Genomic DNA, 72089 nt, shown 5'->3' on the forward strand with positions numbered 1-72089 from the left:
CAGCAGTGGCATTGGGACATGAAGTCAACTATCACTGATAGTCTAATCTACTCTGGATGTCAGAACTGTAAGTAAGTAAGTCTTTGTCCCAGCAAAAGACCCAGCAAAAAGTTATTTCCCACCCATGCAGAAACAACAGTTTCACATCATCTGATTTGGTGGCCCAATTGATGAAGGCATTTCCCCAATGACATCTACAAGAGCTGCACAGTCCCAAAGCCCTTTTGGTCTTTCAGTCTGGGTCACTAGCTCAACAATCCTTCTTCTGTATCAGCTAAGAGACAGCCACCCTGAGACCCATGTGGTGAACAGACTGCCTAACCAGAGCATATCTCATCCCTCTGGATGTTAATATTTATTGATGGCACTAGGCTGGTGTTAGAACATTAAAAAGGGGATCGGGAAGAAGGGCTCTGCGGACTTAAGCCCTGGGAGGCTTCGGCGACTCAAAGTCTTATTCAGATGATGTGCCGTGAGATGCTTGTCCTTGAAGAAAGGGAATTAGTGTATGTGGAAGTCAAAGGAAAGATGGAGAGAAAAAAGGGGGGGGGGCTGAGAAAGACAGGAAGAGAATGTGTTTGACAGAATGAAAAAATCTGTGTGTAGTTGTGAATGTGTGTTTGCATGCATATTTGTGCACACGCTTGTGTGAGATAGAGCAAACACAGAAGGGAGGGAGTAGAAGGCAAAGCGAGACTTCTTCACGCAGGGTGAGATGATGCATAGAGCGCAGGCTGGTACAAAAGTGTTACCACAGGACCGAGCAGACAATCCCCTCTCCAGGAAGCGCAGATCAAAGCGGATTTAAGTAGTCAAGTCTTGTTCTGTGTGGTTCCAACCAGCGGTCTCGACCCTGTAGCCATACTTTTCCTCTCTGTGCTGAGATCAGTTAGGAGCGGTGACGAAGCTTCAGAATTGAGTCACAGCAAAATTTGATGGATAGGTCCCGCTTTTTCTCAGAAGCAGCTCTCCACATTGTGTCGGCCGTTGTAATTTCTCTGAAGTGCTGAAGATACATTGTAATCAAATGGCTGTGTATATAAAGCTGCCTTTTAGCCTAGCTCTAGTTGTTTGGTAAAATAATCAAGGATTTAGTGAAATAAATGGGTTTGACTGAGACACAACATCATGTTGTGGTTTCGAACATTAATGAATATCATGCCTCATTGCCTATACTTACTGTATACTATAAACCTAATGTATGAGCCACACAGCATTCACATAAGACATTTCTTCCACTTTAAATTTTCTTTCATTTACTTTTGCATACACTTGAAATTGTTTCAGTAATTCCAAACTGCTATACTTTACTTTTGTGGCATTGCAACAGCATTACCTACACGATACAAGATAATCATGAGGAAAGGCTTGTAATACCCCCTACAAATGCTTGGATCTCTTTTACTTGAGACAAATAATTCAGTTTCATTCAAGTCTAATAGATGGTTTGAAGACACTAGATGATTGGCTTAAGCTTTTTTCCAAACTTGAAAACCCTTTAAGCTGTTTGGAAACATGTCATTTGTCCAACTATTCACTAAAATCAATTTCTGAACATGTGTGTTCATTGCATTTGCATTTCATTCAGTTGTCATTATGTGTTTTCCTTGTTTAAACATTTATTTTTACTCTTTATTTATTTAATCTGATTGATTCGGGGATTATTTATTTATTTTATATATTTATCATTTTCTCCAAATGATCAATAGTATGATATATCTGTCCTGCCAAGGTCATTTTTAGTCATCACAAGAGCTGCTGCAGTGATTGCTAGCAGTTATTTGAGTGTGAGAGCTGATATCAAACAACCTGTTCAGTTGCATCATACACATTTACTTAATCTGACACTATTTTTCATGAATGTAGCTAGAAAGCTTTCTAGCTAAGTAGGAAGCTGACACTCACATCCCACCTACGAAGTCCGGATTGGGGGCAAAGCCACTACTAAGCACTTAGCAAATCTGAGATGATGTGGATGGAAATTGGCCAATTGTAATTTAATTTTAAAACTCAAAAATAGGTTAGCTGAAGTAAGTGAATCAGAAGAGAAAACACTAACATTGTGTACCTTGCCTGGTTGAAGTGTGTTGCATTTTATAGGCACCAACTACAGATCTGCAACGTGCAATCACATTGCATTCATGTATATGTCGCCTACTGCTGGTTAATAAATGCACACATTGCCTCTTCTATGGTGGCTTTCTCACTATTATATTTAGGTGTCAACTTCAGGCTCAGAAAGAAGACCCTCCTCTGTGAATGTAAGATGTTGAACCAGTTATTCTTGCTTACTTACAAGACTTCATTGTGGTAATGCTGAAGGTATCTAAATGTGAAGTGACATCTTTGTCCACTAATCTCTAGGGAATAAGCAAATACTTCACACAGCAAAGGTTAAATGGACCTAGAAATGTATGTTTAGGGTAGAAAAAGACATTTCTAGCTCTATTTAACCTTACTGCCTGTGACTCAGGATATACTGATCCCGGTATCAGCTTATATTCGCCTAGTTAACTGCTACTGGCCTATCAGCAGATAAGACGACTTTTCAGTGATAGCAGTAGCCAATGTTTATCTCTTGTGTCACATCAATTTTGCACATTCATGAGCAGGCTTGGAACATCCCTTCCATCAGTTTGCAAGTCTATATAAGTACTGAACAGTTCCCCTTATTGAGTAGGTAGGTGTATAACAGGATACAACCCCTTTTAGAGCTATTAATTTTATTTTAAAATAGTATTCTTTAAAGGTTGTTTCAAATGTGTGTATGAAAAAATAAATAACAAAAAATAAAACATTGCCGTCAGCTATCATAGCCAGCACAGAGATAGAGCAGAGTTTGAAGGCTGAGGCTGCAACAGAAACACAGCTAGTGAACAACAAAGATGTCTGAATAGGCTGATAGAGACAGTATAATGTTGAGAGAGGGGGAGCCTGCAGAATGCATATCCACAGTGAAAGTAAGGTCTGTAAGAGAAAGGGGGATATGGGTCATTCTTGATGTTGATCACACACAGTGACAGCATGTGGGTATGAATGGCCATCAACACCATAGGAAGAAAGATGCTGGTCCCATGTAACTGCTCTGTGTCAAATCCCAGGAGTGAGGCAAACCCCCCTCAAAGCAGGTCGTGTGTCATGTAAATTATTATCCTTCTGATGTCTTCAACCTTAATTACAGTTTGTTAAAAAAATCATTTTTGGAACTCAAAGCCTATTGTTTGTTGCATGTCCACATAAAACATCACATGATCTGGTAACAAGGGAGTGTGTGAATGCATTTTTTATTTTAAGACATGCTAATGTCTTGTGGTGTTTATAAGAACTGATTGCAAAGCCATTCTCTTGGATTGTCAGTCAACCACTTAGGGCAAGTGTCATTGCAAGTTCCTGACCGACACAGATGTCATTCTACATCCAGCACTCACGTTGTGTAAATCGCAAATGGACTTGCGCCCAGTTGTGTAGGTTTTGAAATAAGGTGTAGTCAGGCCATTGACCAACAAAAATCTGTCATGTTAAAGGTAGAGTATTTATTTTTTAAGTTGTAGCTATAAACTTGACAGGACAGAGGAAAGTCTCCAGAGGAAAGTGAATAAACTTTGAGCTTCCATAATAAATATTTCTGTGAAGGAGCTCAGGTTTTAACAGGAGGACAGCTGCCTTACTCCATGCAATTTTAACACCAACCTTGACTGTGTATGTGACTTTTTGGTTGTGTGGAAGATAGAACATTAGCATTAACATGTGCCTTGTGCATAAATGCACACATGGATCTTTCTGACTGGAGAAATGCAGTAATTAATGTGAGATTATGTCTTTCTAATCAAGGGTTTTGCTGGATTATTCTTGTGTATTTTCACAAATTCCAGGTGTTGAGGAATAAATTATCAATCGTTATTATAGTTGATAATAGTTAAGCCACATTCAACTGTTTTTGGAGGTTGTTCCTGTGGCTCAATAATATTTGATGGCTTTCAAGGAATAATCTTATGACATCTATCTTTTAAACAGCTGATATGTCAGGAATCAAAATATCTGGATTTCCCATAGACCCCAGTATTTTCTGAGGCATTAGCTACATCAATTATGGTAAGATTCTTTTTCTCTAAAACAATGTATCTTATTAGGTACAGACCACACTGAGTGGAAGCTTTTTCATTTTTTATACCAGATGGTAAACTCTTGTCACCACCCCTAAGATGTGGGCCACACTCCTCTACTGGTGTCTTCAAACCCTGCATGTGTCAACTTACTCTCGGAGACGTCCATCGATTAGAAACCATGCCTGGATCTTCCTTAACTCATACTGTGAGCTCTTCAATGCCCAGGAGAGAGATGGCAGAATTTCCCTCAATGTGACAGGCTCATTCTCCATTGCTGTCCCCAGGTGGGACACTCCACCTCCCCTTATCATGGGAGAAGATCCCATCAAACAGAGGGTGACAGGGACACATTCCAAACTTCTGTCATGCTAGCTACTGGCAAAGATGTTTCAGTCCGACACTCTACGCTGACCAGTTGAAGGTTCATAGAAAGGATGATGACACATTTCTTCATCAAGCTACTTCTGCCACCTGCCACTAAACATTAAGCCAAGATCGAGAGAATTCATTACAAGTCAACCCCTCACCCTATTTCATTTGCCCCCGCCAAAACCCAGCTCAAACTGCTTGCATCCTGTAATCCGACAGATTAATGGCAGAGCATGAAATGTGGCGTTTACGTCGACAAAAGTTAAATGTTGTAGCGAGGGAGGGGCATTCTGGCTTTGCCTTGTGGATTACGCCCTGCGAAACCCCCTTAATGCCAGTATAATTTGATGGAGCTGCCAATTTGCTGTATGCGCACTCTCTCTGCCCCAATTCGTATTCCTCCTCCCCCCGAACCAAGCCGACTTTGCTGTAGCACTTCTGAGGATGATGTGAAGTTTGGAGAGGCGGAGATACATGTTGGGAGGAGGGACGAGCAGACTGGGATCCCTGCCTCCCCGAAGCTTAAGATCACAGTGCTAATGCATTGCAGAATTTATGTCACGTCTGGCTTTGCATAATATTCTCTCTGAGTCAAAGGTACTACAGGTGCATAAAAAGGAAGAAACATTAGAAAAAAAGTTTGTTAATTTTGGGTAATCTTAAAGGTGTATTTGTCACAGTTTGACATCTTTAAATGTGACACATCACTATGATTACCATAAACAAACAACACCATCTTGAGAACATCTAAAACCTAATAAACACATTTGGGTCAAAAATGTAACCCTTTTTGTTTCAGTGTTCTAACTTACTCAAACCAAAATGCACAAAGTTATCAGCTAGGAGATATATGTCAGCTATGAGCTCAATATTTAATCAAAATAAACTCATATATTGTCGAGAATTAAATACTCTTACTTATATTTTCCTTACAAAACAGAAAAAATCTCCCTTTTAAAGGACTAAGACAAGCTTAACTGCCTCCTTAACTCATTATAAAACACACTTCATTCAAACTAAATTAAACTCACCTACATAATGTTTGTTTGTGTTTCCACTATCACCTCTGCTTTGGTTGAAATTAAATTCTGTAACTGACTCTGTGAACCTAACCCGCTAAATGCTCACTCTTGAGTTTCTCTTTGACTCCTCCCATCCTGCTGAGCCTGAAGCAGCTTTCTGACACACTGTTTAATTTCCTCACTCATTCAGCCAATATAGAAGCACATATTGAAATGCTTTTATGTGCATTAATTTACGTTACATGCGTTAGATACACCAATACTCTGTCAACAATATCGGTTTTATCTTTGATAAGCAGTCAGTGATTTATCCTCAGCTACAACCTTCTTTGTAACACTGTAAACATTGTCATGTCAACTATTTAATGAGTCAACGTCAACCTCACAGTGCTACCTTTTTTTTTTCCACCGTTCCCTTTTGCTCTTGTGCCTAATTGAATTTCTTCTACGGAAAAACAATAAAGGTAATCTATCTTATCTTATCTTACCATATCTTATCTTATCTAATTAAGGCTGCTGTTCCCCTGCATTGAAACATTTATGGTACATTACTGTAGTCATAACATTTAAGTAACCATCACAGTTTTAGATAATGTGAATGTTTCTTAGTGAATAATGTGAATGTGATGGAAAATTAAGAAACTGTAAATCACTTAAATTATTATTGGTGCTGTTGAGCTCAGTGGGTAGAGCAGGCGCCCCATGTACAGAGGCTTTGTCCTCGCCACAGCGGCCCCGGGTTTGTGTCCTGTCCTGGGGCCCTTTGCTGTGTATCACTCCCCCTCTCTCTCATCGTGTTTCCTGTAATTTTTTAAACTGTTCTGTCGGTAAAGCCATATAAAGGCCAATATATGTGTACATATATATATATATATATATATATATATATATATATATATATATATATATATGATTATTATGATTATTATGATTATTAATATTGTTCCTGGGTTGGATTATGACAATTGGTCCATAAATAAGATCTGTTTGGTCTATATTTTCATCTTCAGTTGCTGCCACCTGCATTTTGTTGCAGCTGAATAAATATTGGCTATTTAAATATCTATTGTAAGCTAATATACAGTAAGATTCCAGCACTTTATTGTCCATGAAGGAAATTCAAGTTTGGTTAATTATAACTGTGGATTATACTGAATAAAATGTAATAGTGTTCATTTATTGACTCCTTTCTGCACTCCTGTTTTTTTTAAGATAAATGTCATAGTATGCATTTACATGTACTTATATTTCCAGCTCTGCTGGCTCTGCTCTTTATTTACCTGTTGCATTGGTGAATCATATATGAGCTCCATTGATTATGACTTGTTTTCATTCCTAATGTACATGCTTACCTCTGGCTAAACATAGTCAGTCTTGATTGAACTATTTCTGATCCGCTGTTCTGGTACTTCTGGTCTCTGAGTTTCCCATCTCAGTATTAGAATTGTTAAACTTCCTTTCTGAAACAGGCCCCTTCTCTCTGGCTCACTACATCCCACCTCCCTGAAATAATACTCATAATTCATTGGGAGGAGGAGGAGGGAAGTGGGAGGATGGAGGAGTTTGCTCTTTAGCATCATTCAAAGGACATTTCCAAACTATCGCTCAAAATGACAGAGGGAAGCACGGCAGTGTGCGAGGCAAAGGGGAGAGGGGGTGGACAGTGAGGTGGGCTGGAGGGGAGTGGGGAAGGGTGGATGCTCAGAACAATCATACTCATTCACACCTCCGTCACCAATCCCTTCATCTCCACATCCCTCCCACCCCTCCCCCCCAAGTTCGCCAATTAATTGCAGTGAAAACATGTCTGATTGAATCTTTTCAAGCAAATCCTCAGGCTTGGGCTTTTGTTGGTCCACTCCTTGTCAACATCCATTAAAACAGGCCTTTAATGCTCCCGCCCAGGCCATCTTCTCTGCAAAATATGGAGTGAGCGGATGAGGTAAGGGGGAACTGGAGAGGGAGAAAGGAAACAGTCAGGGGGAAGGAGGGGTGGAGGACAAAAACCTCCGGCGCAGACTGATCCCACTGTCTTCAACTTTAATCAACTGTATGCTAGACCGCTCTTCATCCTCTCTCCTTCTCTCTCTCTCTCTCTCTCTCTCTCTCTCTCTCTCTCTCTTCCTCTGTCTGCCCAATAATGTGCTGTTTGTAATGCAGGAGGCGAGCTCAACATCAATCATTCGCCCCAGTTTTCACCCCCACCACCACCACCACGTCCTCCGCTGCAATAAATATGGAAATGAGCAGGAGCCAGTCATTGGTAATTTCAAGCTCGGCTCACTAGTGTTAAAAAAGGACACAAATGTATTAATTGCCAGCGGCCGGAGGAATCCCATTTTCTGTGGGCAGTGATTACAAAATTGGTGTGAGCAGTTTTTTTTGTCTTTTTCTTTAAAGTTATGGCTGGTGGTATTGTGTATGTGTGTTCAAGTGATAGATGGCGAATGACAAATATAGGATCGGTGATGTCACATGCACATAACCCTTGTGTGGTGATTGAGGTGTAGGCCAGCTTCCTGTAGACATACAGTATGGCAGAAATGTGAGAAATAAGTATTTGCCGTTTTTTATCTTTAGATTATAATCAGACAACTGGACAGGCACACACACGCTCAAGACATGCAACTCCAACACCACCCCTACCTTCATGAAACAAGTAGTGTGCATGCTTGCTGCCCAGCTGGCTGTACTAATGTGATATTATGTTGCGTGGAGACCCAATTATTCACAAGTGATCCCAAACACCTCCTAGTGCAGCTCTGAGAACACCTGTGTGTGGTTGTGTGTGTGTGTGTTCTTGTTGTTGTTGTAGTTTTTGTTGTTGTTGCTCCTGCACAGCACTTACCTCAATAAGGAAGAACCCAAATGGACATTTTTGCAAATGCAGCAGGGAGACATCAGGGGGACAATTCTGTGAAGGTTAAATGATGATGTGAGTTATGATCAAGCTGGGCCTTGTATCTTCAGTTTTCAGCATCATGCAACCTGATAGGATTGAAACTTTCCTCTCCTCTTTGAAGAGTTCCAGGTTGGTGCAGCTTCTTCAATCATAAACACACACAGAGATTAGGTGAAAATAATAGTAATATGTGAAGCCCATGTCAAAGAACATGTGTTTCTATTTGTGTGGAAAATGTATTTCACGCTGTTATTTAAATGTCATTTAACTGAAATGACATTTTAACTTTTTTTCAAGAAAAAAATGAAAAAGGGATTCAGGGAAACCAAAGAAAATTGAGGTAGGTATGTGAGAGTGTGCATGGACAGAAGGAGATATGTGAACTGTAAACTTATCTTAATTCTGTACATTTTTTTTTGTGATTTGATGTACAAGTCTATATTTAGTATATACACTAAACTTAAAGCTACAGTCTGGAGTTATGAGAAAACTGGACTTAAGCAGTATATTTGAATGATACAGCTGGCAGTTCCCTACTTCTTCTTCTCTGCTGCGCTGCAGCCCTGCCTTCAAAGCCCCTCCCACAGAGGAGCCTGCTGTGCACCAGCAGGATTGTAACCATGGTAACCGAGGACGCCAGATAACCAAGATGTCACATTCAAAATAGAAACAACAACATAATCCCTGATTGTTCTATTTCTAACCAATAAAACTAAAATACAATGACGAGTGCCTCATGCAGATCACTGCAGATATCCCGAGTAACAAACAATATTTCTCACATCGCAGTAGACAGAGTTACCAGGTAATCATTACCCGGTGCAACATTTTTGCCATGCTGCCTTTCTGAAGCATGAGCAACAGTATTTCTTTAAACCAATTCAACCACTTCAGAGCGTACTGAACACAAACTAACGTTATAACTGCCTGCCAGTCACTTGAAAGACACTTTCGCTAACCAGTAGCCATAAAGACAAAGCTAAACACCGGAGTTAGCATACAAGCTTACAAGCTAGATTTACCAACAAGCTACGTAGCTCGATTGCAACATTGTAAGGCGATATGTGCTATTGCGAGTATTACTGTAACTGCAACCATCTTAGCCTTGTGGTTAAAAAATAGAATGAATGATATATCAAGCTGGGGTCCTTACTTGGCCATCAGAAAAGCGTCTAACTCTGCGTTGCTCTTGAGTCCTTACAAATCCTGCAGCTCCCTCCACCTCTGAAATGACGCTCCAATATTTATCCTTGTTTTCTTTCTGGCACGGTCTAATTCTTTCTTTTTACACTGCTTTTCTTTGTCAGTCTTCTTATTTCTTTTCTTTGACGTGGGCAATGGTGGGGCATTTTTCAGCTCTGTTGCCTCTCTGCCATTGTTTACAGTTTGAACTTATCTGACCAGGTGAGAGCAGGCGCTGTGCGGGGGAGGGGCACTGCTGAGTATGCAGTGCATGAGCATGATTGACACCTCTCAGACACTCTCCTTGGCTCTGATTGGATGTGGAGCGGTGGATTCTTGCAAATCAAATTACAGCCACCGGGTGGAGCCACAGACAGTGGATTTTTGTATTGTATTCTACTGTCAGATCATAATGACAATTTTAGCAAATTTAACAAAAAAATAGTTACAGACTACAACTTTAAGACTATAGTTGATGCTTACTTCCAGGAAGCATCCTAATCTGGTGTCCAGACCATCTAAACTAGCTCCTTTCTATGCGAAGAAACAGAAGCAGCTCAATCCAAGCTCCCTTCAGATGTCTGAGCTCCTTAGCCTATAGGGTGAGCCCAGCCATCATCAAATGTTTCGTTCAGTGACTCAAGTTCATGACCATAGATGAGGGATGGAACATACAACATCAACTGATAAAGTGAAAGATTTACCTTCTGGCTGAACTCCATAGTTCAGCACACCACATTCACCACAACAGTCAGGTACAACGCCCGCTTTATGGTGGAAGCTGCATCAAAAAAAACATTACTTACTTTGCTACTTTTGTCCTGCCCATTTGGTTTTTATATAGGAATTACCAACTTTGTTGTTGTTGTTTGTGGATTGGTACCTTTGCTTTTACTCCTGTACTCCCTGGTGCCAACACTAGCATAGTCCAGTGCTGTTCCCCAAACCTTAATGCTGCACCTTCACCAGGCTAGATTAGCTATGGTTGTCTTTAGTCTGGTTGCTATTGCTAGCTATCCTCTGAACCAGCTAATCATCATCATGGGTACTGTATATGAAGACACTGCATGCTGGCATACTCACTGCAGCAAGACAGCATCACACTGGCACACCTGAAATGGGATCCTCAGAAGGGTGAGCCAATCCTGTGTTTATTCAACTGTCTTCTTCCCAATCCAAACATCGCTCTGCCCAAGTCTCCTCCTGCTGCCAAAACAGAGGCCACCGATTGCTTAGCCTGTGTTGCACACAATGATGCCACTCTTCCCTGCTCCAGTTCTGTTACCACAAGAGGGGAGCCAGTTTCCTGGCTCTGGGCTATGACATGCAGCCCATCCTCAAGGCTAAACCCATGTCCTAAGTCTGCTTCACCCCCTCCAACTTTGAGCTGTGGTTCTTGGTCAAGTTTCAGGGATCATCCTTCGCTCTCTCCAACCACTGTCATCTGACACGCTTCAGCTGAGCAATAAAGTTCAAGCACTGGACAGTGGTGATGGACAGCACTCTCTAGCGAGGCTCCTGGTTGGCAGTTTGCTCTTTTAAACTGATGGAACTAACATGGCATCATGCACAATCGCAGCAGCTTCTTGAATGGCATTGTGTACAAGTGTTCAATATGTCAGCGTTTTTCCATGTCTGTTAACCGAGACAACTTGGTAGACAAATGTGCATCCAACATTTTCTGTTACATATAGGCAGGACAACTATGTGTGGCAACCATACTTGCCGCTGAGAGAGTTTGCATTATAATTATGACAGTATGAACCCAACTGCTGATGCTAATGATTTTTTAAATGAACTGCACAACGCCATCAGCGAGCAGCAAACAGCCCACCCTGAACGAAGTTTATTGTACTGGGGGATTTCAATCATACCAACTTCAATGGACAGTCCTGCTAAAGTTTCACCAATATATAAACATTGTAACCAGGGCAAAAACACACTAGACAAGGCCAACACTAGTTCAAAGATGGCACGCAGGGCAACCCCCTGCCTCCAGACTATAAAGTCCCACCTCAGGTCTGTGACAATGACCCCTCCCTCCCCGACCAGCTTATTTACTTCAGTGCACATTTTAATGCCTGATGAACAGACTGTACGTCTCACCCCAGTCAGTGTAAAGAGAGTCCTGTCCAGAATCAGGCATTGCAAGGTTACAGGTCTCAACTACATGCATGGATGCAAACTGAAAGGCTGTGTGGAGCAGTTGAAAAATGATGTCTTACACCCCTGCCGACCATTGGAAGGAACTGTGGTGATGACAGTCAGCAACACCAAGTTCCTGGAAGTGCACAATGCAGATGACTTGACCTGGTCCACCAATACCACAGCCTCACCAAGAATTCCCATCAACGCCTACAGACAGCACAATGTCACATTGCTGGTCCCTACAGAAAATATTAAAAATTGTAGAACTTATCATTCGTGTCTCCCTCCCTGCCATAGCTAATATCTTCCAAACCCAAATAAATGTTTTAACATGTCAGATTTTACTTTACATTTTGTTAATTATTTATTTTAGTGACACTTTTTCTTTTCTGATGAGTGCTGTTGCTCAGGAAAACAATACTTTGCTCACATGAATGCCAAGTGTGTATTATGAAGGTGACAAATAAAGAACCTAATTAAGTACATCTCATCTGGCCAATTGTGATCCTCACTTTACCAATACTTAAGACCAAGTTAGTTGGTTTAATGATTGGTGTACATCAGGCCTTGACTTTTCTGCTCCATATTACAACACAACCCCTTGGGTTAATAACAACTTCAGACAACAAATAGCGGAATATAGCAAGGCCAAAAGCTAAAATCTAAACTTCACCACCCTCTTATGGTTGGTATGGTAGTTGCCTACTTTTTTGATTTGATGCACATTAATAATAAGCACAACCCAAGGTTTCTGTTTAGTACTCCTAACCACCTTGTAAATCCTTCACTTGTCTCTAATACTACTTCATCACTTATGACTGTGAAATTTCTTGTCCTTTTTGTTGGCAAGATCAATGGCGTGAGGTCCAATTTCCCCTGACTTTTTTTTTACCTTTGCCCATTTAGCTGTCCTATTCTACAACCTTAACAGTCTCCCATCTCGCTGCAGAACGCTGTAGTTCAAATGTGTCCCTCCTTCAGTCCCTCTGAAACAGTTCCAAAATATTCCTGAATTCATTCTGTCTGTCTTTAGTACTACTTCTCTCTCACATCTGGAGCCCTCCTGATTCTTTTAAAATTGCAAGTGTTCGGCCACTTGTTAAAAACATCTATCTCAACCCAGCCCAGTTAGAAAATTATCTACAAATCTCCAAGCTCCCCTTTATACCCAGACTGAAAAAAATGTTATGGGCCAACTTCTGAAGTTGGTTGTGTAAAATCAGACAAATTTCAATCAAGTTTCCGTCACAAACTAAGTACAGAGACTGCATTACTAAGAGTGTCCAAAGATATTCTGCAAGACATGAGCAACCCCTTGTTTTCCTTTGGTTTTCCAGGTGTGCTCCTCTCTAGGCTGCGGATAGCATTTTAGTACTGAGTTTGAAAGAAAGATTGAAGTAAACAATATTTTAAAATATTTGTTACTGTTGGCTTTCATGTTTGATACTAGTCAGATGCCTGATTGGTACTGTGCATGTGCAGTTTTCAACAGAGATCAGAATGAAGCGAAATGTGTCAATCCCACATCCATTATCAGCTCCAGAAAAAAAAAAAAGTCTAATTGAGAATATAAGACTTTTTAAAACAAGTTTTTATCTTCTTCTGAATGCATTCTGATGGAGGTATATGATTTGCTACGCTCTACTGTTTCCTTGTTTTCCAGCGCAAAACTCACCTTCTGGCAATGTGAATTGTCAATCACCTATTTTTGACAGGTTGACCCATGTTTAAAAAACCTGTGCTCATGCAATTTTTTCAGTAAAAGTGATACTTTGTAGACAAAAAATGAATGAAAATACATTAAAGTTACATGAAGTTACACACACACACACCTGCACACACAGGACTGCAGTCTGTTAGCCATTGTGTTTGTGTGTGTTTATGTGTGTGGTTGCTTAAAATGAATGTGCATGCAATCTGTGTGCTTATGTATGGATTTATTTATGCATAATGTGCTTTTGAATGTATTACTATGGAGTTTATTTTTGTTTATGCCTGCCTGTTAGCCTGTCTCTGCTCACAGTGCTTGTCCTGACAGAAACCCAGAGTAGTGCAAATGAATCTTGCTTTACTGCTATTAATGCAGGCCAACCTCATTCATAAGTCGAACACATACTGTACACACACACTCACACACACACACACACACAAATAAGCACGCACCACAATAATAATAAAAATAATAAATCGACACGGGTCCGAGATGGTGTCCAAGGAATCTCGTTTCTCCATAAATTATGGCCGTGAACTTGCCGCCACACAGCATAATTAATTCTCATGCTGTTACACAAAAGGAAATGTCGAGTGACAAATGGGCACAGGACTTGAAAGCTGCCAGGTCTGCAAAAACATTTTCCACTCCAATTTGTAAGCAATTTTACTGTAAATCGTCAACCAGAACTGGCTACTTCAGGAAACAGGACAAACATGGTAAGTGGGGTGATGAGGGAGAGAGACACGCTTTCAAATCTGAAAGGACTGAATTGCAAATATAACACTTTTCAGTATAAAATGCATAAGGCATTATAAAATCAATGACATTATGAATTAGTACAGACCAAACTTAGAATTAATTAATCATAATAATTAATAGTAATAATAATTAAGTCATAATTAAACTATGAATAAATCTTAAAAACTCATCTTAGGTTTAAAACACGTTCTTTGTCTTGAAAATAATTTATTACTGGTAGTTTTGTATTTAATACCAGCAGTCTTTATTTGCTAGTATTTAATAAAATACTTGGCTGAGTGGTAATTCATAAACAGCATAAATATGTCTATTTATGGTTAATTGCCAATTTAAACTTCTGTTTTGTTTTAGGTAAAACTGTTAAATTATTCTACATGTTCTATTTTTGTTTGTTATTATAAAAAGTTGTGGATAATACTAATAAATAGTGAAAACACCACAGACCATTGATTTGTGACACAGGATGACAGCGGCCAGATCAAGGCTGTGGAACTCTACGATAGAGCACTGCCTTAAATTGCAGCAATAAAAACAAGACTGTCAAAATTAGGGTCTTACTCAAAACTTGATATTTCACTTCTGTGCACTCTTCAGTGAGCTCTGTGACCACCTCAGCCCATGCTCTGACTGCACATTGTTTTTCACTATTTTGTGTATTTGACCTCACATCCGTGTGCATGGAAAGTGATAGTCTGCCCTGGAGGGCCGTCGAGTCAGAAAGCATATAGTAAGTGAGGTGACATAGTATAAAGATGGACACAGACAACCTTCGAAGGAAATCATGCTGGATTAATGGACCTTATAAATTACTTTCAAGTTGGTGACTGTTGTTTTTGTTGTGTCCCATGTGAGCTGAAAACTGAACTGAACTTATTGTTATCAGGTATTAAAAATAATATTTTCAGGTATAAGATGCAGTTTGGTTTGGCAAAATTATCTGGTTAGGTCTAGGAAAACATTGTGGGTCGGAATAAAACAGTGATTTTCACTTTTGGTTTTGCAAGGGGCATGAACAGAGATGATCACACAAAAAAATCTCTATATCATCTAAGTGAAATTTGTACTTGGCACTTCAGTGCAGCAATTTTGTCGCAGCAAAAAACAGGTTCATTTTTTATGCAGCAACTCTTCAGCCTGTCCTTGTCTCCTGTTTTTCTGTTTGTGTTCTCTGTGACTGCCGCTAACCCCCTCTTTCCATCAGGCGGGTGTCTATGGCGGTGTGTGCAACACTATTTTTCTCCATCCACCGGGCAACTGCATTTCCTACTTAGAGCATTACAGAAGCAGAGTGTGCTGCTGGCTGATACAGTAGACCTCCTGGATTTGGTTTATTTTGTCACATTCTCCTTTAATGGTGCTTCGGTCTTGGGTGAGCAGACTACGTGCTAAAATCCTACTATGACGTATTGTTTCATTTTCATGTTGTGAAGTGAAACATGGTATGGGGTATTTCATTTTGAAAAATGACCGGATGCACAATGCTGTTCCTATGTGTGACTTCCTGCCCAGCATGATATGCTCTGTTCAACTTGTTGCGACTACGGTCTGCCTCCGACAGAGCAGAGCGGAGAGCCGCTTCTGGGACGCTGCTGAGATGTGCCCTGGCACAGCTGGTGGAAACATAAGCATTGACTAGAACGACTGCGATCAGCTCTGGCGACCGTATCGCGGCTGTGACTGTCCCAGTGGAATCTAGGAGTAACCCCTGTGTGACAGATTTCACAAAACAATACCGATGCAGCAATGGATTATTACAGCTGCTCAAACTTTCCAGTTGGTGCCACTTTGTTACCACATTGGAGCAAGTAGTTCTCTCAACATCTAATCATCGCCAAAAACCTCACTGGGCTGTACCTAATAGTGTAATGAAAGCAGTGCCTAATGCTGGGAGAAAGCTCACTTTGACTCTGCATTGATCAACACTCCGGACTGATTGGGGCCAATGCAAATAACTGGGAAGTGATGGACAGCAACTGGACTGTCTCAGCCCAGCCTGGAGGAATTAGCCTGCATACCTCTTACCACACACAGACCCTTTATCAATGTCTGTGGACCAGGGGCCAATTTGAATGTGACTGAGGCACTCAGTGGATGTGACATTGACGAAGGAGGCCCATTGGAAGCTATGGTTCAATGACTCATTATGGTGGAGGCTACAGGCTGTGTTTTCTGCATTTGATACAACACTGGCCTTTAAAAGCACTAATTGGAGTGTAAATGTGTCCTTTCTCTTGCATCTGTTTTGTTTGTTCTTATCTTGTTACTGAAATGAGCTTTTAACAGATCAGCCATTAATCTCAGTTTGAAGTTACAGTACATTGTGATAAAAAGGCAATAAGTTAAGATGAACAAAAACATTCAATGTATCTAAAGAAGGTTCTGTCCAGACCAGGATTTGTCATGGTTTATTAATGGTTGTTGTCCAAACAACACCAATAAAGAGGTCTAACTTTAAATTAACCCTAAAAATTACAACAAGGTATATAAGTATATGGATTAATGCCCCATCCTTACTTCAAACCAAAGCATGACATGTGGAAGACAAAGGCCCGAGATATATACTAGATTTTTAACCACCCACTCCAACCTCAACAACTGGCTGCATCCTGAGAGAGTTGTTCCCATGTTTGCCTATAGACAAGGATACTGCTGGACGGCTCCCCAGAGAACTTAGGGGCCATCCAGACGGGCGAAAACGATCTTTTTTTTCTCCGTCTTCCTCGGCATCGTTTCAAGAATATTTGCGTCCACACGGATCCACTGAAAACGACCGAAAATGCTGTAGTTCATATTCCAGGCCTATAGGTGGCGCTTGACATTCACCAAAAACGGAGAAGAAGAGACGGAGCATGCGCATTAAGCTTGCGTGCTGTAAACAAACAGACAGTAGACGTAGAAACCGAACACAGCAAGAAGAAGATGAAAATGGCTACTGCAAGGAAACCAGAATTGTTTGTGTGGACCGGTAATGAGGTCGAGCTGCTGCTGCGACTCACACTCAACTACAAGGCGAGTAAGTTGCAAGAAAGGCTCAATATCTTCTGTGGCACGAACACGAGCATGTAGTCTGCCATTGTTGTTGTTGTTGTTAGGACACGTCGCGGGGTGGGGCGATGGCGTCATCGTTTTGGAAAGTATGCGGATTCGCTGTCCACATGAAAACGGGAGGGCTGCGTTTTCAAAAAAGTGCGTTTTCAGGCGCTGCGTTTTCAGGATCCGTATGGACGGTTGGCCAAAACGATGCAATACATGTGCGTTTTTGCAAAAGAGCGTTGTCGTCTGGACCGGGCCTTAGTCTGTATAGAAATTCTGCATTTGCATGATGCTGTCGATATCCTTACTGACCCCTGACCGTGTCACATCCTCATACTGGCCATACATTGCCCATGCTGTTTATGTGTGTATTGTATCTTGCAGATTTATGGTATTAATTTTTGAGGATGTGCACAGTCGACACTCCAAACAGATGATGAAGGATATGCAAGGCAGCCATCATGAGTACACGCACACATTGTTTAAAACAAGTATATCTCTGGCTTCTCTCCTACAGACCATACTGCGCCAAGTAAAAAAAAAAAAAAAGTCTGTACCCACTTCTGTTCTCACCTGGAAAAAGGTGACAGTATCTGCAAACAAAGTTGTTGGATCATTTTAAAGCAAAATCTCCTTTTGTAGTTTAAAATTAGTGGCAGGCTAAGTGTGATGACTGTAGCTTTCTTAAACAGTCAGATAATCCTGCCTTGTTTACACAGTGATTGAACAGGCTAGTGGAGGTGTAAAATTTAAGCAATGCTTGTACAATTTATCTTGTTGAGAATTCAAAGGCACACAGAAGACACACCTTCAGCGAACACTTATACACATTAGAGTTATTAATGTTGCAGCCTGAATGAGTTGGTGATCTCGTTTGCTTCAAGTTGCAGGAGACATTTCGGCAAAACAGAACACAGATGTCTTCACACTCTACTGAAGATGTTGATCTTCGGAATGTCTTCTGTCTTACAAATTGCCCCTTTAATAACTTAGATGAGGTAAATTATTTATAGAACTGCGCTTTAAAATGTTGACCCATTCTTTTTAGGTTGCACATTTTTGAAAGTAGAACACAATCCCATGGCTTGAGGTTCATACCTTATCAACACATACACCAAAGAATACTGGAACATTTCCACGCAAAACTATAGGACACTAAAGTGGAACAGTGTCCATTTATCTCAGTGGCCTCCCCTTGCTTTTAGTTTTAATGAATTATTTTCTGTGAAATTCCGGCAGCCTATCTACTCCATTATAAACTTTGGCAAAGGTAAAAAAGGGAATTGCTGTCTAATTAATTATTTCCAGCTTTTGTTTCTAATTAAATGCATGGTTAGTCTACTCTGCAAAGGTGGGTGTGTCGCAACAATGCTGTTTTACCACTGCAGACACACTCAGTGAGTCTGGTTCTATCTGTTACACCCACGCATCTACAAGAAACATGATGCTGAGCAGCAGAACAAGGCAAAGTTTGGGAAGGGGAAGTAAAGGAAAGATCTTCTGCAGTGAAATCAACACAAAGACATTTGCTGTGGAATAGAGACCCAGTGTTTGCCATCTCAGGTGTGTTTACCAGTCAGATTTTTTCAAAGCAACATGCTCACAAAGGTAAATGTAAATGCTGCAGCTTGGATATCGAGAACACCACACTAAACTTATATTAGACTTACCATGAGCGAGAGAAGGGACTCTAAGCCATGTCCTATCTTCTAACTATGATTAATGACTGCCAACTGTCATGCATGCATCAAGAACAGAGCCATACATCATGCAATAACTACAGCTGGCAAATACTGACAAGTACAATGAAGCCATGCCACAGCATAGACCTAATGGCACATTTCAGTGTTCAAGCTATTTTGATTCAATATTCAGGTATATGTGTTGAAAAAAAAATTCAATATGTACAATTTTGGCAAAATAGAAAGCAAGAAAAAAGTACATGTGTGCATGGATGCATACATACATACACACACTCAGAGCCACACACCTCTATTCTCGTGTAATCCGTCATCTTGCCTATGGTTTTAATTCCTGTTAACTGCATGGTTGCATGCCGCTGCACCGTTCATTCTAATGGAATTGAATAACAGAGCTGCTTGGCTGCACTTGCACAGGCCTGCTTTAATTGGAATGAATGTTTTTTTTTTTTTTTTTTACATAAATATTCAGGACGATTTTTCTCAACTTAAAGACAATATGCGGCTTTGGTACTATGTGCGTGTGTGTGTATATATCTATAATTATCAGGTTCTTATACAGTATATACTGTATATAGACAAATGTCCCCTGAATACTTGGCAAAGAAAAGTATGGTTGCCTACTGAATTTTATTTTGTGTTTGCAAATTAAAGTAATATATTCAGATTAGAATATGTCCCATATGCAATAATGGTTATAAGCATTCTGGAGGACTAAAAGAAATGTTCGGATATACCTGTATTTCTAAGCTCTGTAGTCATCACAATGAACCAAATATAGGTAACTATCGACATCACCTCAAGTTGTGTTTATGATTATATATGGTCTTGGTGAATACTTGATTTTGAACTACTGAAGGGTGTGAATTAATTCCTGATAATTGACTGTAATTGAATGTATTAAAACTGTTTGTCATTGTTCCTAAATAATATGCTATTGCTAAAGTCTCAAATGAGTGACAATAACACTGAGTGTAGTCTCTTAAAACCACAGGATGATGCCTGTAACGCACAGGCTACAAGGTATAGCCAACACTGTTGACAGTCGCATGGACCGACATTTCTCGTGAGAATCTTGAGAGCTCGATAGTCTAAACATACTGTCAACTGAAATTGACTGTCAACTGTACACAATGTTGTTGATTTTGAACCTGTTAACATAATGTTAGCTTTCTGGTTTCTATTCTTTCCCATAGGTGAACAAAAGGTTTCTATGAGCTGAGTGAACTAGTGCATCTCCTGTTGCTAAATTCTATCTGCGGCTCATCCTATTTACTGAAGTAATGCACTCACAATGTGTAGGAACCACAAGGTATTAGGCTATAATGTTTCTTCTAACTATTAGTATTATTGTAACTAATAGCAACTGTGAGTTATTGCATGTGAAAAAATGTTATATTTTGATCACAAAACACATGTGAATATAAATTAATAGCCTTATGTGTTTTTGTGGGGTTTTTTTGGCAAAAGGCCATGGCATAAGCGGAATAGGGAATTAATGGACTCTGCTAAGGGAACCCCTCTGCTGCAGCATTCCAATGTTTTTGGAACTGGGGTTGAAAGCATAAAGCAATAATCTTGCCAATAATTTAATCAACCAACATAAATTACTTGACTTTTTTTTTTTATTATTTGGTGTTAGATATAATTTGCAAGGCCCTCAAAAAGTGTTGAGTTTCAATACCTGCTTACTGGTGATGATGTCTATTGGTACAATTGCAAACAGAATTCATCATAACTTTGGTAAAATTCTGTTTTATGCTTCTCACAGTGTAAATCAAGGTGTTACCTTCAGAACTATCGTAATCAACTGAAGTTGTTGTCCTGATGCTTAAACAGGAAACATCATGTGTTTATTTCTTTCCTCTGCATGGGTTGCTTGCCCATTCTCATCACTGTACTGTATGTACACAGAGCACTCAATACTCATCAGTACACACTGTGACAACTTAGGGGCCAGATTAGTGCATGTGTAATATCCACCCTCCACCAAAGTGAATTAATTGTCTAATGGCTTTAAATTGATTAGGCATGTCTCGGGTTTGAGTTGCAAATCTCCCTCTAATCCAGGTATTTCCCTCTCAGGATAAGCATGGGATTGCTTTAATTAGCAACATGGCCATGTGTGTTGGGTACAGTAACATGGCAACAAATACCTGGAGCTGAAGTTACAATGTGTTTGGTTGATAAGGGCTTTCTATGGTGGTGCATTTAGCCATTTGCTCAAACACAGTCAGATAATGCCACAGTAGAAAATGCTAAGCTGGCAGAAAATAACAAAAATCTATTTGCCCAGGAGACGCTATAAGCAATGAACAATTCTAAGAATGAGTGTTACAGCTCCAGTAGAAATGTAGTTTAATTGTATATTCCAAAATACAAAGCTTCATCAAGTTATGGATTCCTGTCTACATGTATGGTTTGCTAAAGGCAACTTCCAGCAGCTTTCAGGGGCTGCTAGCAGTGCTGTTGATTGTGACTGTTCAAGGTGATGTGTTGGTACATCACATCACATCACAATAATGACAATTATAACTACAATAAACACAACAACAGCATTAACCATTGTGTAACTGCATATCTACCAAGACAGCCATGCTATGAGAAAAGATGACTGGGGGGTTGTTTGACAAACCAAGATGACTTGGCCCTGAATGATAATGGGAGGGTATTTTGGGGGTTTTTGTGCAGTTAGAATCTAGGTGAACTATCATCACCTGTTACAGCGATTAGCAAGACAAGAGTATAGAAAAACAGCACGCAATTTACAGCATAGGTACTAAAGAATTAAGGTGTAATCTTTTGTGCTCACAGTGTACCAGTTCACTATGTATCAATACATATATGTATGTACTGGGTTACACGATGTGAAAAATGAGTGTAACACTTTTACATGGGATTTTACAAAGAATCTATATTGCAGTTATTTTTCAACTACTGGAGATTGCCCTGAGTACAACATCATCATTACAGGGCCTATACGACCTACTGAACGATAATCTGATTCTTTGGGATTAATTCAGAAAGAATTAATACTATAGTTATTTTTTCAAAACTTGGGACTGCCTTGAGTACAACATCAGAAACAAATGCACTTTATTTTCAATTAATTCCATTTGCCTATATTTTTCGTGTGTTTTGTTTTAACTCTGTTTCCCTCACAACACCTGAGAGTTTGATTTATAGCTGAAACAGTCATTATAATCCAATCAGGTTCTTATGTAATGGAAACATTGTTCATTACTCCAGTAATTAGGACTAACCTTAGATACAATTCAGCAACAGGAGATAAACTAGTCTGCTCAGCTCATTGAACCTTTCATCTCAGCTGTTAGCCAGATAGCTAAAATTATGCCAGCAAGATTAAAAGTAAATAACATTGCGTATGGTCAACAAACACTAAATATAATTTCACAGCATGTAAAACAACAAGACAAGCTAGTTAGCCAGCCATGTCACAACCCCTTTCCTCAAATCCCCGCCCCCCAAAAATAATCACAAACAATTGACCGGCTGTGGCTGCAACTTGACGGGGTGAGTTAATATATGTATGTATACATATATATATATGTATATATATATGTATATATATATATATATGTGTATATATATATATATATATATATATATATATATATATTTTTTTTTTTTTTTTTTATTTATTATTATTATTATTATTATTATTTTTTTTTGCTATTTTCTATTCAACCATTTACATAATTTTGTTTTGTAAGTAGCATAATTGGATGACCATTTTGTTAAAATGATAACAAACCCTGTATTAAAATGGACAGAAATGCTGAGATGAGATCAAACTGTTTTGCTGCAGCAGTCCATAGAGGAGCTAAACACTGCATATCCAAATATCGTCTGAATTTAGTGTAGGTTTTTTATCGTTTGAAAGTGTGTGAGAACTATACAAAATAGTGGACACACTCATTAAAGATCTATTTCAGACAAAATGCATTTCCAAGCAACAATAAAATAACCTCTTCATGAAAGGAAATAAACCGACCCAACAACCAGTGTGAATTGTAAACAGATATTGCATGTGTGTTTGTGTGTGTATTTCATGTAATAACACAATGGGAAATTGCCAGTGCAATCATACACAAACAACTCATTGAGAAAACCCTTGCCCTGAGCAAAAAACACAGCAGTTGGTCTCCAATATGTGAATGACAAATGAATATCACTCAGTGGGTCAGATGGTGTAGACACACTCCATGCTCAGTGCTAATCAGGCCAACCTACAGACCTCACATACCATCAGGACATCCTGCAGGGGGAAATTAGTACTTTCCACTTTGCTAAACGAGTATACTTTCCTCCCAGGGTGAGCGCATTGTTTGTTACATGGGCAATTTCTTTATGTAAATTGTGCTATAATGAGTTGATACCAATTATAGGTAAAATATTTTAGTTTTCATACTGATTCTAACTAGAAGCTTTACTAAAGGCAGAAATGCGCTTAATATTTACTGCGATATATTCATCAGCTAAGACAAAACACATAATGAAAAGGACATCTGGAGTAGCATTCAGTAATTTCAAAAACTGTTACAATGTTTGGTCCTTTCTTGGTGCGTGTGAATTCTTAGGATTTATGAGCTATGGTGAAGATCTGGCAACACTGATACGTTGGTTCAAATGAACATAACTCCTTAGAGGTATAAAAGGCAATATTTCAGCGATGGCAAAAAATGTGGGTCATGGTTAGAGCCAGTGTCTTGTTATTGGAAGGTTGCTGGTTTGATTCCTCTGGTCTGCATGTCAAAGTGTCCTTAGGAAAGATACTAAACCCCAAACTGCTCCTGATGTGCTGGTCGGCACCTTGCATGGGAGCCACCACCATCAGTGTATGAATGTGTGAATGAATTACTGTAAGTCGCTGTGGTTAAAAGTGTCTGCTAAACACCCTCAGTGTAAATGTAAAATGTAGAATCGTTTCAAATTTTAAAAAGTGTCAAAAGTCATGAACCTGCACGCAGACAAAGAAACAAAATCCAGTGCCTTAGAGGTATTGTAAGTACTGTAGTTATGCCTACTGTCATTTGGCATTCATCATGACCTTTGTGTTGTGATTGTAGGCTGAGTCACTCAGATGCTAGACAAAAAGCAAAATACACCCACTCACATCTGGCTTTGGTCTTAGATGGGAATGGCATAAAGGCAGCAAACTGACTTGGTTAGTTGTGTAAAAATATCACAGTTTGTCTTACAATGTCAACTTCAACAATCACCAGTGCTTGATTAGGATATTAAAAAAAAGGATCACGGTTTTGCTTAAATTAACAACTTTCTTAAAAATGTCTAAAAACAAAAAAACATTATTGGCTTCTGGTTTTTGGGCGGTTTCGTGGGTGATTGTCTGGTAAATGAACCACCATCTGACCCTAACCTCCTCCTGATGTGCACTTCCTGGCACTTTATACCATGTTCATTCTGTGCTCCCAACATTATCACCCCCTGTATGTACCCTCATAGGTACATGTAATTTTGGCACATATGTGAGGTAAACTGTGACACTCATACACTGTACTCTTGAGAATCGTTAGGTTTTTAACACACTTTGGAGTTAGACTGGGCTGTAGGACTTAAATGCCTATTTTTAGCAGGTTTACGCACTTTAAAAAAAACATGTATACAAGCTACATGGTCTCACCCCAACTTGTCAAATACGGCAGCTGGGCCAGTAGCCTTAAGCGTAAAACTATGATGCTCTACATACCCCGCTAGCATCAGTTTTGCATGTCAACTACTCTATAGTCAAGTTCACATATGCACATGTTGGGACTTTTGGACTGTTAATAACAGTCGCAGGCTGGTTAGGTTTAGGCAAAAATGTAATTGGTTAGGGTTAGGAAATGATCATACTTTGGGTAAAAATAACTAAGTACAGTCTCATAACATGAGTGACATATGTGAAGAGCTACGCCACTCAGGTTACATAACGGACATAAGTTACATTAACTAACGTATGTCTGCAGGATCCAGTGTTTCTCCCATCCAAAGACCCTAACCATCCCCTGAATCCAGCTCCAACTCCAACTAGACTGGCGCTTCAAGAGGTGTTGCCTAGGGTCCCTATTAGGTCAAACTTAGAAGAGTTGGGCCACTGACCAGGATTCTGTATTTAGCTTGTTGAGAGTGAGAACCAGCTGATACAAGCTAATTTTGGTATAAAATGATATTAATTTCACTTTTCCCCCCTTTCTATTCATTTGCTGTGGTTCATCTCTTCCAGTGACAATTATAACTGACTCCTGCCTTGAACAAAATGTCTGTTGAAGTACAACTACAATCTATAACTCTATTATGCAGCTAAAATCTTTATATTTTCTTACAGAGTTATTACAGCAGCTTAACTGTTTTCCATAAGACTATAGTGGCAAACTATTAACAGGGCTTTCACTCTGATCTATTCACCCAATGCAGGAGACTGCAGTTTGGATATTTGGATTGGCATGATCCTGGATAAAGGGTTTCCTTGAAAAAGCAGTAGGTCCAGATCAAGGTGAAGAACTGAGTGAGCCTCTGAGGTCAAAGTTCAGTGATAATGCCTGATGATGTCATAGCTTTTAATGATTGCTCACCCACCATTTAGGATGTTACATTCATATCATAGTATGTTGTATACCATCAAACTAATGATTCTGAAAGATTCAGATGAACATGTTGTACATTCTTGGGTCTTGTTTATTTTGACGATGGATATTTTGGTTTGGATGATCTCATCCAGCAGCAGTCGAGATCATGCTGTGTTGCATCAAACACAAAAGTCTTACACAAGTGATGCAAAAGGGACGGACAAAATGATAGAAACACTTTTCAGAATACTGCAACACAATTCAACAGCACTCCAAGCAGCCTCCAAAATAACCACACAGTAGAATCAAAAATAGCGTCGACAAAAATGGAACATCATAATCTTCACAAAGGGAGGATTTATTGCAGGACTGCTGTATTAAATTGCATTGGATTTAGCTAGGTGTACCTAATGAACTGGCAGCTGAGAGTGGCTGACATTTTGAGCTTTTTTTGGTTGAGATTCCTCACTTTGACTTAATTTCATAAGGCTAAAGATACAGAGCCCGAAAATCTGTGAGGAAATCACTTAAAATTATTTTCAAGTGTTTCTAATTTCCGTCTTATATTTAAATTAATGGAGCAACTTTATTCTGTTGCCTGATTACATCGTAGATTTTAGTCTTGACTGAAAACAGCTTGAAAGAAGAAACTTTGAATTGCTCCTCCCTGCTAAAGTTGATTTGGGTTGACTTTTCTATTATTTTACTGTTATTTGGGAGAATAAACTGTTGTTAGCTGTAAACTTTATAATAAGATTGATATAACTCCACTTGGGGCTTCACTCCATTAAACACAATACGGTGTGGGGTCAACTTACCACAACCAATGACTTACACAGTTGGGTATTCTATATTTTATGGATCCAATATGTGAACTTTCAGGGTAATAAATGGATAGAGAATTCATTGTTTTTCTGTGTGTTTTTATCCTGGCTGTGTGGGGAAGGCAACATTTCATTTAAAAAAACATTTCCATCAAAATCTTAAACAGTTACTTGAATAATCACATATTTAGGTATTAGTTTGTCATCGGGTCAGAATCGGCGGGGGTATAGTGTTTGTGGGAATTTCTGATCTCAAGACATTAGCAGTTATAAAATCCTGGCAACTGCCCTGACTACAATAAAATACTAATAAAGTGAATCTGTCCAAAGTGTACATAAAACATTGCCTTCCAAAGCCACAGGACCATATCATATTTGACTTCATTCTCTTTTTTACCTGCTCAGTCAGGTGTTCGGGCAGAGCTAGACTGAAAACCAAATCCTGTTAATGCAGGAATCACTTCTATCACAGACATTATCTGCATCAGAAGATTTTTCTGACTAATTCCAATTATCTGGGTCCTATCTACAACTTTCTTTTATGTCTTTTACATGTATTTTCTAATTATGTTTGACTTTATCTTTTGCCTGTTTTTTCAGCCATGGTGGCCACAGCTGATCCTACTTACTTTTCATCTTCTGTTTATTCTACAAAAAAGAAAATTAAAAAAATCCAGGATTTTTGTCTTTAAAAGAGCTAAGGAGCTATAAGTTTAATCCTTCTTGAATTGTATTTTTGAGAGGAATTAAAGCATTATTTGTAAGAAAATGCCCATCAACATCACTTAAATAGTAAAAGAAATGGTCTTATGAATGAAACATCCCTTTATGCCTTTAGTCTTTGAAAGAGGTAGGAGTAAGTGTAAAGAGTAGTGAGGTGGCAAAACAAACGGCTCGTCAGCAGAGGTCCGCTTATCAGGCTGCTACATGACTGTGTATCACCCACTCGCTGAGTATTGAGCCAGGGAAATGTGGCTCAGCGATCAACCAGCCTGCTCCATTGATTAACAGCGTTTTCTCATTCCTGGCCAAGAAATTGGCTTCCCCCTACATGTGTCGTTTGTTTGAGAAGAAAAGAGGACCGGTGCCATGTGTGTGTGTGCTTACGCTCACTCCGAGGAGAGGGTACACTTCCAGCTGAGCCACTCTGCATTTAAAGCTAGCAGCCAAATGCTTCTCATATGGAGAAGGGCTCTAAAAAAACCCTTCTCATTTTGAACGCAAGTATCTCAGTGTTTGCCTGCTGGGCCTGATCTTCCTATTGGCTCAATATTTTGGCCCCTGTTGTACCCTAAAGTAAACCATTTTGTACACACACACCACCCTCCTTCTGCTAAGCATTTAACCCCCCCCCCGCATCACACACACATGCACATACAGTACACTTATTTTGGATCCCAGTGGGTGTGTGGGCTATTCAGACTTGCTGACTCAGAGATTTAAAATGTCATTTAAACCCTATTCTGTGCTGTTAAGACTTATTTTATTTTCCAGCATTAGACTACAAGGTCAGTTTGCACCAACAGCTGATGAGCAATCAATAGAAGATTTGAATGTAAAGAGCCGTGGCCCCGGGGGCGGTCAGTTGCCAGTGCATGGTGTTATCACAGGGGGGGGCTAAGCCCAGTGGCTCAACAGAGACCCATATCCTTCCACAGTCCCTCCACCCCCACCTTCCACCCCACCTCCCCAAGCTTGGTTAACTCTCAAGACCATGATTAATTCATGGTGGATTACAGTCTGGAGGCAGGGGAGAAAACGGGGATTGCATAGGGTCCTAAATGCACATTCAGGGTTTGGGAGATAAAGGTTCCCCCGGATTCATGCCACAATCCCAACGACTGACTCGTTTCCCTACAAGTATGAATAATTTTTTCATCCTCCCTGCAAAAGATCATGCCTCAGTGTTTGGGCTTCTTGATTATTATTATGACTATGTTCTTTGAAATAAGTTAGGAGATGTCCCTCTCAGCCGTCAGACCGCACCATGAACAGTAAGCTGCAGGGAATAATAATGTACGAGCGGGCTAATAAAAGCATAACAAGCAGGAGAGCTGTGGTCACGGCAATTTCATCATTGTCCTTCACAGTTGCACAGCTAACTGCGTATGATTAGTTGACGACCTCGAGTAACTGAAAGGAAGATTCTGAGGCCAGAGCCAAAGTGGTCTGGGAAAGAAGTGGCATCAGCATAAGTTGTGAATTCACTCCCCCTTGTGTTGACTGCAGCAAGCAATCCACTTAATGCCTTAAGTGAAATCAGCAGAAAAGTTTTTTTTTGTTGTAGTTCTGTTTGTCTATGAATTGCTCTTCAAGTCATCATGATGTGGTGCAACGTTGCGGCATGTAGGAAAAGAGAAAAGCTTTTGCTGACATTTTAAGATGAGCATCACAAAACTCAGACTGCCGAGCATGACTGTGGCTTGTTTCCACAACTTGTACTTTTTGACAACTGCCGTTCAATTTCTTGTCTTTGAAGTACATTAATCAAAATTTAAAAAATGTTTACATGTCATCATATATGCAAAGGCCAATCATTTCACACTTCATGTAAATGGAAAATATGATGCCTACAGAGAGCCCTGTGATATACACCTGCACTGGGACCATTAAATACATGATACACTGTAATGTAAGGCAGATAGCTGCTCCAAAGAAAATATGTTCATTAGTATATTTTCTAATTTTATTAGAAACACATTTTTGTCAACATGTTGTATTTATACAGTGAATGGTCTAATATGCACTGGAGGTCACATAAGCTTAGGTTTATTGGAACAATAAAAGACATACCATGAGGGCTTGAAATTCAAAGAGATGTAGCAGCTACTAGCTGCATATTTGACCATCAACTTTTAATAGTTTGGATTTTTCTCCATAGAAGACACAAAAATAAAACCTGTCTAAGTATGTCATATTAACAATTTTATGAATGTATTGTCAGCAGACTAAAAAATTAAGAATTCAATTACTCCTTTTAACACTTACATTTTGTCTCAACACATTCTGCAGATGATGGTGCAAAGCACTTTAACAGTATTTGTGCTATTTATTTTTTTTTAATTTGGCAAATGTCTACTTATGTTTTTATCATTTTTTCAACCTTTTTTTTGTAAACAACATCTTGTACAAACTAGCACAGTGAACCACAACCCCAGCAAATTTGTTTTTATCTCCATACAATATAAATGAAATCAATACAAAAGTTTGGTTGGTTGCTTGGAACATTTTTATATGGATCGAGAGGTTCTAAAACATGGTTTTCGAGACTTCTGGACTCCTGAATTAAATAGATTACGTAAACAGTTGACTGTTCTAAGTCCCATTTAGAACCCCAGTAGAAGATTTTTAGAAGGTAGACTTCATTTCAACATTTCAAGTTCACTTCCACTTTAAATAAAGGGTTTGCAATCCGTAGAGGGTTTGTACTGTATGCCTTTTGAAGGCGGCCTTCTTCAGATTTGGTGGAAATTCTGAAAACAAGAAAAGAAAAAAACAAAAACAAACAAATAGTCCAGACAGAGGAAAAAAATGTCATTTCTTCTGGCCTTGTGTCAAAAAGGTTAAGTGTCAATATGGCAGAGCCTTGAGAGGCAAAGAGGTCTGAGGAGCTTCTGAATAAATCAAAGGGTCAAGTCTAGTGCCTCGAACAAAGTCTGAACGCCGCTCAGCTTTCCTACAGTGCCAGGTCAGCACACAACCAACCCTCGCCCCCTTTATTCTCTCTGTAAAGCTATTGAAGTCTTTGACAGTAGCTAATGATGTTTTTGTGTTCGGGACATACTCTAGGAGATTTCGAAAGGGTTGTTTTTTACCCCACCGGTGAGTGTTAGGGGGTTTGGTCGCTATGGCAGGCCACTGACAGGAGTCAGGTGGGTTGACAGGGTGCTGCAGAGGCCCAAAGAAAGATGTGGGGGGGCAGGGTGAATGGGGGCAGTTCAGCAGTCTTGCCCAGTCTTTTTTTTTCAAGTCCAGTTCTCGATGCGGGGGGGGGGGGGGGGGGGGGTGAAAGAAGCAATTGAAACACCCAAACACAATACTGAAGACAACTTTTTTTTAACATAACTTGTTATGCTTTCCCCACAAAAACAGATCACCAAATCAAATAGGAAAATAAATAAATAAATATGAAAACACCAAAAAAGAAAAAAGAAAAAAAGTGATTCAATGGCGTTGCCCTAACCCTGTCGATATCCGTGTCCCCGCTCTCAACCCCAGGCCCCAACACCGACAAACGTCACCACCCTCTGTTACCAAATCTCTCGCCAGTTAAGTCCGCTCTCTCAGAAAGCTACCACACAGTGCCCTCGTTCATTTCCGAGGGCGGGTGGGACAGGTGGTTGTTGTATCCGCTGCCATTCAGCGACAGTGAGGTAAAGGGTGGACTAGGGCCAAACACCTCAGAAGAGATGCTGTGTAGGGGCCCCGGGATCCCGGGCTCCGGGCTGGGAGAGTCCCCCGGGTGGTGGGACATGATATCGGAGAAGCGCTGCACATCACTGGAGGGGTGGTGGCCCGGCAGGGGGTGGTCCATACCTCCAAGGGGGGTGCCCGTGGGGCCTGAGGAGGGCACGAAGGGGAGATCAACTGGGGTCTGGGCCTGTGAAGATGGAGGCCCCTGAGGGAAGAAGTCATAGTTCCCTCCTGGGCCGTAGTATTCACTTTGATAATCTGCAGATCCAAGAGAAGAAGAAAGAAATCAACGTTAGGTCTGAGAACAATGGCGTGCAGAAATAATTCCGGAGACAGTGAGGAATTCATTGAATATACATTGCTTGGTTTGTATTAGAGAGGGAGAGAGACCCTCGCCGTACTACATTAGGCACAGAGCATGTTACACTTAAATCAAAACTGCAGTTGGGAGGGGAGAACAACGTGGCCACAAAATTAATTAAAATGGGGCCATTTCATCAGTGATTCTACCTACTGAGACCGAGTTTTTTTTTTTTTTTTTTTTCAGTTCAGCAGAATATTATTAGACATTTTGCTTCAGCAGAAAGGACAAAGGCCCGGGCACAAATCAAATGATCAGATATCTGAAAGCCTCTGAAGGAAGAGTGTGGTATGAAATCACACAGACGTAAACTAAATTCAAAACCTAAACTTAACTCACAGCTCGCTGATTTCCAAAAGCCTGTGGACAGACGACCCAGGCTGAATAATATGTCACAGCTGAATTTGTTAAAATAAAAAATAAAATGAGATCCTTATTGCTGAATATCCAAACTCGTCATAATGTTAAGCAAGAGCAGAAAAATCTTTTTATCATTATTATTCATAGAGACCTCACTTTAATTTCGTGCACTAAACTAACACTTCTGTCGTAAAAAGAAACCAAAAGTGTTCCGCTAAAACTTGGTTTCTATTTCTTTGAGCTGGCAGTGCCTTTATGCAGTCAACAAAGAGCTAAATAAAACCGCTTTATTTATCTATTGAACACCTTAGCGAGGTACAGATAAGATGGAACAGAACAATGAAGGAGCGCTGTTTAATGTCAGAGGGAAATCGAAACATAGAAAATAAATGATAATGGGAATAAGGACCATACAAGTTGGGATTTAAAATTTTGTTTTTAAAATATCTGACTGAAACTCGGAACAGTGAGAAGAAAAAAAGGAAGGAAGAAAAACTGCTGAAAGCGAAACATGAAAATAAATCGGGGACAGAGACATTGGACGACGAGTATACTTCTTTGGATTTGTAACTAAATCACACGCATACCTCCGTAGTATGAGAAGGGCCCGTTGGGGATTAGCTCCCCGGGCTCCAGCCGGTCCACCAGCGTCCTCATCCGCCTCGGGCTCCGGAAAAACGCGTGCCTCCGGGCGCCCAGCGCGCTCAGCTGCTTCATGCGCCTCTCTTTGGAACGTCGGTTCTGGAACCAGACCTGGACACACACACACACACACACGCACGCACGCACGCACATACACACAAACACACACGCATACGGGTCAGCTCGTGTCACTCAGCTAACACGCAGTGGGCTGCTGGCGCCATTTTGATTGCACGTCAATATTCTGTGTGGAAGATGGGCAGAGAGTGAAAAATGGAGGTGGTGGAGGAGCGCTGCGCTGCGCCGCGGTGTGATGGTGTGATGTAGGGGTTGCGGAAATGTGTGAATAAATATGTAAACAAACAAACAAAAAGTGGCACGTTGTGGATTTTTTTAAAATATGTAAATAAACCTGAGTGTGCGCACCCCCACCCCCCCACCCCCCGTACAAAAGGAGGTGTAATTAGGTGTCATATTTACCTTGGCACCTGCACCGCGTTGGCTTCTTATTAGAGTAAATAACCCAGCTCTGTATGTTTTGCGGCGTGCGTGATGAGCCGGTGCGTTAAATCCGCAAGGCTCTGCGGCGGAGAGGACTGCGCCCAATTATCGTTACAGAAGCGAGAGTCCCATCTAACCTCCCTAATGATCTTTTAACCCTCCATTTACTCCGACTGAAGGCTGCAGCAGCGGGGGCTTAAAATCTCCAATTAATACTTAATAGGAGGGTTGTTACCAATATATTACCGGGCTCTTGGAGGTTATCATTTCCTAATCTATAGGCCGGCTTCCTTTAATTACGCTCTTCCCTTTTCCCTCGCGCTCATACATATTAGATACCCCTACTCCACCACGTTCACTTCACCGCCATTAATCTGCTGTGCTAAACCTTTTTTACCTGTGCTCTGCCCTGCAGCCTGAGCCAAGTTAGGAAACTTCACTCGGAGAAAAGAACAAAAAAAAAAAAAAAAAAATCGCATTTATGGAAACCTGTTGGTGAGAGGCTCTGCTGTCCGACGGCGTCTGAGCCTCAGTGTTCTGCGTGCGCCTGCTTTGATTCTGATGTGAAATAATAACCGGCTTACGAATCTACGTTACAGTCAGTCCCTATCAGTACACTGGTGCGCCACATGTAATTATCGCTGCAAGAATTTTCAAATGTAGAAAATAGTCCCTCGTAACAACAACAACAACAACAATAATCGCAATAATGATAATAATATTAATAATAATAATAATAATAATAATAATAATAATAATATAATAATAATGATGATGATGTTGCTGATAATAATAATGATAATGATAATATTGATTATTATTATTATTATTATTATTATTATTATTAATAATAATAAAGTGCTGCTCTTTGTTTCAGTTAACGCGGCCCTGCTGTAATTCAGAGTTGTGAGGAGACAGGCTGAAGACCCTTGAAACAGATTTCTGTCCTTCCACTTGGCTGGAAATGCTCACAGCATGGCTAAATGTGGTCGCAAAACGTGATGGCTGCGCTGTGCCAGGACTCCCAGCGCTCCCAGCAGCCCACAGCCAGTTGGCGACTTTGCCCCGGCGCGAGCGCCAAGAATCAAAAATACCCATATAAATTACCCGTTTCTAAATCAACCTCGACCGTCAGCCAATCTTCGGCTTAATGAATTCAATGTGACCACGCAGTTTGAAGGGAAGAGGCCTCCTTGCAAGAGGGGTGAAGGATGTGAGAGGGGGGAGGTTGTTGGGTGCTGGGGGGAGGTGGTGTCTCTCTGATGGGATGAGGCCTGCGCGGTCACGGCCGTCTGGCAGCCTGGCAGGGACATTTTACCATAAAATATAAGCTGTTACATCACACCTTTTAATGGGTGCGTAACACCCTATAAAACAGAAAAGGCGCGAGCCCACCTCCTCAACCTGTGGGTGTCCCCTGAATATTATTTCCATAATATTTCACCCAGAACCAGAAGAGCCCGTCTGGATGATTTACTATTGACCCGTGTGTAAATTACAGGGATGGTGAAAGCGATAATTACAGTAGTGTTTTTGTTGAGGTCCTCGTGGCCCCCAGCTTGAGAAACACCCTCACTTAATAATAAATATGGGCGATTATATATCTCTGTATCTGTTGGAGATGGATGAGTGACTCAGTGGTGAGAGCAGTGAGCCCCCTGAACGCGCTGGAGCTGCTGCAGGACCTCAGCCCACTGACCAGGATACACTATGAGCTGCAGACAGCAGATAGCCCCGCATGTGTTCCTGTCATAGGCTACCATGTGAGCAAAACGTGTCATACCACGTTCACAACGTTTCAGCATTTTGGGAGTGGGACAGTGATTTTAAGTGTGTTTCTAACCATGTGGTTTTTGTGACTAAACCCAACCAGCGCATAGACGGAGCCCGGGAACAGTTCAAAAGTTGAATGAATCTTTGGATTTGCAGGAGAATTCCAGCTTGAATGCCAAATGTGTCCCTTTACCTGGATGACCCTCATGTTGAGGCCGGTCTCCTGGGCCAGCTGCTCCCTGATGTGTCTGGTGGGTTTGGGGGTGGCAGCGAACGCCGCCTTCAGCGTCTCCAGCTGCTTGGCCTTGATGGTGGTCCGCGGGCCGCGCCGCTTGCCTCCGAGGTTCTGGTCGTCATTCTCGTTATTAACCGTCTCCTTGTCGGACAGGGCGGCTATCTCCGTGTCCTTTAGGACCACGTCGTCCTGTAGCTGGTCTTGTGAGTCCGGCGATAAACTGGGATCGCTGCACGCCGTTACTGCAGAAACGACAGGTTGAAATCAGAATCAGTCGAGCAGTTCTCCAAAAATGGAATTACAGCAGCGATACACAGAAGAAAAAAAAAACAGCCAAACATCACAAAACGAATCATATAATAATTAATAATGATGATTTAATGTAATGTGTATTTATCACTGAGCGGTGATGAAGCGGTCAGCTGTCGGCGATGCAAATATATTATATTGTTGTCTTCAAAGTTTTTCCACATTAAAACATGTTATACAATGAGCTGGTGTGTGTGTGTGTGTGTGTGTGTGTGTGTGTGTGTGTGTGTGTGTGTGCTGCACCATTCACACCCATTCAAACACAGAGGTCTGACATTTATCTGACAAATAAAAACAGGCTGATGTGTTTTGCTGAGCGATCTGAAATTAAGTAAAAAAAAAATGCAAAAACAATGAATAAGTCCCCTGCGTCACAGTTTATGGAATAAAACTATATCATACTGACGTTACGAGCCCGGAAGAAGAGTGTAATGTTGAGAGCGAGTGAAAGGCTTCAGCTGGGAATGTGTTACATTTCAGGACAGATTGATCAATAGATGCTTTTTTGTTGAATTCTTTTCTCTGGGTGCCGTCTAAGTCCTGCTCATGGAAATGATGAAGCCACTGCGGGGCTGAACACATCACATCCATCACAATTTATCCCGCCTAACACACACACACACACACACACACACACACACACACACACACACACACACACGCAGGGCTCGCGCCATACCTGAGAGGAGGTTGGTGTCTTTTACACTAGCGTTGCTTAGGTAATCGTCTTTGCAGACGAATTTGTTCTCGTCTATGATGTAGAGCTCCTCGCCGGTGGAGAGCTGCTTGTTGCACATCATGCAGGTGAAGCAGTTGAGGTGAAACACTTTGCTCCGGGCTCTCCGGACCAGGTCGTTCGGAGAGATGCCCTGCGAACACCCGCCACACTTGGTGCCGAAACGCCTGCAGGAGGGAAAGCAGCAGAGATGAGTCCAGCTGTCAGAGATGTCTTTTACATAGAATGAATAAACATCCGGTCAGGTTCGGGGACACGGCGGAGACGCTTGGGACGAAACCACTAACATTTGAAAATTCTGCTGACAGGATTCAGTAAAGCTTGAAGTTAGAGTTTGATGGAAGAAAAATAAAAGACTTTATAACAGCTTCCAGAATTGAATTCACACTGTTATACATTTAAACAAATGAATGAACAGAAGGCTCTATAGATAGAGTCAGGAGAACAGTTTCATATGAGGACTTACACTCGGAACACACTCTGTAGGAGCTTTTTGGACCTTTTTCTGTTTCCAGACAATGAACCTTTACGCTCAGTCAATGGTGTTATGTTGGATGTAATACTACTACTACTACTACTACTACTACTACTACTAATAATAATAATAATATGATAATAATATATTAAAATGTACAATTCTATTTCTTTACTGTACGGGCAGCTAAAAATGATACATTTTAGACAAATAACGCTATAAATCCTGCTGATGGTAAATTAATATTCAGTGCATGAGATAAATATATTGCAACTTATTTTTGAAATAGTAACGTGATTTCCACTGCACACAATGTTCAGACTCGCTAAAGTGATTCTCTTTGATCTGATCTAATCACCATTTTATTTCTACATTTCAGAGCTTTTTTAATCTTCCGTATAAGACGTTTTACAGGGTGAACTCCAGTAAATACTCCGGTCCTATTACTCTAACACAGCAGGCTGCAGTGGAACACTAAATTACAGCCCTGCCATTGACTCCAGCCTTAAACAATGTGTATTGAGTGGGGTGCACTGCTTGTTGACAGCACGTCTGTGATTGCATTGTCTGCGGACTTGATCTTTTTAACTAGTTTACTATTCAAATCCACTTATCACGTCCTCCTCAGCCGGACTGTGTAAACACACCGGGCCGCGGCCGCTGTGGCCGGGGTTTGATCCTGCGCTCCCCGGCTGCTGCCTGCACGCAGTCAAATAAAAAAAACCAAACAACAAAAAAAAAAAAAACCCACAAACCCCAAAGTGTGATTTCCTCGATTTCCTAACAAACCGCCCCCTCTCCCCGCTGAGAGAGAGTGCACACGCGTTTAATGTGGCTGCCTTCTCTTTTGTTGTTGTTTAGCATAAGAATCCAAATTAACAAGCTTTTAATTACTCGCTCCTAATCAAAGCTTATCGCCTGCAAGTCCTCGTTCACGCCTACAGGCACGGACAGGTCGGGCTGTTCGCACATGTATCTATTATTTAGCCCTCACTGTAAATACAACTGAAATGCTGATTTATTTTTTAAATTAATAATGCTATTAAAAAATATATAAAACTTATTTTGTGAACTATTTTTCTGAGAGAAAAAGAAGAGGCAGTCTGGATCAGAATTCTGAATTTCTTCTTCTTTCCAGTGATTGATAAGCTTAATAGATAAGATTAATAGCGCAAAGCTAATTTGAAAGTTGTTTATAAAACTGAAATGTGATCTTCTCTCAATCTGATTAAAATAGTTTTTCATGTAGGTGTGATCTTTGGCCTAAAATAGATGTTTTCCAACTCTTTGTGCTGCACCATCACAGTCTGTGCTCCTATTTCAGTTTCTTTTGATTCTGTAATGTCCTGTTGACCTGCTGCCTCCAGCCCCTCACATCAAAGCAGACACATTAATAAAGAAAAAATGATGAAATTAAAATGTAAAATAATCAACGCATAAATGACCCGAGCTTACCTAAAGAAATCATTTTTGCAGTACAGTCTGCCCTCTCGAGAAAAACATTTCTCTGTCAAATTACATTTGCACTCGCAGCACTGCACGCACTTGACGTGCCAGGCTCTGTCCAACACGTTGAGCAGAAAGCGGTCCAGAATAGGCCTCTCGCAGCCGGCGCAGTGGACCATGGCTTTGGCTGGGCAACAACCCCGCAAACGAAGCGCACACACACAAACAAAATCAACAGCGCAGGGCGAGCATTGACCGAGTTATCTGCTTTCTCCCTCCCTGATTCGCCTGGAGCTCCCGGGTCAATGTGCGCGGAGAAGCCAGTCGATCAGGTGTCACCACAGATTTCTCCCTGCATGCGTAAAAAAGGCTCAGCGTCCAAAAAACCTACAGGAAGGGATGTGAACGCGTCCCCCTTTCTCTTTCTCTCTCTCTCTCTCTCGGGTGTAAAAAGCCAAAAGGCGAAGAAGAAATAAATCAGTCCTCTATTGAATCCGGGGCAAAACACGCGATTCAGCCGAGTGTAGATTTCAACACAGGAAGCTGTGGATCGGCTCAGAGAAGACCGGAGCCAGTTCGCTTGTCCCGGCGCTCTTGAAAGTGACGCATCGGCTGAGAGGAGCGTCTTGTGCCAGTCAGTACCGGGAGAGACGTCTAATAAAATGCTTTTAGGGCAGAGCTGTCACACAACAAGACACGCACGCCTATAAATAATTCAGTGCACTTTGACATGGCAGCGTATCCACTGTTCGGAACCCGGCGAGAAACAAAATCACACACCCAAAAGATAAAAAAAAGAGTGTTTTCCCCTCTCGCTCAGTCCGAAGATCCTGGATGTTTAGCTCGTGGCAGCGGGGGATGCTGGGATGCGCTGGCGGCTCCGGTAGTACTCAGTGTGTATGCTGGGATGCCCTCAGTCTCCAGTGCCGTGTGTATGCTGGGATGCGCTGGCTCTCCAGTACACTGTCTTGCTCCTAAACCTCCAGCCCAGCCTTATTCCCAGCCTCCTGACGTCAGGCCGCGCCCGGGCCAATCAGCTCTGCGCCATGCCAGAAACCATCAAGCCGCCCCATCATAACCCAGCGAGGGCTCTGCTTGCTATTTATGCCACACACTCAAGACACCAATTGTCAAGAATTTCCCTGCAAACTGTCATATGTTAGTGAATGTGTTTGGGAGAAGCAGCCGCGGCGGAGGTCGAGCAGCGCGGAGGGGAAAGACTTCACTTCTCAGCTGCTGAGCAAATTGTCTTCTGGGCATGAGGGGGGCATGAAGGAGGAATCTGAGCAGGTAGATACAGAGGCGTCTTCAGTAGAAAGAAGCCGGCGGCGGATATATTGCATGGCGTGAATGTTTATTCATGCAAAGTTACTTTGCGCCAGAAAATGACGCACATGTCGGGCATGTTTGTTTTGGGGTTTTTTTATGCGTAACTAGAAGCTTTTATTACCCATAAACCACCTGCACGTTTAATATAAATATGTAAGTGCCTGTTTTGGAGCGCATCATCAGTCCAGCTCCGTGTTTTGATTACACAGCAGAAAGCTTCAGAACTTCTGTGCGAACATCGGACTGAGAAGATGATGATGGGTTCCTGAGATGTGACGTTAACTGTTCTCGCGGTGCAACATTAGAGAGTGCCACGTGCCAATTTACTTTATCAGTGTTTCCTTGCGCAGCAGCATCTGTAGCACTCTTCTCTCTGCTGTGATGGAGAGGAAGCGCGGAAGTGAAAGACAGAAAGGCTCGAAAGTTGACAGCTCAGCGCGGCTCAGCCGGTCTGGGAGCTGCGGCCCAGACACCGCGGACGATTCATTTGGGAGGTCCAATTCACTTCAAGTCCACTTTAAGTGCTTAAATAACCCCACGAGCCTCACAGCCTGCCGGATTATTAGTCATTTCCCCTCAAAGAGATTCATCAAGTATTTCGTGTCGATGATTTACATCCTGCAGACTCGAACACTTCTGAGCGTCTATCCCCCCCCCCCCCCCTTTTTTTTTTCTCCTCAGTGAAGATAGATCGTGTAGTCTCGAAGCAAGACGACACAAAACAAGAGAACAACTAAACGAACACGTCAGGAGACGTGCATGTACCGGGAAAGCAGTTTGGAGTGATTCATCTTTGAATGGTTTGTTTGCACAAACTGCTCTGTTGTGGCCTGGTGATAGTTCAGTAAATGTAATCACAGTAGGGACTGTCGTATCCTTCTTTTTTTTGTCAAAAAACAGTAACAGAACGGCGCGTTTATCTCAGCAGAAGTGAGCAGGGACACCTCACCAATAGCCCGTCAGCATCCTCCTGCACATGGGCTGCTTCTCATGCAAAACGCCCGCCCGGCCCCGTCCAGCTGCCTCCCGGCGTCTGGGGAGCGCCCCTTCAACAGGACATGTGTTACTGGCGTGAAGAAAGAGAGAGATAAGGCTTCACAACAGACAGACTCCATCTCTTTTTTTGTTTGTTTCTTCTTTACCACCCGTTCAGCCTCGACATTTTCCTCTCGCTCTCCCTCAGTCTTCCTCTTCTCTTTCCCCTACCGTTTGTGTTCTCGGTGTGGTTATGGACGAAGCTTCTGAGCGCTTTCTGCTGAGCATCTGCTTGTGTTTCCATCATGAGGGACAGGGAGAAAGGGGTCATATGGAGGGGGGGGGGGGCAACCAGAGAGGCAACCAGCAATGAACAAACTCACGTTTTAGTGGTCTACAAAACTCTCTTTTCTTTTTTTCCTGCAGTAAAAGCTGCTGAACAGTGTAAAAATAACCGCAGAAAGCCTGCAGTCTGCAGCTCTCCCACTCCGCCGCCACACAAACTTGTGTATGCGGCATGTAAACAACAAACGTTGTTGTTATTTCTATGTGTAGAAGATGCCTTGATAGTCTGTCAGTGGGGATAATCTCTGCCTGATTTAGAATAAACCAGGGAGGAAAAAGGAGGCAGCTCACAGAGGCAGATTAATCCACGAATAGAAGGAAATCAAAATATAGGCTATGGGCTTAAAAATATCTCAACTCCCCTCCAGGCAAAGACACTATTAAATGCAAAAATGGTTTTAACCTTACCAGTGTAATCCCTCACCAGCAATAGATTTGATTCTCAGTCGCATTTTCATTCTGATGCAGAATGCAGAAGTTGCACATTAGAATTGTGGGAACGCGTGTGTGCTCAGGTTTTAGTTTTAGTTTCGTTCTGCTGTGACGTCAGAATGATCGGAGCCGGACCTGATGACCTGCACGAGGCCCGCTGAGGAAAATGAACATCGAAGCGATGACACCGTCTGAAAAATGAAAAAACACAAAATCCTAATTCGTCTGAAATGCATCTTTTTGTTGTGGCCTTCTAAGATGAATTACATTAGAAACACATTTATTTTATTTATTTTATTACGATTTACTTCCCTTCCTCCAAAGCCTGAGTTGTGACACTACAGGCCACAGTTACAGTAGAGCAGAGGGAGATCCTTTCACTCAGGGCCACAGCGCTGTAAAGAAGCCCAGGAGATTTGGGGTTTATGAAGTGCAGACAAGTGAACTGGTACACTGCGAGATAATTAATCTGAGATAATGAATGAGGCTGTGAAGATGCATGCAATCATTAATTCTAATCATGACACGTTTATTTGTCTCCCCTCTCTCCTCCAGGCTCAGTTAAGAGACACAATGTCACCACAACAATGTGTGAGGGGCACGGCGGGAGGAAGGAGAGGACTTTGGAAGTAAAGACTAAATGCTGAAGCGAGCAGGTGATTAGATAGGTAGAGAGAATGTGTTTCAAATATCAGAGGCAGACACTTCAGTCTGTTTCTTCCTCTACATGCTGTTTTCCGGGCTGTTCGGACTGTGGATGCCGGGCTGTGTGCAGCCGTGCCGGGCAGGCCGGGGAGGCTGCCGGGAGGACGAACCGTGACTTCGGTAACACACAGAGAAATATCACCCCCGACTGGAGCTTTGATCAACCGAGTGTACCGGGGAGGAGGCGGCGGGGGGCGGGGGGAGGGCGGGGTGCTGTTTGCGGACTGTCTCGCTGCAGGATTTCTTTTTTTTTTTTCTTTTCTTTTTTTTTTTTTTTTTGCAAAGGAATATTACAAACAGGCGCTGACATTCATAATTCATAATATGACGCATTGATCATTCTGGATTATGAATGTGTTTGTTTTTAGGAATAAACAGCCGAGTTTCTGTGAAACCGACTCAGTTAATATCATTTGTATAATTTTTCATCTCTATTCCTGCTTGGAAATCTTCCCCACGTGGACCGGGAGAATCTATTCGAAGGCGCAGCGGTCGCGAAAATGAATGAAAGACAAAAAGCTCACGAGGATTGCGACAAAAAAGTATATCTTTTTTTAATTTCATTTTGTTGTCAGTCGCTTTGAACAAAAGTGACTGCTAAATGTAAATCACGTGGAGTAACGAACAAAGACAATTGTCTTGATCACAAAACGCAGAAAACAAAAATGCATTTTCTCCGGAAAAAAAGGCATTTATTTTTTATGAAAACGATAACAAGCATGACATGCATCTGTGTTATTTAGAAGTTACATAATACGCTGAAAATGTAGTATTTGTACGTAATTTGCCCACCCACAGAAAGCTGATTAAACGAAGCGTAAATTGTGCGACTCATTAACACGAATCACATGCCTTCCTGGCTCCGCAGACTGCGTAAAAGGCGCGCACAACTTTGCCATCATATTTATAACGTGAGCGTAAGTGTGGAGAGGAGCGGCTGGGTGAAGGGGAGGATGGGGTGCCTTCGCTGCCCAGTCTGTCAATCATTCTTCACCGCATTATCACGCACTCCCAGGACCGAAATCCCACCCCTCCTTTTTCTATGCCTCCGTCCATCCATCCATCCACCCTGACGCGCGGTGCTCACGCAGCAGAAAAAGGCCCCATGGCTGACATGTCTGAAGAAATTGTGGTGTAACCCACATAACTGGGGGAGGCTGTGGCAGCTAACGCGACGCACGCAGATTCCCACAATCGACTGGCTGAGCTGTGTCCTCCCCTCACTCCTCCTCCTGCTCCTGTAGATCAGCAGCCAAACATATGCCGATGTGAACTCGACGTGGATTATTGAGCCAACAGCAACTCTACGCAAACATTTTCCAGACTTTCCAACTCCGGCCTGCACTGAGAGAAATCCAATGGGATTTATAGATCATCTCCCTACAGCTGTCCCTTCTCTGTCAGTCAACCCCCCACTCCACACGCACGCACGCACGCACGCACACACACACACACACACACACACGCACGCACAGACACACACACACACACACACACACACACACACACACACACACACACACACGTGATCCGACCTCCAGAACAGTCCACAGCTACAACCAGCACTGTCTGTGTGTTTTCTCAAGGAGATCATATCATTCAGTGAATTAGGCGCGTTGGGCTCCACCACAGTAACCCTCTGTGAGCCTGCGAGGTCACCCACAAACAAGGCCAGCACCACCACTACAGTCCCGCTCACTCCTCTAGGGGGCGAATTCAGCCCGAGCAAAGAGAGGGCTTACACAGGATGATACCATCTTTACTATTATTATTATTATTTATATTATTATTATTATTATTATTATTATTATTACTATGTGTTCCTTTACTCCAGTTTATTGCTGTTTTTCATTGTCAGAATAAAGTTCCAGAAGGCAACAGGGTCACCAAACAGTCCGAGGTCATCAAACTAAAACCAGACACATGCTTCAGTGTTACCAGGTCTATCTGTCTTTATTTGATTTGATTATGAGGTTTTTAAATCAAGTTTGATATGAAATATTCCTAAACGATCAAGCCTGTGGCCACTTTAACACGTCTCGTCATAGAATGTATTAATGACGAGCTCAAAAATGCGTTTAATGAATTCATTATTCTAGTTATTCTAAAGTGAATAGATATGCAAATAAATAGTCAATGTATTTCGTGTTTACGCCCAAATTGTGTTGTTTTATACGAGAAACAAAAACAAAACAAAACACGTGTGATTGTATTTTAAACCGAAGGAGACGCCACAATCCTCCGGCCGGAAACCATTCGAAAGCATGAGTCACGCAGGTAAAGGGACATTCTGTTGGTTAGCAGATTTTCACTCAACACCCGAATATATCAGCGGAACAAATCACAAATACAGCATCATATTTCCTTGAGAGCAGGTGGAGAACACTGACTGAACGCGGCGGGTTCCAACACATCCACTGTGAATCAGAACCAATAAACAAAACAACAACAAAAAGCCTCTTTTCATATGAACATGCTCCAAACAGAGTCACTGAGAGACGCACATCCATGCAGCCGCTGCCTCTAAAGCAGTTCCCCCAGTTCAGATTAATGGTACTCGGCGCTTATTCTGGAGTCGGGGTGAAAGGGCTAGGATCACTAATGATTATAATATAATGTGCGGGCGATAACCACTCCCTTTGAGATATTATCGCCCGCTGGCCAATGCTCTGGGGGACGGGCTGCACGGCTGCAGAGCGGCAGATAGCTGCTGCCGCTCTGCAGCCACCGCAGCGGATTTCTGCGCTCGGAAATAAAAAAAAAAAAAAAAAAAAGCCCGCAAGCATGGAGAGAGTGCTGGCCGTTGCTGATACCTGCATTAAAATATACATCAGAGCAGAGCAGACCGGCCCGTCAACGCTGCTTCACATCTGCTGTTTGAAAAAATAATAATAAAAATGTATTAATGACGAGCTGATGAAGATTCTTATGGTTCGAAGACGTGTTTGTCAGGAAATCCGATCTGTCATTTTCACGTCAAAATCGATCATCTTAAATTTATATATATATATATATCTATATATATCTATATCTATATCTATCTCTCTCTCTCTCTCTCTCTCTCTCTCTCTATATATATATATATATATATATATATATACATATATATATATATATATATATATATATATATATATATATATATATATATATATATATATATATATATATATATATTAATAGGAACAATTTTAAGTGACTTAATCACCAGCACCTGAAACATTTAGTGCTTTTCAAAAATGCTTTTTACAGCACCAAGTGGAAAACCTTATTGGGCGTTTTTTTTCTGACCCTAGAAGAATTCTGTCTTCAAGATTCTGTAGTGAGAATATCAGGTCTATATAAATCCTGAATTTTAAAATTGAATTTATTTTAATAGCACATTTAAATAATACGTCTCAAACACAAATATTAAGCCCAGTAAAAATCCCAGTGTTCTTCTTAAAATGTAATTTAATGCTGCTAAATGTCTGCTTGTTCATGAACCATTTCCTGAAGACCAGACCATGTGAGGAGCGTCACTGAATGGCCTCGCATGATTTATGCTCCCAAGGGGATGATTTTATTTAAAGCGTATGATTAGAAGGCAGGGGAGAAATACCGTCTTGTTGAGTTTGAAAGAAAAAAAATCTAAGAATCAGAACACAATATAGCATGTCCTTCAAAGGTGTGTTTGCTGTAAGAAATGACGGTTGTTTTTTGGTTTTATTTTGTATATGCTACAGACATAAAGGCCTGTTGGAGGAACGGAATGATCTGCGGCCTGCCTGCATTTTATAACCTTCCGTCTTTAGAATTAAAACCCTTACACATTTGAACAATAAGCGTGCACCAGCATAAACAATGTTCTGCATATTAATCGTTGTCCAGACACTCCAAAGCAGTAAACACTGATGCATCACAGATGTCCATATATAGCTGGAAACGTTCTCACGTTCCATGAAAAAAAAAAGAACCCACAACACCGAAATCAAACAAGAATCAAGAAGATAATTCTTTAATGTGAACGCCGCAACTTTTGCAAAGCCGATTAGGCTGGAAATCCCTGCATAATTATCGACATTCACTGATCAATAACAAACAGCGCAGTCCTCAACAACATCTGAGTAAAAAAAGGCTGTGAGAGGGGGAAGGGGAGGAGGAGGAGGAAGAAGAAGAAGAAGAAGAAGAAAAAGTGGAGTGAGTGATGTTGCCGTGCTGGACGCATCGCGGCCAATCCCGGACTATCTATCTTCATTGGAGCTTTTGTGTGCGCAAAAAGCAAAGGCGCGCATAAGGTAAAGCCCGCATCAAAGCCGCGGCTTTATTTTTATATCCAATAGATCAGCAGGCAGACAAAGCTTTATTTTCGCCAGGAGAGAGATATTTTACCTCTGCCTTACGGTTTTATGTTGGAGAGGTGTCAGGCGGGGGAAATAGATAGCTAATGCATAGGCAAAGCGCTGCTCGCCTCGCATGCTGCACGTCAGTGGGGGGCTGCAAGGAAGAGCAGGGGGGATTTAGGGCCCCTGGGGGCCCCAGCACGGGGGACTGAACACGGCTTCCACTCATACTGTAGCTCATAACACAGTTGAACACATAAGCGCACAGTCAAAGACACACACCACAGCTAGCCAGCATAGACCTTTTTGTTAATAATCCAGGGCCGGTCCCAGTATTTTAAGGGGGCAGAGGCCTAGCCCCCCAAATCACCCAGCCACCCAGCCACCCTATATTCTTATAACTCAAACTCCAATCTGAACTGTGGTGGGCTAAAAGGCAACAGGAAAACTAGCCTTGGCCTTTGATTTAAAAAAATGCGCATCTGCTCCTGGTCTTGATGGGACCATCTGACTCCAGACATCCCACCAAACCTCACAAGCCCATCTCATAGTCTTGTAATACATCATACCACAGGTTTATATTATTTGCAACAGAAATGTGATGTGCTGATCAGGTAACACAAGAAAGAAGCATGTAACTACTGAACTGATTTACACAAAACTTGGATGGAGGATGGGTCTCAGCCAAGAGTAGACCCCATTAACTTTTGGTGCGGATTCTGATTATGGGATGGATCCAGGATATTTATTTATTTATGTATTTATGTTATCCTGCTTCCTTTACAATTAGGTAGGACATTTTCTGTCAATTTCTCAGGAAACAATGCATGGATAATTCTGGCATATTTAGGTGGCACACAATTGCCTTGGCGGAGGTATGCACTCTAATGAGTACCATTCTAGTTGAAGCAGAATAAACACCCCTCCCCTGCCCCAGAACAAGAGACAGCAACAAAAACACCCCCAAAGTAAAGATTAATTAATGTAGAGAACAACATCATAATGAATGTAGAATTATAATTATTATTATTTTTTTCAGGATCTAACTCTTGTTGTCAGTTGAAACACACAAAAATCTAATATGCAAATTTACTGACTAAAACACATTAGTTAGATCAGTATGAGATTGCTGGAATTGGAATCTGAATTTTTTTTAATCCAGGGCTGGTCCAACCTATATAATAGATGTGAAATAAAACCTAAATTGTGGCGAAAATATACAGTAAAGTTTTTATTTGCTCTTTATGGCAGGGTTAGAAACAAGCAGCCAAGTAGGTTTGTGTCAGTGACCATCTATGAATTAATACCAGACCACCTGACATGACACTGTATACATTTAGTCAGCTGTTTAAAATTCTTCAGCTATGCAAAATAAATGCACGCAGAGGGTTCACAGTTCACAGGGTGCTAAACATGAAAATTGACTGCATGTGTAATAATCTAGTGGTGAGTTCTTGTATCCCATTATGGTCTAACTGCTGTTTCAGAAGCTTTTCCGTACCAACATTGTACATTTATATTACATTTATTAATGCTAACAGTCAAATGTAAACAATCTAAATGGCATTAGAAGTAAGCAGCACCATACAAACAGATCTGTTGGAATCAGTCTTGAAATCTTCACAGCAGCTGAATAAACTTCAGACCCTTCTAAGACATCACCATATAGAACCATTAGCTAGTTGCTAAAATCTTATGCACTGCTCACTTCCTGACATGAATGCAGATTTCTCGCACTATGCTGCAAAGAGTTAACGAGATTTACAATGCCGCTCAAAACACAGAGCATCCCTGTCATATTTCCCCTCATGCTAAATAGAAATCTTAAGAAGTAATTGGAATTTACTGCATACCTGAATAACTGCATATAAATAAGCACACATTTCATCGGGGGGTTCACTGACACTGTTTGGTCGTATAAAAACTGCTGCATACATTATAATACACAGCAAATAATCTTATTTTGCTGGAGCCTTTGCTACATGCTTGGGATTCTGCCCAAATTACAGAGGATTCAAACAAGCGTTTTCAATTTATTAAACCTATATGGGCAACATTTCATTTTAATGGGACAATTTATTTCTGGGAAGGGATTATCAGGCGTTGGTTGAAACCATGGCAGTGTGTAAATCTGACAGTGTTCGTCTCATTTAAAGGCATGCAGCCCCTCCCTTTCCTCAGACCTCTCTCAGTGGACGGAGGAGGAGGATTCAGGTGCCTTTGCATGGCCTCGACCCTCTTTCCTCTTCCTACGGCTGAAAGGCAAAACTAGCTCATTGACTTTGGCCATGTCTCCTGGACAAATTCCTCAATTCTCAACACCTTTATGAGCCCGCATGTGCTTACTGAATTTGGTGGAAGAGGACACAAATCCTCCGGATGGGATTGGCAGTCATGCCCCCAGTCTCTCGGCCCGACACGCTCGGGATGTAAAGTGGCCGTCTGCGCTGCGACCCCCGGTCGAGAGGGCTCAGCGGATTTGGAGATAATGACATTGCCGCCTCTATTAAGATTCACATTAACCATTTCACCACACGACCCCATTTCCCTTTGTCCTAGCCACTGTGTCAAAAGCCTCATAGCCTCACCGTGCCTGTGGTAATTTTCAAAGCTGGCCAAACAACCTGCATGTGCACGTCTATTCCTGGGAAGGACAAAGGAGAGGCTGTCTATATGCAAAGAGTACAGTGGAAATATATCCCACTTGTTGAAAGCAAACCCCCTTAACATTCATGAAACAAACTATTTGGCTGCAAATAGATCCCCTACGCCTGTATCTGACATTTTCCATATTGGAACACACACTCACTCTTAGTAATATGGCTTTTCACTGACTGAAAGACACCTACACCAAGTGAGGTTTTCTCTCTCCCTCTCTCTCTCTCTCTCTGTCTCTCTCTCTCTCTATCTCTATCTCTATCACACACACACACACACACACACACACACACATACACACACACACACACACACACACACTAACCCCTAGTTCCCTCCCCTGCTGGCTCACAGAGCTGAGACTGTGGGAGGGAGGCCAAATTGTTTGTCTCTCCCTGTGTCAAGGCTCTGCAGCGGGGATGAGACCATGAGAACAACTGCTCTCTGTCTGGCTTCTGGCTGATGGCTCCATCAGGTTAGAGCAACAGGGAGTCGGACGCGGGATGAGGGTGAATGTATGTGTGTGATTGTGAGTATATGCGTTTTAGGGTAGGTAGGGTTATCTCTCCGGGAGTCAAAAGTGATGCTATGTACAAACAAAATGAGCCGTCTGAGGAAAGGTGGAAACGTGATTTTCAAAAACCAAAGCGTGATATCGCTGAGTCATTAGTGCCAAAAAAAAACCAACTTTGAAAACATGTCATAGGCATCAAAAATACTGACATAACTACAAAACAAAGAACTCAGGCTCCACCCCTTTTAGAAAACGTGAGCATCCTCCCAACAGATATCATGAGTGCTTCCATAAAGTTTTTCTTGCAAAGAACTCTTTTTGTTAAGGGATGAGTACACAGCAGCAGGGGGAGGACCTAAATGCAGATAAGCCAGACAGGAATTGATCAGGGATTTATTGGTAAATTGAAGGTACTTGAGTTTACAGGTAGGTATGCTGGCAGGTACATGTCAGGATAAAGGGTTCAGTTTGCAGGGTTCAGGGTAAAAGGTAACCACGTCCAGGTAACAGCGCATAGGTATCAGGGGCTGGAAGGCAATGACACAACGCAACAAGGACAGTCTACAAACTGACTCAGCAAAAGGGTTTGTATACTGACAGGAAAAGAGGAAAGTGACGAGGGAAAGTGTAAACAGGTGAGCTTTAGAATAGGAGAGTCCAGAGTTCAGAGTGAAACAAAGAGATGGATAGGCTAGGGACTGAGCAGTGGAGCAGAATACTTCAGATAGATGACCTAGGGTAAAGCAGATGGGCTAAGCCATTGAAAATGGCAACCAAGCCCTGAAGCCAGCAACATGGGACTGCTCTGGAGTACAGGGAAGGAGGCCAGAGACAGCCAACTTATGATATAGAAGGGTGTTGGTGGAAACAGACAACTGAAGATATGGAAGATCTGCCAGTGCATCGGCCAAGATGGCTGAACATCTGTCTGATGGTTGTGGTGCTGGAGAGTTGAAGCTCTGTTGCACTGGGTAGTTGTGGCTCTCAGTGGAAGAACTGGCTCAAGGTAGCACCATGTAGGCTCAAGGATTGGTGAGCAATTGGTCAAATTGGAAACAGTTCAGCAGGTGACTGGGACTGGTGGAAAGATTTGAGGGAGTCTGATGGAGTGGACAGGTAGAGAATGTCAATGAAGAGGCCCGGGGAATTGGGAATGTGACTGGTAAGAGGGACAGAGGGGCACAATGAGACACTATTGATCCTTGTGTACTTGACAAAAGGCCAGTTTTTCATTTAAAAACACTTTTTATGTTCCTCTTCTGGCATTGAGAGTAATTACACAAAAGCTGTTCACAGGTCTATCATGGATCCAATAAAGGCAAATCTGGGTTCATTTTCATGGTGTATGAAGCCAAAAAAGTCTTGACTTCTTGGGTATAAAAATACCTTGATCTTTTGCATTGTGGGACCTATAGAGACTAGAGATTTTCTCCATCCGAAGCTAACTTCCAGTTTAGCCACCTGCAAACTTAAATGGCCATGAAATTGTGCAACTCTTCTAGACTTTCCAAAAGGTTAGTAGGTGTAATGGATCAATCAATCACTAATCATTCTAGGGGGTTGTGATGCTCAAAATAATGTATCTACAGTTTTACAGTCATGTCTTTTTCAATGAAAGCTTATGTAAAAAAGTTATTTTGTGCATCATGAAAGGTTGTAAAAACATGGTTTGGCCACTATGTCAAAATGACTTTAAGACCTGGTGCTGATCCAGGAGGCTTGGTGCTTATGAGGTCATAGACCCCACCATGCTCTAGTTTCTGTAGCTTACTCCATCACTCTGATTGGTTCACCCTTCAAATGTGGAGTCTGAAGCCAGTGCTCAATATTTCTCTAGCCATTAAAGGAATAGTTTAACATTGGGGAAATGTGCTCCTTTGTGTTCTTTTTCAAAACTCAGATGACAAAATCAATGTAATTCTCATTTCTATGTATACATAGATGGAGTCAAGCTGTGGTTAGCCTAGCTTAGCATAAAGACTGAAGCAAGGGGAAAAGCAAGTCTGGCTTTGTCCACCAGCTTTAGAGATGTGGCACTTTCCCTGGATAGAGTCAGGGAAGCTGTTCCCCCTGCCTCCAGTCTCTTATCCTAACAACCGACAACCACAACCTCATTCCAGCTCTGTGCTTTTTAGCACACACACAGGTATATCCAATATGAATGTTTTTGCATCATGTTCCTAAAACGTGTAATCCATACAACATTACTTTTCCTATAATTGAATTATGAGCTTATGCAAAATGACATGACTATTATTCTCAGGAGACAAAGTTGTTCGAACTTTGATTAAACTGTAAGGTGCTGGACCTTACACTTTATTCATGTTTATGCTGCTGGGCTGTTGGATCTCAGGTCTCTGTATAGAGCACTGTGATCGTTTATCCACAACATAAATACTGTCCACAGGAGCAAGGTGACTGCTGACAGTCATCTTATAATTATTGGCATTTCTTCTAAAGTGATTTTGTACAGTGCATGTATTGAAGAGTATTAAGTCATATTTCCATCCCTGCTGATGTATCTCACTGAACTGTCAATTCATAGAATTTTCCGATTGTTCCCTTGTGATAACGTGGACGAGGTCGTTATGCTGCTGCATGGAGAACCCTCCTCTTTCCCTGACTTGCCATGCCTGTAGATGAGTTGAAAGGGTGAGGGGGTCGCAACCTTCCTGGGGGATGTTTTACGGTGACACGGCTGGGAAGGTCTGATTTGTCTCCACTGGAGCGTGCTGCTGGCGTCTTCACACCCAGCCAGTGAGAAGGAGGGAGATGGAGATAAATAGAGAGAGGACAGAGGGAAGAGTGTCGGTGATAGTTGGGGGGGTTTGTTTGTTGGAGGTTTAGACGTTGTAGGGTGGAGGAGGATGGGCTGTAAATCAACTAGTTTGGCAGACTGATGGTCAGCCGCGGTTTCAAAGAATAGCACCCACCTTGACCCCCACTTGGGACTTCCAGCTGAGCCCCGAGGGGGTAGGAGGAGGTGATATTGTACCTCAGATGTGACAAGAGGCTTAGTTTTATCTCAATGTTGTAAACACACATATTCTTGTCACTCCCCCTTGATTCAAGTTACAGTTGCAGTAAATGTTTCAACACAACTCCTTGAAATATTAATGTTAAAAACTCACAGTGACACTAAAACACGGTCAAATATTGAAATAAAGTTTTCCCTTTTTGTATCTGTTTAGGTGTCTCCAAGAAGGGCCTTAAAGGCTTTAAAAACTGCTTTTTTCTCTCTAACATTATTACATTTTCATGACAACATAAACAGCAAAGAAAGTTGATGCTGGAAGACAAGTGAGGTGTCAGTGTCGACAGTCAAGTGTGTATTGCATTGACATGGGCTGAGAGGGTGCCATGCAAGAAAGAAGACCTTGCTCCAGACACAGCACCTTAAACCTCGACTGAAGTTTGCTGCTGATCTCATGGACAAAGAAAAACCGTCTGAAGGAAAACTTAAGATGAAGTAAAAATGTTGTTGTTTGGTCACAATGAGCAGTAATGTGTTTGGAGGAGAGAAGGTGAGGCCTTTCAACCCAAGAACACCATACCTACTGTGACGCATGGTGCTGGTAGTATTATGCTGTGGGGCTGTTTTGCTGACAGTGGATCTCCTGCTGAATCAGCAGAAGATTGGCTCTAGTGTGCAGTTGGGTGTTACAACAGGACAATGATCCTCAACACACATCAGAAGTGGTAAATTAATGGATAAATCAGGCTACAATTGAGGTTTTGGAGTGACCTTCCCATAGTCCTGACTTGAACCATAGTGGACATGAAAATGGCCAAGAGACACCTAACCAAATATTATAATTATTGAGTGTATGTTTTTGAGGCAGGAGATTTGGTCACATTAACGAAGAACTGTTATTCAGATTTGAACCAAACTACATGAATGTTTCTTGGTACAACGTAGTGTGTATTCCACTCGTCTCATGGAAGAAAAATAAGAGCTGTAGAAATCATTGGAACTCACGATTGCCATGATATACATGTTCTTAACATGTGTATGTAAACATTTTGACCACAACTGTATATTTCTCTTGTCCAAGGCACTGGCTCAGATTTGGAGTGGTAACCATGTAACCTTAGGGATGGGCTAAATACAAGTACAAGTACAAGTTTCACTATGTATTATGTATGTTCACCTATCATTGTATGATATGTGACCTAAATTAAGATTCTTCCTCTTCTGATTTTAGAACATTAGATATACTGGTAGATATGTCAATATATATATATTTTCTAAATATATATAAACACGCAACATGAACAGACTAACAGCACATTTACATGAAAAACTGTTAATTCAACTGTAGTAGTGTCAACAACTGCAAGTAACACACATACAATATATATCTTTAAAGAAAAGTTGAGTTAGGAGAATTCAAGCCATTTTTTACATAAGAGTAAAAAAAATGGAAAATGCTTCTTATTTAGTCTGAAAATACTACTAATAGTTTATACCATAGTGAATTGTAGGCAACATGAGGTAACGTAATGTAGTGTTGGACTATCTATATTATGAAATTAAATACACTTTTGATAGTGACTGTACCCAATTACTGATGACTTTCTGTACTCGTTTATCATTACTGACATTATTAACAGATTGAATGATGAACTGAAAAACACATCACTTTCAGAAATGCTTTTGGCATTTCTGTACTGCATGTTCTTACTCCAGGCTGTCATATACACCACCGTGGGCATCATATGGTGTTAAAAAGTGGTGGGGACATAAAGGCTAAGATGTGTCCTTTGTCCTACAGTAGGTTTTGAAAAACACTTCACCTTTTTTAAGGAAAGCTGGGTTGATTAGCTATTTAAATGATACAATTTCAGCACTTTTCAAGGGCAAATAATTTCAAAATTAGAGGTCAAAAACTCCTAGATGTTCACATTGTCAGGCTTATGCCAGCACAGTTGTAACTTTGTGTTGATGAGTGGTGGTGACATAAAGTCTAAAATTAAAAACATTTTTTCAAATGGTCTTTATCATTTGTGATATTAGGCAATATAATGACATTGTATGGGGCCAGGGTGGATAACAAAAAAACAAAACAAAAAAAAAGCATCAAAATGATGGTGCATCAAAATTCATTTAATCAAATTTTTTCTTTGTTCTTGGTGCAAGATTAAGCAGATTTTAACAAATTATGCACTTAAAAATTGATTGAGACAAAACTGGTCTTTTCATAAAAGGAATAGGGACATGCCCCCAACACCCACAGTGTAAAAGACACCCATGTGCACCAGTATTTTGATATTTGTGAAATTTAAAGAAATCACTGATCGATTCATTGATAACATGAACAAAATGTTCCCAGCACACACACATTATAAAATAGTTCGTTTTAAAAGGCATGCAGCACTTTCAACCCTGCACAAAAACACACCACATATAGCAAATTAGCCTATATTGAACAAATTAATCTCACACTTGGCAGTTCATTGATCTGCTATTTCGTTGTTTCTCATTTGCAATCATGGAGCTCATTAATGGAGAAAATTATAGGAGTCACCCTGAGGTGCTTCAGCTGGGGAGGATGGAGTTAAATGAGTACATGGGAATACCAGAAGGAGAATGGTGCCTTTATTTGCATGGAGTTTGCTGGAATGCACTCCCCCATATGGGGCGTAGGATGGAGACTTTGCACCCTGCAACACACAGCCCCAACAGACTCTAATAAATCATGTAATTCCAGATACTAGAAGACAAACATGGGAGCAGACCTAATCAGGACTTGGCAGAGTCCTTTTATCTGCATCTTAGCCAGGTCATACCCAGTACACGGTCCCATGCTCCTCTTATGACAAACACTGAAATGGTTGATAGGCAATGATGGATAGGGGTTAAATCTGACCATTTACAAACCAAATGAGATGACAGTTTTCACTTCTATTGGGCAATAAAACCTTCCACTGTAATCTATGGGATACCTTTTGGTTGTTTGTCTGGTACAGGTAAGTTGAGCATCCCTTAAAGGGACAGTTCACTCAAAAAGGAAAAACACAGTCATTATCTTCTCATTCCCATGCTAATGGAGAGTCAGGGGAAGTTTTGTAGTCTACAAAACATTTCTAGAGCTTCACAGTAAAACAGACTTGCAGCTTTCTCCTAAACAACTGAAGTAGATGGGGACTTGTTTTGGAATGCTAAAAACAGACAAAAAAGACATAAAATGTCATCATACAGCTTACCTGATGTAATCCATGTCTCCGTAGGCCCCCAAGATCCCAAATGGATTTGAAATAAGCCATTTAAGCCCTTGACACTCAGTCCATTTTGTGCACCAACTTCAGACAGGATGCGTGCTAATGCTTTTAGGTTAGCATCTACAGTGAACAATTATACCTTTTTGAAGCTGAAATCTGCTAAGCTAAATGTGTGCACTCTTGTCTGAAGTAAGTGTACAACCTAACCTGCTAACCTGGCGTTACCTGGCTAACCCCAAATCCTGCTCCTTATTACAGGCCAAAGGTATCTCTATTAGGGGATGGACATTGATAATAAAAGTCCCAGAGCTTTGTTCAAAATGACACATTTAACTATCACTGAGGCCCCGTCCAGACGACAACGCTGTTTTGCGAAAACGCACATGTATTGCATCGTTTTGGCCGACCGTCCATACGGATCCTGAAAACGCAGCGCCTGAAAACGCACTTTTTTGAAAACGGGTCTCAGGGTGGAGAAATCCGAAAACGCAGCCCTCCCATTTTCATGTGGACGGCGAATCCGCATACTTTCCAAAACGATGACGCCATCGCCCCACCCCGCGACGTCCCATAACAACAACAACAATGGCGGCCTGCATGCTCGTGTTCGTGCTGCAGAAGATATTGAGCCTTTCTTGCAACTTACATGCCTTGTAGTTGAGTGTGAGCCGTAGCAGCAGTTTGACCTCATTAACGGTCCACACAAACGATTCTGGTTTCCTTGCAGTAGCCATTTTAATCTTCTTCTTGTTGTGTTCGGATTCTCCGTCTACTGTCTGTTTGTTTACAGCGCGCAAGCTTGATGCACATGCTCCGTGTCTTCTTCTCCGTTTTTGGTGAATGTCAAGCGCCACCTATTGGCCTGGAATATGAACTACAGCGTTTTCGGTCGTTTTCAGTCGTTTTCAGTGAAGACGTGTGGACGCAAATATTCTTAAAACGATGACGAGGAAGACGGAGAAAAAAAAGATCGTTTTCACCCGTGTGGACGGCCCCTGAGTCTAGGAAAATGTGCTTTGAACACTGGGGCAGACAAGCAACTTGTGTTATTTATCAATCGCTGTGTCTTACTGGATACTGGATTTCTCCTTACTAGCAGTGTAGGACCACCTGCTCCATTCCTCTGGACTGTTCCCTCATGTTCCCTCATCCAGTACATGTTTGTGTCATGTCTGGGAATCCTTTGTGCATGTACATGTCCACCAACAGAAAAAAATCCATTTATAAATATAATCTACAAATAGAATTTGCAAACGTACTTAGGGTACATATTGTATTTGGTTCTGCAGACCAAGTTGACCCTGCTCTGCAGATGTGATACATCCTAGCCAATGTGTTTTCTCCTTTCTCCTTTCTCTGTATCTGGATTGCAGGTCTGTCTGGATGAGTAAAGTCTACAAAGAACTGCAAAATAGCATTGTCTGCTCTCTGTGCTCAGCTCCTAAAGAGACCTAAAGCACTGGCTAGAGTGTTTTGGCAGACATAACACACATCCTTTCATTTCACCTGGGTATTATAACTTCCCCCCTATGCGTTACCCTTTGAAAAACCCCAGACTTCAATTATCCATCCAGCATTGGCAAGGTATCAATGAAGAACCCAGCAGTGACATCCGCAACTTTCCATGCTGTTCTTTAATGATGAATAGATGCAGATTATATTTCTTTTTGTGTTATTTCTTCTCTGCTGTCACCCTCACCTAAGCCCCCACCACCACCCATCAAGGTAAAAGAAGGTGTCTTGTTGAAATCCCTCCCAGCTCAGAGCAGTGTCTAATCTTGAGTTAGTGGTTGATGGGATGCAGCATTGACAGGCATCTCTCTCTCTCTCTCTCTCTCTCTCTCTCTCTCTCTCTCTCTCTGTATGTGGCTTTTGGCAGACTCCCCTCAGTGTACTTACCACTATAACAATCAGGGGGTGGTGGAGATGGGGGTAACATTGCAGGAGGTTTTGCAGCTGAAAATACAGCATCCACTGCCTTTGTTGGGCGATAAGGGAAAGGTGGAGGGTGGGGGGGGTGGAGGGATACATGCACACATGGAGTGATCTTGGGAGCTCAACAAATCTGAGAACGGCATTATGGGTTGGTAAACACGGATGCCATAAGAGGCTGCAGGATTTGCCGTTTTTCCATTTTCTTTTTGGCGGAGGGCTGGAGAGCTAAGCACAATAACGAGATGGATGTGGTGGGAGTGGAGAGATGGAATGAGACAGACAAAATGAAAGGCGGGAAAGGAAAGAAAGGGAACAGGGAGACAAGAAAGTGAAGAGAGTGTGGTGGAATAGGACAGCGACAGTAGAAAGTGAGAGAAAAGGCAGGTGGAAGGAGGATATTAACAAAGACCAGAGAAGTATCCCAGCTCATGATAAAAGTTGAATTCAGCGTTCAAGGTACGAGGTGATTTATTCATCATTATAAAACACAGGGTTGCATAATGAAATTAAAGTTTATAAACTCCTTCATGCTACACAAATTACATAGCATATATTCAGTTATTAGTATATAAATAAACACAAACACGTAGTGCATTTTTTAAATCTGCATCAGGGTGTGTGTGAGATGGTGATGATAATGTGGTCAGCATCCAGAGTCCACCTCGCTCTGTCACTCAGAACATGTTCTACTTGTCCAGTGAAACAGCTTGATCCGAGATGCTATGGTGGAGACATGTCTCTGTAAAGATGTGGTGGAGACTAGTCTCTATAAGGATGTGAGGGGCACAACAGTTTCTGATTTCACATTGTTTTGCCAGCCAGAGTTCCATTTTGTCCATTCCCTTTCCTTGTGACCATGCATTAGCCAGGAGCAGTCTTAAAACAAGTTGGATTAGCATGGCTTTTATTAGGACTCCCTGGGGCAGTCCAAACAGTCAGGTTGGATGGTTGAAAGCTCCATGAGCCAAAAAAAAAAAGAAAAAAAAGCTCCATGAGCCATGAAGGTCTCAAATTCTGCTGCTCTTAATGCAAAAGACTTTCTTGTCCAATGATGATGACAATATTTCTGCCATTGGTAGCATGTGAATCAGCAATAACAGACACTATGACTGTCAAAAAAATGAAATGTAGCATAAGTTTACTGGCTGCTGCATCTTCATGCATCCCCGTTACCATCGCAAAAGGATTTTATTCTGGTGAATTACCAGATACAAGACAGTAAGTGTCAACAAACTGTGTTTAAAAAAAGATGTTTTTGTTTTAGAGTCAAATCCAGTATTAACTCTAAGTTATTGTTATATATTGTTATTTTATTGTTTGCTACTGTGACATACTGTACAATATCATATCTGAAGCACAACAAATGTTGTGCCTTGTCAATCAAAGTGCTATTAAAATCCCTATTAACATGTGTCATCCAACTGTGCTGTTCACATTTTAAATGTGCACTACAACTAAACACGATTCAGCTGTAACCTTACTGTAGATACTTTAGTAGCATTCTACATTTTAATAAATCCATGGTGATGGTGTTGTTCAAAATGTGATTTCAGCTAGCAACAGTGTCATCTGAATTGTAAAGCCACTTGGGCTCTCCTCTCCCCACAGACATATATGTCTTTACACTTTATTGCTTTATCTTTTCTTTTGCAGTACAACACCTGAGCAGCACATTTTCACCATCTCATCCACTCTCTCCTCCACTGACATACGACCCTGTTACAAGAATAAAATGGTTACATTTTACATTTCATATCAATATTTCTACAATATATGTTATATGACGTTTACATTACATGGATATGAGCATGCTCTCATGTCACGAGGGGATGATGGTGTTATTACAGCCAAAGAAGACGACAGGCAAGCGAGAGACAGTGGTTTGAGGAGGTGTTTAAAGTCTGAAATCACTGTAAATTTTTGAGGAGACGTGGGGACATTGTCCAATTCTGCCGATAGAACCAGGTATTTTAAGTCAAAACATGATGCTAACCCTCACAAAGTGTTTTTTTTGTGCCTAAACCAAACCAGACCATAACCACAGCATTGTCACAGCTTAAAAATAAAAATGAACATAAAGAAATATGAAGTTGCAACATAAAGAGTTGCAACCTATCTGTGGTTTCCGGATGTGTATATTGTCATCAGTAATTCAGGTGATTGTGTTGTGATATTACAGACATGATTTGTTTTTGTATTATTTTCTTCATAATTGTTGTGAATAGATGCTTCAGTGTTGAACACATCATCTTCCTTCTGTCGTGCTGAGACAGCTCATGAAAGGGATTCTCATCAGCAGTTTATCTTCAAATGTTGGACGTAACAGTGTCCGCTGGTCTGCTTCCTTTCATTATACTAGCCTCATCATCGGCTTCTTCTTTTTCCATTGGCAGTGTGTGGTGCATTGTGAACAGCACAATGACATTATGTTTACAACTGTTGACTCATCTGTAAAAGGTCGTAATAAAGTGTAAACGGACAAGATCCAAAATGTGTAATTATTCAAATGTGTGCGGTATTCAAACTGCAGGCTTGAGCACACAACAAGTAAAAGGAAGAATGTAACTGATTCTTGCCAGGAGCATCCAATGCATGAGATCTTTCATGCCTCATCAGCTTGATGTTTAAAGGTGTACGGGGTGGATTTGAAGATAGAAGTGCAACTCAGTGCAGCCACAAGTCTTTAATGTGCAGCGTTTGTGTCTGTCGTGATCTTGATTTGTTCTGGTCTCTGTCTTAAGTTGGTTTTCCTTTGAAGCTGCTCTAAGAATTGCCTTGGTATTCTTCTCCACAGATCTACATCTACAATGACTGACTGAGTTTAAAGTATGCATTTGGACTAGCAGGAAAAAGTATGTAACAGCTGCATCCCTGCATTCAGTGGTTTGGCTTGAGGGAAAGGAGAACTCTCACCCTGCCATCGGCTGCTCAGTGGAGATAAAAGATTCAGAGTGTTTTTACCAGCGTTTGTCTCTGCCACTCTGTATCTGGGAATTACACCAGGGAGCTGGTCGATAACGCCACTACAATCAGGCTCGCCACAGTGAGTAGCATGTTCTCCTTTCAGGGCTGTCACACAGGAAAGACAATGCAGCACACCTGTAGGCTCCACCGAGAGCTTCCTCTGTTTTATTGTCAGCTCAGTGCGCTGGGACTGAGGCATGAGCTGCTGCTCACCCCTCTGGATACTCTCTTTCACATCACACAGAAAAGACTGTAGACTCTCTCTATGGAAGACATGTGCTGCATGCTTGCTCCTGTGTTTGATGCAGTCATTCCAAGTGGAGGTCCTACTGCTGGAGTGAGGGTTGTTCATACAAAGATAAGTTATTCTTCACCAGACGAACAGTACTTACAAGCTTTCTTGTGGTCCTTTGACATATTGAATTTGCTTAGTTGTCAAACAGATAGCTAATTAGTCAGCATTGTGTGGCATTACTTTTTAAAAGTAACTTGTCATATTGCAAGTTTACTGCTATTAAAAAGCAACTTAAAGTTATATACAATATCTGTAAAATGTTCCAATTTTAGTGGAACAGTTTTAGAGAGGTAATGACTCAGCTGTATGATTGTTTTGCAAAATGCTGTTGAATTGAATTATATCAATGAAGTTCGGCTAAATCAGAAACACCTCTCTGCCTCATGAAGGCATGATTTATTGCAGGTCTGATACAACAGTCCTGCAATAATATTTATTAATTATAGATAGGTGTATCTAATGAACTGGCAAGAGTGTTTATATATATATTCTTAACATTACTGCTCATAAGGGGTTTAGCACATAGTCTGCTTAATAACAGAATCTGTTTAATCTTTAAAATGTTTCCTATTATTCTGTAACAGAATTTGCCCACAAATTTCTGAATGTATGCAGAATAGCATCATGGGATTTATGGACATATTTTGAGAGAGATGGGGTGTTAAGGACATACAGCCTTGTTAGCACTTTCAACACTTCACGATGAAATGTCTTCTTGTCTTATTGTGAAACAAATGCAGGTAGTGATGAGTCGATCAACAGTATCTTTATTACAATCTTATCTTACCCGAAAAAAATAATATAAAAAAAAAATGAACAGAGCAGCAAATAAAATAGGACTGCTGCTCAGACAGTGTCATCTGAGTGACAGAATGACTCATGGCAAATAGTGATCAATAAGCCAATAATTTGCACAGAAGACTGTTGTGACTCCAGGCCTGAATGAATAGCTGAAACACTGACTGAATCTGTTGATGCTGGCTAGTCAAATAAATTTGACAACTACTGCCAACAGTGCTGACCAGAGGCTTCAGCTGTTAATAATTTCAATTCCATTCACAGTAACATTTAAAAACAGTAGTGTTGATTGTTTTCCAGGACACTAGATTATTTTTGTGCCATTGAAATGAATTTAACGTTAGTTATCCATTAGAGAGATTTTTCAGTTTATGCATCACTGTCCAGTCTGCTGGTGACCTATGATGTGTAGTAGTAGTTTATGATAGTAAGAGATGGTAGAACAATTGATGCATCAATACCCCAACAATACCATTGCAAATGACATTGGGGGCAGTGTTGACTTACAGGTCAGAGAATTTGACAGTTGACCAGAGGCTGTGTGTTTCAGACCAGTCACCAGCATAAAATATTAGCAGTTGATGTTTCTGTAAACCACAGTTACGTTTACGTCATATCATGATCTGGAGGGGATGGTTGTAAAGTGAGAGGCGACAAGGCTGCCAAGCTAATGACGACAATTTGTAAGCATGAAACCACTGAATATTTTAAAGGAGAACATGGATCAGTTTCCAGCAGTGTTTGTGGTGAGCACAACAGGTATTTAAAGCCAAAACATGCTGTTTTTCCTTACCCCAACCAAGTGAGTTTTTTGTGTGCCTGAACCTAACCAGACCATAAACACAGTGTTTGGACAAGGAAAAAGTTTAACATGTAAGCTAAAGAAATATAAAGTTGGCACATGAAGAAATGTAAAAAAGTCTTATTACTTTGCCAGCATTTATTCTGGCAATTGGGGTTAGAGCTTAGATCCATGGTCTGGCAAACTAAATCAAGGGGTTCCCCAAAATGGAGCCTCTCAAAAAAAGTGGGTAGTTTAAGAAGACTTTTTAGTAACAGTGCTTGAAGTGGAAAATAACATGTGCTGGTACTCTCCTACATATGTTGAGGAGCAGGAGGTGGGGGTAGCCTACTCGGGAGCCTGTGGGAAGTGTTTCCTCTGGTCAGTTCTACTACACTGCTACACTACACTGAATAAATCAGCCAATGTTAAAACACAATCACAAACAGCAGTGATCCTATTTCTAATAGATCATCTGTGTGTTTTCTTCCCTGATTCACTTGTGGCAAGTAGAGTAATTTAAAAAGATGCCAAAACGATCACTGCAATCCGCGAGTCACCCTCGGAGTTCTGTTAGGGGCGCAGCGTACTCTGTCTGACCAACCCAATTGGTTAATATGGGCACCTAAAGGAAGCAGGCAGCGCAGGCAGTGCTGCAAGGCAGAAAAGCGTACTGGCAGCCTATGAGATGTAGAAGTCCTGGTACTGCATACCAGTTAGTACCAGCCCGCTTAAAGTGAAACGCTAACGCTAAATGCTAACATAGTATTTGCCCCTAGCACTCCATTGAAAATGATTTTGACCCAAAATCGAAAATAAAGTCAATCTTAAAAGTGGCGCTTTCCTCGTAATTATGCTTTTAAACAAACGTTTGACTTGGGTACACTCACAAAAAGACCCTCGGTTGCATTTTGGCGCGAGTTGTGTTGCCTTCAATTGGGTTCAGTTGGTGCACTCACAGCAACAAGCTGAGCAGCAGCCAGTGCTTTGTGGATTTTCTGGCCTGGAGTTTACCTTTCATTCTTTTAACCAAGTGACTGGTGGGCACTCCTCAGGTCTAAAAGAGAATGTCAACCACTTCTGTTTACTCTGTTTGTGTTTTGGGAAAAATAATAATTCTATATTTCTTCTAATAAGACGAGTTAGTTAGTCATGTGGAGGCCTGCTGTCTGTTGTCACTCGCCTCGATTATTTGTTCAATTATTTATTATTCTCCACTGTAGTTTGCAGTTGCTCAGAAGGGATTAATGAAGTTGAATTGTTTCTCATTGTATCTTATAAGTGAATGATGGTGCGTCTTCCTTGATCATAAATTCTGTCTGCCTGAATTTCTCATTTCCCTGAAGAGCTGCTGGGCCTTAAACAATCTTTATTGTCCTCAATAGACATGCAGATTATATATGTTGTACCTGAAAAGCAGAGCATGGCCAGTTTGAAACAGAAGCAGAAATATTTCATAGAGCCATTAATACCTTCTCAACCCAATCGCCAGAATAAATGTTAATTTGGTACATTTCTCTAAAACCACAGATGAGTTGAAATGATTCAGTCATGTCACGCTTACAAATGCTGAAACACCTCTTGATGTGAAAGTCAGGGCATAAACATGTAATGTGAATGTGATGTGGCACGTTCTGTATGCATATCAATGAGGTAAGTAGCACCAAGACGTAGAAAATGTTGACATGTCTGTGAAATGTTAACTGCTAACATTATATCCTGGCAACTGGGCTGGTTTCTAGTGAAACTAATGCAGCCTCTAACATTGTTTTTTAAGGCCACACACCTGCACTGAGTGTATAAAAGCATGGCATACTTGCAAAGAAAATGAAAAATCCTTTTTCCCTTCTTTGTTGCTTATAAACTATTGGAGATTGCAAGCAAAAGATAAAAGTTCTCTGCTCAAATGAGTTTCCACTCATTTTGTCTGCAGATTCAGTTTGTTTTCCCTTTCTGTGCTGTCTTCAAAACCTCCCTTTATTCCCTCCTGCTCTATCTTTTTATTCAGCTTTAAATGGATTTCATCTTTTCTTTCCACCACTATAATCATCCAAAAAAGCCTGCAACTTGTGAACTTGAGGAACACTAAATCCTCCCCCCTACTCCATACACACACATTTGCACACATACACACAAACATTGGCGGGGATCTTAGGCATTCACAGGCTGATGATTCCGATAATCTGAGTTCAAATACAATTCCTGGATCACAGGATTTAAATGACATTATATAGAAATTTGATTTCACATCTCGAGCAACTGAACCTCCCCCGATCCCATCTCTTTCTAATTACACTACTTTCCCTTGAATCTGCACCAGACTCTTTCTTCTGCTTCCCTTTTTGTTCATTCTGCTTGAATACAGGCTGGGATATTCTTTAGCGGCACAATGCATGTATTACAATACAAAGTAACCCAGGAGCTGCTATATATTCCCAGTGATGGCTCCCCCCTGAATTGGCTACGTGTTTGATTCATGGTGGGCCACGGTGTTAAAAAAAGCAGGGGGTGAGCCTATCCAGTCATCTACCTGTGACTGACACAGGGAATATTTATAGCAGAATGCCAAGTTCAACTGAAATCATTTTAAATCAGCTTTGTAAAGTGTTTGATACAAGAAATCAAAGGTGATAACAGTGAGGCAAGGTCCTCTAATTTCCCACAATGATACAGGTGTAGGTGACTACTGAGGTCAACTTTCAGTTAGTGTTACATTTACGCACATCAGTATCTACATGTCCAATCAACAGTGACACTGCCTCAAAGTCTACTGAATGCTGCTCAGTATGCATGTCATCTCATCTCTACATATGTACAGTGTTTCTGTCACAGATCAAAATAGGATCCTATTTTGATCTGTGACAGAAACACTGTTTGTAATGAGCAGCATTCAGTAGACCACAGACACAGGTTGAAAACAAAAAGAGCGCTTTAATGAGCTGATGTCCAACGTGAAATCCAAAATCCAGTCCAAAAACCCAAAAGACGGTATCTAAATGACAAAACGACAAGCAAAGGGAAGTCCAAGGATAAAACCTGAAGAGAAAAACACAACTAAGGACAAACCAGAGAGCCTTGAGAACAAATCAGGAACACAGGGAGTGTATGAAGACGACCAGGAAACAGGAGTAGGAGCACAGGAAATGTGTGGACGGAGACAGATGAACCAACACAGAGTGCAAGAACAAAACAGGCTTAAAAAGGAAATAAACAGAGGGACGAGGCGCAGAGGGACAGACACGGGGAAAATGAGGTAGTGAGACAGTTGTATGGGGGGAGTCAGGCTTGGGAGGAGCACAAGAAGGTTTGATGTACTAGCTAACATTATTAATTGCAGCTAGCTAGCTAGCAATAAATGAATGTTACTAACGCTAGCTAGCTAACATTAAGCTTACCATTAAAAGTATCCAGCCAGTAAATCCCGCCCCCTGATCTCAAAAGCCACTCCCCCCAAACCATGAACACGCACTGTCTGACAGCTGCCGAATACCGCCGTCAAAGTCCGAGACGTCACGAACGGTGGGGAGGAGAGCGTATCAGTGCACATCGTTTTCATCACAACATCTAACTACAAGTAGCTACCTCATGTCTCATTCGCTGGTAAGTAACCACCTAATATTATCAAATTAAATGTAAAATACCAACATAGCTATTGCTAGTACTGATAGCTGTCAAGCTAGCTTTGTTAGTCTTCAGAAAGTGTTTTGTTCATGTATGTCGATGTAACTTATTGCTGGTTAGCTAGCAGCAGCTGGCTATGGTAACATTAGATATGGCAAAGCTAAAACATCGAGATTAGTGGTTGGCCTGGAACAGGTTTATGTGGTTAACCTCAGTGATTCACAGACAGACATGAATATTGTATTGGACTCATGATACTACAATGTGTTGCATGTTAGAGCTTCCAGGATGAGAGCATTGTTGACTCTGATGACGAAGACACGCTAGTGCAGGCCCATCATCACGTCAGGGTCACAACCAGCAGTGTCCGAGGAAGTTTTTTTTTTTTTTTTTTACATGATGAGCTCCAATGACAATTAATGAATGCCCTCTTAAATTCAGTTTAAACAATTAACATGCCACTTAAAGGGCGAAAAAAAAGAACACCATTACAATAACATTATACATTTGAAATTGGGTTGTTTTTGAGCCGGACATGTTACTTCATGACTCTAAAACAAAAATGATTATTATTACTTATTCATGCCAGTATTACACTATGATTCTTGTGGATTACAGATGCAAGGACAGAGAGATGGATTTATAAATACAGACAGTTAAAGAACAGTTAGTGCCAAAGAGAAAAAAAAAAGAAAACTTGCATGTTTGTTTGGTACAGACCTATAAATGTCACATCATCATGATTTTTTCAGAGGAAAATTTTAATTGTGATGCCAAAATGACCACCACCACTAATAATACATCTTTTTATATCTTGTAAAAATAATCACGAAATGATTTTGTTTTTTCCAATAAAAGGAGCCCACCTCCAGAGTTCAGTCTCTCTGTTCTTCGCTGCTCTTTGCCTGCCTGAGCCGTGCTGCATTGTTTGAGCCAATCTGTTAAGAATAGCAGAGAGCTGCTAAGCTTTGTCTGACGCTGTACTTACCGTTGAAATAAAGACACTTTGTTAAAATGGCTGTCAAAAGTTGTTGAAGGACAAATGAAAGTCCAATAGTGCAATTCCAGATATAAATAAACAGAAAGACATTTGTAAATCACATGTAACGGTCAATTTCTGTTGAAATATAAAGTCATAGAAGTCATACATTTCTTAGATTGCATCTATTTAAGTTAACGTATCCAAATCATGTAACATATGACTAATGACAGTTATGAGAGTTAACAGAGTTATTTTTACTCAAAATTGTACTCAACAATTCCCAAACTGTGACTGTTTAACAATGTTGATAACAGTCCAAGTTCATAATGTGTGAATTTCTTTTTGTTAGCAAGCTTTTACAGTCTAACAAGACATTGTAGATTACGTGTTATTGGCAAAACTGACACTAGAGTAGAAGGCAGAGCGTTACAGCTTGAGGCTGACCAAGCTGCTGTATTTGACGCGATGGCAGTGAGAATGTGTTGGTACTTGCACTGCTGGGTGTTAATCAAGTTGCAACATTAAATAGAATGTTTTATTTTGTATTTATTGCAGATGTTATCATCTCCACCAATTCCTTTGTCCAAAACTTTGTACACTGTAATGATTAGTGGTGCTGTCCTGATTATCTAATAGCACGGCTGTGTTTCATTGCAAATGTGTTTGTATGTTTTTTCCCTGGTAGTTCAGCTGTAATCAAACATGCAGCCCACCTTCTCGGAGGCTTGGAGGTTGCAAGAACATTCTGATGTTTCTCCCAAAAAACTAACCAAAAAAACAAACAAAACAATCCATTTAAAAATCAATTTTGACAGCAAAAAAGGATGACTTTTTTGTTATTTCAATCTTTAAAAATGTGCCCATTTTGTACCAAATTTGTGTATCTGCTAAAATCTAAAATAAAACAGGCAGTATATCTTAATAGAGTATGTTGAGATGCCATAGATGCTTGATTGACTTCTGTTTATTTTCTACCTTCTCCCTTGTTTACATCTTCTCATTTCCTGGCAATTTTCCCTGTGTGAGATTACTCTCCACACTCAGCACGGCTGGTGGTTTCTTAGACCAAAACAAGATGTGCTGTCGACTGAATTTCAATTAATACACCTCCGGGATTTTCTTCACTTGATAGGAAGGTCTGTAAAACAAATTAGTTTGGCAGCCTGCTCTAAAAATAGGAGAGTTGCTGAGGATGTGGGTTGTAAAACTGGGAGCACAGTGGTCCTGAATGGTTATTTGTTTGAGCTGGAATGACTTTTTGTTTCATCTGGTTTGTTATAACAGACATTACTGCCGTGATTGTAAAGAGACTGCACATATACACACTGAAACACACTCACAGACTAAAGAAAACACAGGCCCAGTGCATGTTCGGCAACACAAGGGAAGCTGGGCAGCAGCCTGCATATACACACTGTTTGTTTTGGACTCAGTGCCGTCTCATTTACACGTGTTAATTGCAGCTAATTGGTTCTAATTAGATGAACAGGAAACCCTCTGGGACCACTCATACCTTTAATTTGAAGTAAATATCATTAATTAACATATGCTAATTCCAAGCCAATTAACATTGATTAAGAGATGCCAGCAACAAGGGGGAAAAGCTACCAACTATCAAAAATTACTAATGACTCAGCAAGTGGGGAGAGAGGAAACATCATGTTGGGTGTCAGGGTGTGTGGGCCTGAGTCCAGGCACCACTGGCAACCTTGGCCCCTGGTCCCGTCACCCTGCATGGGGTCACACTGTGACCACTACCATGGCCACCATTCCCTCTATGCTCACTGTACCCAAAGTATCTGCCATGTATCATACTTACTGTGCCCACCATCTGTCAGGCCCACTGTTCCCACCATGCCCGCGGTACCCTCCACGGTTTCCATGCACGCCCTACCCAGTGTACTCATAACCACCACATCCCCCGCAATCACCATTCCCGCTGTACCCAGTGTCCTATTACTTTCTGTATCCACCATACCTGCCATGTTCAGTCCACCTCTATACCCATCAGTTTACTCATCATACTCTTTGTGCCAAGCTCAACCTGCCCCGCTCGCCGCACTGTGGTTGCCGTGCTCACCACGCTCACTGTACCCATTGTGCATGCTCTGTGGTACACCTGCACAGGAAACCTCCCTGCTGGCTCTGCAGACAGAGGGCATGTGTCTGCCAGGCGATTGAACAGGAGAGATTAGAGGGCTTACTGCTGAGAGAGGGAGCGGAGAGACAGAGGGGGAGGAGGGCGACAGAGAGAGGCCGAGAGTGGAGATGAGTGAGACAGAAGGAGGTGACAGTGATGGTGAACACTGGAGAGGAATGAGGATTAGAGAGTGGAGCTACATACAAGCATGCAACATACATTTACACTTTGGTGAGGTCAGAATAAAACTGACTGCTCAAAGAATCAAATGTCACAGAGAGATATGAAAACTTAATGATGGTTTTAGGGCTGATGTTTATTCAGTAATTTAGTTGGCTGATTCTCTCTCTCCCTCTCTCCTGTGATTGCAAATTGAATACTTTGAAATGCTGATCAGACTAATTAACATGTGTGAAGAGTTCTTTCTTTTTTTAAACAAATGAGTTAAAAGAGGGCTGTAGAAATAGGATTTTAAGAAAATATTAAGGTTATGAGTTCAGATTCAGCAGTGCTCCCTCACCCCCAGACATATTTGAAAGACACTGTTGTGTGCTGGCCAATCAACACCCAGGGATTCCAATAAAAGGAGCTGACCTTCAGAGTTTAGTCTCTCTGTTCTTTGCTGTTCTTGGCCTGACTGAGCTGTGCTGCATTGTTTGCGCCAATTTGTTAAGAATACTCGAGAGAGTTCTTAGTATATTGGGACATATGTGGTTGGAGATTGTGGATAGATAGGTAGGTTCTGGTATTGTGGTGTTACTTGTCTTGAAGTCCTTTTTTTAGATAAGTTAGTTAGGTCTTTTGTTTTGTGGTTCCAAATATAGAGATTTAGTCAGGCCTTGTTTTGTCATATTAATTTCAATGTATTTGGTACAACCTTCCTCCACCACTTTTTTTAAAACCTTTGTTTTAAAGTATGGTGTTGAGCAGGAAGCAAATCACCTTTGATGCCACTTTGACTTTGATTGTCATGGTATTGTCTGTGATAGTTTTAATTACCTACGGCAACAACAAAGTCTAGAAGCTTAAAATGTCCCTTTTAAGAATCGGTCTCATTGTAAAATACAGCAGCCTGGTCAGTGGCCCAATGCCACTAAATACGTGCTGTAGGTACCCCTCTAACATCATTTCTGAAAAGATTTAGTATAAAGAAGAGGGGAAATCCCAGTCAGAGTGGCTGACTTGATTTGAAGTAATGTTACCATATTTACATTACGTAAATAAGGTAACTTGTGTAAATTATGTAACATACTGTAAGTAACAAAAGTGATGTGACTGAATAGCTTAGCTTGATTAGCTTAATAGCTTAATTATTTCAACACTGAAATATGATCTTTTCCTAAACCTAACCAATTATTTTTTGTGCTTTTTTGTGTTAACAAACATCCAAAAATCATAATGTCATAATATGTGAAATGGTTGTCCACAAGCCACAGAGTGGCTCTTGTGAAAAACTGAAGCTAGAGTGGTAAGTGGACCGTCATAGTTTCAAGGTTAAAGCTACTGACCAAGCTACCAGATTTCACAGGTTAGGAGTAAGAACATGTTGGTTTTAACATGGCACTTAAAACAATTTGAGTAAATCTTTGAGATCTGCTCCCTTTTTCCATTGTGTTCCCAAATTTCAGAAATTGACTTGTGAAAGGTTATTACAACGGGTAAACATGATAGAGAAGATTATGAAAATAAGAACCAAGTTGTAATAGACCAGAGACAATATGCTAGAAAAAAACAAGTTTAATTTCAATAGAAATGTGGGAGGGGGATGAGCTGACATGACTGTTTGTGATTGGCCAAATTTAAACACCTAGTGCATATCTAACAAAGAGCCACATGGAGCAGGGGATGTACTCAGGCTCTGGGCATATGGTCAAGCAGACTGCTGGAGAGAGAGTACCAGAGAAAGAGAACAGAGGGCTGATATGGAGACTTCTAGACTGAAGCACAAACTAATTTATCCTGTAGTTATATCCAATCATATTAAATAAGTTTGACATGCCTGAGGATAACATATATTTAGAATGTTTCTCCCATTGTTACCCTCTGTATGACTGATCGTTTCTACTATAAACCAAATCAAGACTTAGGACAGGATCTGTCAAATCAGAATCAATGATCAGGCAAACAGGTGTATCCCTAATCCTGTGTGTGTGTGTCTGTGTGTATGTGTGTTCGTGTGTGCGTAAGTGTGTGTATGTGTGTGGCTGTGTGTGTATGTCTATCTAAGTATTCATGCAAGAATAATTTGTAGGTCGAGCAAGCAGGAGCCTGTGTGTATGTGTGTGTGTGTGTGTGTGTGTGTGTGTGTGTGTGTGTGTGTGTGTGTGTGAGTGAGAGGGTTAGAGGCTTGTGTGTGTCCTCCCCTCAGCCACCATGCCCACAAGCACATGCAGACAACACTGGCAGTCTGTTTACCCACTGTGTGTGTGTGTGTGTGTGTGTGTGTGTGTGTGTGTGTGTGTGTGCATCTTGGAGTTAGGCAGATATAGCAGTGTGACAGATATTAACAATATTTATTCACCTTCGAAATTGTGGCTTGAGCAGCTTGGTACTGAATGCCTGACCGTTAAGATTTGTCGACCCTGTTCTCTTTGACTTGATAATTTTGATTCCTTACATATGCTGAAAAATGCTGTCCAGTGTCGGTCTCATAACGCAAAATGAAGTTTGAAGGTTTTCAACCTTTTAGTCCGTATTCCTAGTAAAAGTCTCCAACATTTGACCTTGAAGCATTCCAGAAGCAAAACACCTTAAGTTTAAGTAACTCTTTAGAAGGAGTGTTACTTGCAATAGATGACCGTCAGTTCTCCCCCTGTGTTAAGAAGCAGCATAAGCAACAACAGATAAACAGATTATTGCTAAACGGTACCAGCTGCAAAGTGTATTCTAACCACCTAACAGAAGGCCAATCTAAAGAAAAACATCTCCTTTAAAGTGTAAACTTTATTTCCTACATTTCTGGTGCTTTACATTGCCATCAGACATAAGTAATATAGTCCAGTTGGTTAGCGCACAAATTACATATTACCGTTACCGAGGTGATAAAAGCACCAAATTTTACATGAAGCTTCTTTAGGATCTCCTGAATGATTTCAGCCTAGGAGCCCAGCTGACATATTGAAATTTAGTGTCAAATCACTCACAAAACAATATCCAAGAAAAACGTTTTTTTGTTTTTTCCTCTCGAGTAAAACTTTCCTGGTAATGGCCATTTAAGACCACTAAAAAAGCTTCCTTTTGTTAATTTGTACTCTGGCCAGTAGATCTTCCAAATTATAAGTGTAAAATAGAGTACCAAGACATCTTAGACCCCAAAAAACCTCAAAAGCCCTGTATAATATAGGCGAAATTATAGAAAAAAGGCAGCAAAAATTGCTTAAATTTTAAGAGATCTTGGGTTTTCTCTTTTATTTTTTAATTCAACTTTAGGTTATTCATTTAGCCATCTACTGAGTTCATAGTTTGGCCATT

At 41.1% G+C, this 72089-nt stretch overlaps 1 protein-coding gene across 1 annotated transcript; it reads right to left on the reverse strand.

Annotated features, from left to right (window-relative positions):
- Positions 1–29021: 29021 nt before the first annotated feature.
- lhx1a (LIM homeobox 1a) lies at positions 29022–37779 on the reverse strand. Its single transcript, XM_030406358.1, has 5 exons — positions 37610–37779; positions 35623–35846; positions 34593–34876; positions 32071–32236; positions 29022–31020 (listed from the first exon to the last, which is right to left on the reverse strand). The coding sequence occupies exons 1-5, from the start codon at positions 37777–37779 to the stop codon at positions 30641–30643; spliced, it is 1224 nt and encodes a 407-aa protein (XP_030262218.1). The 3' UTR covers positions 29022–30640.
- Positions 37780–72089: the final 34310 nt, after the last annotated feature.

This window comes from Sparus aurata, chromosome 2 (assembly GCF_900880675.1).
Source record: "Sparus aurata chromosome 2, fSpaAur1.1, whole genome shotgun sequence".
NCBI lineage: Eukaryota > Metazoa > Chordata > Actinopteri > Spariformes > Sparidae > Sparus > Sparus aurata.

What these genes read in the sequence shown, in the direction of transcription:
- lhx1a (XM_030406358.1), bottom strand. Translation starts at nt 37,779, where the DNA reads ATGGTCCACTGCGCCGGCTGCGAGAGGCCTATTCTGGACCGCTTTCTG. An exon ending in TGCAAAAATGATTTCTTTAG is followed by an intron (nt 35,847 to 37,609) that starts GTAAGCTCGGGT and finishes TCCCTCCTGCAG; the next exon opens with GCGTTTCGGCACCAAGTGTG. An exon ending in GCCCTTCTCATACTACGGAG is followed by an intron (nt 31,021 to 32,070) that starts GTATGCGTGTGA and finishes TTGGATCTGCAG; the next exon opens with ATTATCAAAGTGAATACTAC.